This window comes from Salvia miltiorrhiza, chromosome 1 (genome assembly GCF_028751815.1).
Source record: "Salvia miltiorrhiza cultivar Shanhuang (shh) chromosome 1, IMPLAD_Smil_shh, whole genome shotgun sequence".
Lineage (NCBI taxonomy): Eukaryota > Viridiplantae > Streptophyta > Magnoliopsida > Lamiales > Lamiaceae > Salvia > Salvia miltiorrhiza.
In genome coordinates this window covers 37,697,165-37,769,253 of record NC_080387.1, presented here as the reverse complement: position 1 = coordinate 37,769,253, position 72,089 = coordinate 37,697,165, and the positions used below count along the sequence as shown (strand labels likewise).

At 38.0% G+C, this 72,089-nt stretch overlaps 4 protein-coding genes across 4 annotated transcripts; 2 read left to right on the top strand and 2 right to left on the bottom strand.

Annotated features, from left to right (window-relative positions):
- Positions 1–4,150: 4,150 nt before the first annotated feature.
- LOC131024012 (uncharacterized) lies at positions 4,151–5,667 on the top strand. Its single transcript, XM_057953646.1, has 3 exons — positions 4,151–4,600; positions 5,167–5,288; positions 5,401–5,667. The coding sequence occupies exons 1-3, from the start codon at positions 4,238–4,240 to the stop codon at positions 5,549–5,551; spliced, it is 636 nt and encodes a 211-aa protein (XP_057809629.1). The 5' UTR covers positions 4,151–4,237; the 3' UTR covers positions 5,552–5,667.
- A 120-nt stretch (positions 5,668–5,787) lies between these two features.
- LOC131023969 (UDP-galactose transporter 1) lies at positions 5,788–8,903 on the bottom strand. Its single transcript, XM_057953639.1, has 5 exons — positions 8,304–8,903; positions 7,199–7,448; positions 6,843–7,050; positions 6,325–6,556; positions 5,788–6,116 (listed from the first exon to the last, which is right to left on the bottom strand). The coding sequence occupies exons 1-5, from the start codon at positions 8,412–8,414 to the stop codon at positions 5,895–5,897; spliced, it is 1,023 nt and encodes a 340-aa protein (XP_057809622.1). The 5' UTR covers positions 8,415–8,903; the 3' UTR covers positions 5,788–5,894.
- Positions 8,904–34,835: 25,932 nt separating this feature from the next.
- LOC131007720 (protein ALTERED PHOSPHATE STARVATION RESPONSE 1-like) lies at positions 34,836–39,099 on the top strand. Its single transcript, XM_057934647.1, has 4 exons — positions 34,836–36,177; positions 36,516–36,730; positions 37,020–37,243; positions 37,411–39,099. The coding sequence occupies exons 1-4, from the start codon at positions 34,992–34,994 to the stop codon at positions 38,141–38,143; spliced, it is 2,358 nt and encodes a 785-aa protein (XP_057790630.1). The 5' UTR covers positions 34,836–34,991; the 3' UTR covers positions 38,144–39,099.
- LOC131023980 (protein DELAY OF GERMINATION 1-like) lies at positions 38,184–39,083 on the bottom strand. Its single transcript, XM_057953644.1, has one exon. The coding sequence runs from the start codon at positions 39,081–39,083 to the stop codon at positions 38,316–38,318; it is 768 nt and encodes a 255-aa protein (XP_057809627.1). The 3' UTR covers positions 38,184–38,315.
- Positions 39,100–72,089: the final 32,990 nt, after the last annotated feature.

Genomic DNA, 72,089 nt, shown 5'->3' with positions numbered 1-72,089 from the left:
TTAGTTCTATTTTATTTTGCTATCATACGTTTATTACATAGTCGTTTGAAGTTTTGAAAAATAAGCATTCTGAAACTCTAAATTATAGAGTACGTAGTGATTTGTTGAAGAATTATTTTCTGGATACGATTTACCTATATTTTAACCAATCGCTTATGCATTAATAATTGTGATCTTGATCAAATACAAGCATATATGTATGAAATTAATTTATTTATCTATGCATGTAGTCATGATATTTGAAGGAAAAAAGTTAATAATTGAAATTGAACTCCTTATTATTTAAAGTAATATAATCAGTACATTAATTTTGATGGATAATTGTGTTAGTTCAAAAAATATAATCCATATATACGAAATAACACAAATAAGATTTTGCTTAGAAATTATTAAATACTCCCTCCGTCCACGAAATGAGTACCCATTTGTGGACGGCACGGGTTTTAAGAAATGTATTGAGTGTAGTGTGAATAGAATAAGGGCCCCACATTTTTTAGTGTATTAATTAAAAAGTTTTGTGGGGTACACTTGCCAAAAAGAGAAATGGGTATTCATTTCGTGGACGGACGAAAAAGGAAATATGAGTACTCATTTCGTGGACGGAGGGAGTATAATTAATAGGAATTAATCTATTTATTTAGGTACCCATAGAATAATGAGGCGTAACTACATTTTTTTATGTACACGTGGTAGAGATTACAAAAGTAGGGAAATATATAGAGTAATGCTAAATAGCCACATTGTGGCCACCCATAATTTACCTAAATAAAAAATAATTTAATTTATTTAACTTATTTTTTAAAATAAAAATAAGATTTAGTTATTTTATCATATTCTCTACATTGTAATTACTTTTTTGCAATTTTTTGGTAGCTTTTTTATTTTTATTAAAAAATAAATTAAAAATAAAAAATGTAAAAAAAATTAAAAAAAAATAAGTACAATGTGGATAATATAGTAAAATAACTTATTCCTATTTTTATTTTAAAAAATAAATTAAATAAATTAAGATTTTTCTTATTATAATAGTGTGTGGGTGGCCACAATGTGGCTGCATAGATTTATTGAAATATATAATACATGCGAGTATATAATTAATCAAGAAAAAGTTGTTCACATTAACTACAGTCTACACTAAACCTAGAAGCCGCAAAACGAGGTAGAAAAAGGGAGGTACCCAGCTGTAGGCTGGTTTATTTGGTCTCAGAACCGGGTTTGGGTTACACTAATTTAAACAGATGCCACGTGTTTACATCTCAGCGGTGGTACTCACTACATGTAACCTAGCATGGACTTAACCCTATATGTTTTTGTCCAATGAGTGTCATAAGATAACAGGTAATGACGGATGTCATTTCAATCAATAGTAGTATTTGGGATTTGATCATTTGAAGAAAAAAAAAAAAAAGAGGAAAAAAATAGCAATTCACGTGAAAGAAACTCATTTCTTACTTTTTATTTGAATATATACGATTAACAACGTTAATTTTTTTCTAAAACAAGAAACGCACTATTTGTTGCTCACATGTCACAACTGGAAAAAAAAAACCATTCAACCTCCAGATATTATACTATATTTTCCAAAAAAAATCAAATATTATTTATATTCTCTATTTAATTTGACAAAATCTGCAAATACATGTATATAGTATGAAGCTCTAACCATATAGTAATTTTCAAATCCATTTTTGTGCAACAAACTAAATTAATATTAATGAAAATCGAATATATAATCACACTATACTGGCGTTAGTATTGTGTCAATACTTATTTGGAATGTCACGCATGTTTTATTCATTATTGCATTTTTTTTGTAGATCCTAATATTTCAATCTCTATTACAACAAATGCTAATGGTTATGAATCGCACAGGCTTCCATTTTCCTTTAATAATGAGCCAATATTTCAGGCATTTCATGAGAAAATTACAAAACGTCCCAAAATAAATGTTCTTTTCCATTATATTTTTTGGCTAAAAGAAAACTGGAAAGGAATTAATTAAGAAATTAAACAGGTGGCGAGGGCAGTAGATATATAGAGAGGTAGGTTGTATTGATGAAAGAAAGAAATGAAAGTGAGAAAAGATTTGTGATAGTGATTGATGGACAGGGAAAAGATGCTACAATAAAAGATCACAACATTTCATCATCAAAGCTGACTATCCATCATTTATTTCTTTACTATTTTTATTGCAGTGATTCCCGTGACACTCCACCTACGCACTACGATGGAGTATGATTTTATTAAATTACATACCAATCTCACCGTTGGATTTTTATTTTTTAATCATATTAATACAATTTTATTTCCAAAATTATAGTATCTAAATTTTAAAACATTAATATTAATATTTCGTTGGTATTTACATAATAAATTCGTATCTATCTATTTATTAACTTTGAGCGAGTTTGGAGTTGAGATTTAGACATTAATTTTACATTGAAACTCAATTAATTTAATGTAAACATTTTGAAACGCTTCGTGTGGATTATCCGTCCTATTGTCAAATGAACATTTTGGATGAGTTTTAATAAAAGTTCAATCAATGTTTCAACACACGTAGATTGAAATTTACTGCATCGGAGTATCCACAAAATTCGATAAAAAAAATTGATTTTTTTGAGACTGTTTTTTAGTTATGATTATTTTGAGACTTGATACACCTACATCGGTCATACTCCCTCCGTCCCGCAAAGCATGACACAGTTTCCTTTTTGGTCTGTCCCACAAAGCATGACACGTTTCTAAAAATGGCAAAAAATTTGGAGTATCATTTATTTACATTTTCACTTTTCCACCTACCACACTTAACAAATAAAATACCAATTTCTTAATTTCTGTGCCGAAAAGAAGTGTGTCATGCTTCATGGGACGGAGAGAGTACTTTCTTTCGGGTATTGTCTACTTATTTAATTATTTCGCAATTATATTATATAGTGTTGGAGTTAATTTTTAACTCCAGTATTATTTTGTTTTGCCTTTCATCACATTTTTGCAGGCCTTAAAACAAAGTCAAAGTCAGTTCCTACAAGATAGGAAACATGGAGAAATGAAGAGAAGGGGTTGAGAGAGTTAGTTCCTAAAATCATGGATAAAACCCTAAACTACCTCATCCTCCACTACTCCACTTCTTGCAACCATGTTTTCAGCCTTGAAGAGCAAGATTGGAGTTGTCTATAATTGTTGAGGAAGTTCCCTCAGTATGACTAGAGCTTACAGAGAGAAATCAAGCCATGTAGGGCAATTGTGCACGAGTGTGATTCCGTATGTTGAGATAACATCAGAGTCAATACTCGTTGTTTTATTTTGTAAGGTTTCAGAGTATTACTCTTGAACCGAGTTTTGTTTTTTTAGTTAGAGTGTCATATGTTAGAGTCTTGTAAAGGTATTGAACATGAGTTGTTTATTCTCGATTTAGTCTTTTGCCATGAGGTGTCTTCAAGTTATAATTTATAACTTGAAGAATTTTTCCATCTCCTTGTGCCTCCCATTTTTATTTCCGCTATAATTTTTCTCAATGTGATTGTGCGTGTTGTTTCAACATTCAGCATAACATTTTGATCCAGAAGAAGCAACACTAACATATAATAATTATATTACACTACTAGTATGTGCGTCGATACTTAAAAGACACAACATGTGAATCAATACCTTGTATAGCTGTATGCATGGCTTTATATACAAACTTTTAGAATTGTATTTAGGGGCAATTGTGTCAGAATACACAAATTTAAAACATAAATTTTAATTTTATATATAAATTAAAAATTATATTTCTAAATACACAAGATTTCAATTGTATAAAAAATCATAACAATTATCAATTTTTGACAAATAAATATATTCATAATAAGGTGAAGTCACAAATTAATATCATCAAAGATACCAATCAATTATGTCGTTTACATTTATGCCATAAAAATATTTTGGACATTTCACTTCGACACTAATCTAGGAACAATTGATAATTGTGCGAAAAAAAAACTGAAATATTTAAAATTCAGATACTTATAAGCGGAATTTTTAGTTCATACTCAAAACCAAATTTAAAAATAGAATAATATACAAGAATTAAAAAAAAACATTAATTTTGATATCCAGGAGGGCCCCACCCCACGGACAGAGCTCAAATTATAAATTACATGCACTGCTCCATTGTTTTTTGGTGGTGGGAGAGTGAGAGAAAGAAACCAAAGCATTATTAAACCAAATCAAGAAAAAAAAAGGGAAAAAGAAAATGCCGAATTCAGATTCATTTCTGCGGCAGCTAAGCAGCAAGGAAGGGTGGGAGTCAGCATCGAAGCGGTGGGGCGTCGGCCGCGAGAGCTGCGACGGCGCTAATTGGAAGCAGGTGGAGGGGCTCTGCGGGGATAATGGGATGTTCGCGATGAAGAAGAGGGTGATGGTGGTGGTGGATCAGTCCTCACACACAAAACACGCAATGATGTGGGCCCTCACCCACGTCACTAACAAGGGCGACATTCTCACTCTCCTCCACGTAGTTTCTCACTCTAGCCGGAGCTCCGACACCTACTCCTCTTCTTCCTCTCACTACCTTGCCACGTCACTCGGCTCTCTCTGCAAGGCCTGTAAGCCCGAGGTCAGTTTTCTCGCCTTCGCTTCCAAACACGGCCTTAGCTTCTAAAAGATTGGATTTTTCTTGGAGTTTGTGAATGCTGCTTCATGATTCTTGCCCCCGTTTTGCAGTTTCCTCAGCTTTGTTTGCTCATTGCTTCCAAACACGGCCTTAGCTTCAAAAAGATTGGATTTTTATTGTTTTTTCTAGGAGTTGTATGAAACCTGCTCGATGATTCTTCTTTCCCCATTTTGCAGTTTTTCTGACCTTTGTTTACTGCTGTTTCCGAACAATGCCTTGGCTTGAAAAAAAGATTGGATTTTTTTAATTATTTGTTTTTTATTGGAGTTGTGAAACTGCTTGATGATTCTTGGTGTTTTTGTTTCTGTCTGTTAAAAATGTTGGGATTTGATGTTTTTGTTGGAATATCCAGTCAAAAGAAGGGAGTTGAGTTATCATTGCAAATTTCATTATTTTTGGTTTTCTTTTTCTTTATCAGGAAAATTCAGAATAAAGAGAGATTTCGCAGAGCCTTTTTGAATTTCTTTTATTTTTTGTGGGAATTTGACGGTTTGTTGTCTGAAACTTAGGTTGAAGTGGAAGCATTGGTAATCCAAGGACCAAAAATGGCTACTGTAATAAGCCAGGTTAAAAAGCTTGAGGTTTCTGTTCTAGTCCTAGGCCAGAAGCAGCCTTCTCCATTTCTTAACTGGTGAGCATCATTACTCCAAATCTTCATATAATTCGATGATGAATTGCATTCGGTTTAGCTGTGGATTCGAGATGATGTTTTTTTATTCTTAATTATTTCAAAATTTGGGCAGCCTGTGTTTGAAGAGCAGCTCAGAGGATTTTGTGGAGCAATGCATCAACAATTTGGAGTGCTTGACAATAGGAGTGAGAAAGCAGAGCAAAACAGTAGGTGGATACCTCATCAGCACAAGATGGCACAAGAATTTCTGGCTTCTTGCTTAGCCAAAAATTGTCTAAAAATCCTATGTAATCAAGAAAATAATCTCTCTGTCTTCCATTAACATCAGTCTGTAATTTTACCTTCAGGCAGGAACTAATATGACAGCTACTTCTCTCTCTCTCTCTCTACATGTCTTTTTCTATCAGTTTGTGAGTTCTGAAAATACGATGTCTACTTGAAAAATCAAAACCTAAAATAGTGGATTTGATTGTAGTAGAACTTCTCGCACAAGAGTATGTATGTGATAATCTTACTCCATTCTCGATTTGATAACAAAAGAAGAAGAAATCTTCAAATTCTCTACAAGTAAAACATCTAATCACCGTTTCTGCGCAAAGAAAAGGTTCAAACTTTGTCGTCTAATTTGTCACTTACTAATGGGAGCAACTCCATCTTGCTCCGCGGAGTCCGGGGCGTACGAGGGGTTCCCGGCGCTTGGGATGAGAGCATGTGTCTCACGTACCCGTAGAAGGTGCACCCGACGAGAGTTATGGAGCATCCGACAGCGTTCATCATCGAGATCGGGTTGCGGAAGATCAGCCACGAACATGTCACAGCAACAGCAACCTAGAAAAGAAAACAAAACCCCAACTTCCGAGTTGAGAGATAAAAACAGTGTAGGCTAATTCACCACATAGATAGATTCAAGTAATTTTGAGCGTATTTGATTATCTAATTCTTCAAATACTCAATATGTATTATAAAACTCAGCAAGATCAATATCAAAGAGACACGAACCAATTATTTATCAAGTACAAGAAAGAGAAACAAGCACCTTGAGGTTTCCGGCAACGTTGAAGGTCACGGCGGTGGTGGAGTGGATGACGTAGAATATGGAGAAGTTAAGGCAAAAGGCCAACACTCCGGACCCGAATATGATGACAAGAGACGAGGGAAGAGAAGGGCATGTATAGAGCCATTCCACAACACCCGGTCCCTCGAGTAACAAGGCGGGCACGGCCAAGATCATCGTTGCAAATGGTGCCATGTAGTACACCGTGTTGATACTGCAACCGGAACCAAAAAACACAAATTGACTTGAAAATAGGGAAAACAAAGGATATACTAAGATATTTGATAACAAATAATGAACACTCGTAGCACGTTTGCAGTCGGGCGAATTAAGCAACAAACAGTTAGCTTAATAAAGCTCTAACGTGGCCACCTCATAAAGGGAAGATATAATCCAACTAAATGTGTACGAAAAATCAAATGAATTTTGATCATCTACAGCTGAGAACGAAGATCTACTGTGGTGAAACGGGAAGAACGAGAGGAAGGAGATAAATTTACCTATCAAATTTGTAACCATGCAACAGAGACTCTGCAAGAATGGTTTTTGTGGAAGTAGCAATGCAGCCGAACAAAGCAGCACAAAAGCCAAACATATTGAAACTGAGCTCCGTGATAGACGTGAGCAGAATCCCTCCCACAATAGGAATCAACGATGCCCAAATTTGCCAGTCAAAATACTTCTTCCATATAAGCCACTGCAAGAACACTGTTTCAAGAGCACGAGGAACACAGTGTTTTCACCATTGTGTCATGAACATGGAAACAGAAGAATAATTTACTCATCGAAGCCAATAACAACAACACCCGAGAAAATCATTATGGCACCCTAAAATGATAAAATACACGGTTCTCACCTGTCGTTGCAGGGGTGAAAGATTTGATGGTTTGCATAAAGGAAACAGGTATGTATCTCAGGCTCACGTTTCCCAACACTATGTTGATACAAAATATAAACGACATAGGGAAAATCCGCCTCCATCGATCTTCAGGATCAACTGAAATGAGCGGCTTAAGTTTTAGCACTTTAATTACCAAGTACGCACCAATTGCCGAGGATATGAAGTGAACACACGACACAGTCAATGGAAACTTAAAGTCCAGTTTCTGTCAAGAATCAAAGGAAACTAATGGTTATGATGATAACAAATACCAGCAAAAATGAGAGAGAGTACCCTCTTTTAAATTCGAATATAGCACAATTTAACCAAAGATGACGATGTATCATTCATATCACTTGATAACAATACGAGGTAAAATTCATTAATAAACAAGACTATATGGCAAAATGGTCAATATAGTGGAGATACGTTTAACATACATAGCCCCAAACATGTTCCCCTCATCCTCTTAATTGTTCGGGACACTAAGATATCGATCTAATACAATCTACGAGTTGCATTAATTGATCTTAGAACTCAAATTAAAAAGAAAAAAAATTCTTCAATCTACCAATTTGATCACATTCCAAAAGCACTAGAATAGTCATCAAGAATACACACCAAATTGTAAGAAGCTTCATCATGATTGTTAATGGATATAATTCACACACACACACACACACACAAATACGTGTATATATGTGGGTGTATCAAGAATTTCTTCAATATTTTTTACAATTGATAACACAAAAAGCTCTACATTACTCTAAATGACTTCTGAGAATTTCTTCCTTGACTTAAAAAAAAAAATTGAGAATACATTCTAATAACTATTCTAATTTCTAATGGTTTCTTTTTTACAAGAATTATTCCTCAGTTTATAAAGCCGAACAGAATGACAAGAACCACAATTCCAGCTAAGCATCAGCAGAATTTGAAGAAACAACAAAGATCCAACAATTCAAACCCAAAGAGGAATGCAAATCCAGAAAATATACTCAACATTACAACGCCGAAAATCTAAATTCACAAACGGAACTCCCTTCAAATTCTCTAAAAATCACAAAATCAAGAACCAAACCTGAAAGATCCATTTATTGATGATGATGACAGTGACATTGAAACCCCACCATTGTAGAATAGCCAACACCGATCGAATTACACTCCACTGGCACAACCTACTCTCCTCCATAATTTTTCCAAACCACCCCAGATCAAAAATTCCCAATAAAAACTCAAACTTTATTCAAGAAAACAGATCAAACGGGCCGGAGAGGGAAACCCCAAATGAGAATTGAGATTTCGGTGAGAAAAAATTGTGAATTTCAATAATTTGGCGACGACGGCGGAGGGGATAGGCTGGGTGTAGCCTGTCCGAGTGATGCCATGAGGTGTTTTTATTTTCAAGAAAAATAAATGAGAAAATGGGTTAATTCTTGTTACTGTGTTCTGATTTTGGAGGAATTCGAAACGTGTGGGGAAAAATGGGATTCTCGCTGCTCTTCTCACTACCTTCACGCCTTAATCACCTCTTTATTGGTGAGCTTCCAAAACCACACACACACTACACACAGCACACGCAGTTTGTGTGAAAATTTTGTGTGTTTATAATGTATATTTGTGTTGTGCATGTAATGTTTCTATTTTTTGGCCTTAAAAAAAATCTTTTAACCAATTGTAATTGATATGTTGCTCTTGCTCATTATAACTAAGCATTGTCGATATTGAGTTCATGTCAGTATTTTCTAATACGCGTAATTGGTGTGAAATTGTCAGGGCCGGCCCTGACATTCTGGGGGCCCTAGGCGAAAGGAAAAAAAAAGGCCCCCTAAAAAATGAAGCTTCATAATTTTATAGCAAACTTGAGATAGTTGCATATATGACTAACATTATTATAAAGTGCAATAAATCATAAATTAACGATCAAATAATTATAGAAATAAAGTAGATTTTTAATATTTTGGGAACAAAATTATCAATAACCTCTTCAAGAATACCCCATGTTTAAAGTATAAAATTGTAACGACCCAACTTCACAAACAAAAGAAATAAGAAAATAATGTGAAATGAGCAGATCAATTATGAAGATTTACCTAAAATATTAGGTATCTGTGTTTCGAAGAGATTAATAAAATAAAGATAAAATAAAATAAATGAATGGGCATTGAGCGACAATACCGAATAACAACATTCAACTTTCCAGGAGCGCATAAGTTTAGTTTCGTGACTCTGATCATAATCAACGATGGCTTCATTAATTGAAGTACAAATTAAGGGACTAAGCTCAACGAGATACTATTTTACCATATAATAGAAGTTCTTAGTTTAGGAGATTGAAAGACAAGATAGCAAGCTAGTCGTTTAGCGGAAGCAAAAGACAACGTCGAACCCTCGCCTCAGCCCCGTCTGCACCAACCGATCAACCTGAAAAATATTTGAAAATAATTTGGGCTGAGTACTAGTGTACTCAGTGAACAGGAGTTTACAAGATATTTTATGAAATAATTAAATAGAGCAGTTTATCCAATATCATAATCATAACTTAGAAGGTTTTAAAAATAGAAATCCACTTCTAAGCATGACAAAACATTTTTCTTATTAAGTGGCGCGCCATGTGACGTTCGATTGGTACTCGCTGCTTATGATCCCGGGACTTAACCACCGTCGGATCGCTTACCGCCGCTTAAGTGAACCCGGGACGCTACCCAGACGGAACACATCTTCATCTGTGCTTGGAACGTGTCCAGGAGCACCCTTATAACGCCTGCTTAGTTTCGTTAGTGCCCAAATGGCGATCAACCCATTGAGCAACTAACCTTGTGTACACAATCCTCATCTAACGTGTTAGGTCAAATGAGAATCTCGATCGATGCTTATGCGAGCATTAAACAATTACAGAACGCACATAAAAACATTTATATTGGATAAACAGTTAACTTTCATGAAATATCAGAGCTTATATAACTCAAGATACATTTTACCGAAATATAGCCCACCTGGATAGACAAAGCCTGAAGATCATACACATATAAACTTGTCTTGGGAAAGCAGCGCTAACGCACTTGGTCATAAAGCCTACAAGAAATTATATTCTTAATAGGTATCGAGGTATCATTCTAATTTCTAAGTAAATGGAATCGCTAACTATTGATACACTTTGCCCGATTTAATAATATCTTTGAATGAATCCATAATCTTTTAATATATAAAATAAGTTTAAAACTTATAAAATAATTGATAATTTAAAATAAATTATAAAACATTAATCTTGGGAGAAAAATAATAATTCTTATTAAAACATTTTCAGCAAAATAATAGTTCAAGCCCAAGAAGATAATTTAAAAACTTGTTATAAAATAAAGCAGCCCAAAGTAATTAAAGTGAAGCCTAAATGCTTAAATGTACCTGAGCCCATTGACAATTTAAATCAAACTAGGCCCAAATCCATTCTTTCAAATTCCCTTAATGAAAACCTACACCTACACACATCACACACACACACAACTCCAAAACACCACTTCACGCAGCCTCCTCACTCCCTCTCTCTCAGTCGCTCTCCCCTCACCCCTCTCCCTTCTCGGCCTCCTGCCGCCGCCACCAGACGACACGCCGCCGCCGGAGGCCGGCGACTCTGCCTTCTCACTCTCCTTCCCTATCTTCCTATCTCCCTTCATCCTCCCCTGCCCCTGTCCTCGCCGTCCCAGCCACCTCCTCCTTCGACCGGAACAGCACAGCAGAGCCGAGACCGCGCCACCGCCCCTGTCTCCTCCCTTCGGCCGCTGTGGCGCACAGCGCCGACGGCGCTGTTCTTCAGCCATCCCTCTCTCTCTCTGCTTCCCCTCAGCCGAACAGCGGCGTCCACCCTTCTCCGGCGACCCTCGCCGCCAGCCACCACCCGCTCCTACCCGGCGTCACCTTCACCCTCCTCTCTCCCTCGTTTGGTCAACAGCAGCAGTCCTTCAGCAGCCCAGCTGCGGTCAAGGCCACCGCGCCGCCGCCGAACGGCGGCTTCCGCCTCCCTTCTCTTCCCCTTCTTCTTATCTCCCTTTCACCCCTCACTTCTCGCCGTCCTCCCTCACCTCTCTCTCGCGCTTTCGGCAGCGGACGGCCAAGGAGGGCCGTCGCTGCTGCTGCTGCTCCGTTCACTCTGCGTCAGCGGCGCCTGGCCTTCGGCCGTGCCGCCGTGCCCCGACTCCGTCTGCCTTGGCCGCGAGCGGCCGGCGGGCTGCTGCAGCGCCGGCAGTCGCAGCCTTGACAGCCCGGCGTCGAGCTCGAATAGCCCCACTCCTCCCTCTCATCGATTCCTCGACTCTCACTCACTCACTCACCGGAGGAACAAAGAAATTGAATGAAAAGGAAATTGAATGGGGCTTAGCCCACTGGCCACCGGGTCCTCACTTAAGTGAAGTGACCCGGGTTCGATCCCTCTTGGGAGCGAATTTGGAGATTGGAGATATAAGGTGGATTTTGGTGAATGGAGAGATAAGGTGGTTCTTGGAGTGGATGGGGAACTAATTACTAACATCTAACATGACTTTGCCCGATCAAAAAAAAAAAAAAAAAATGGGAGAGAGGAAATTTCCTTCATAAATCGGAGTGTGTGGATGGGAAATGTTTGTGGGTGTGGCTGAAGGTGATGTGGATGAAGGAAAGCCAAAACTTTTGAGAAAAATAAAATAAAATCGACACTGTAGAATTCTTGGGGAAAAAGGAAAAAAAAATGTATCAATTCTCGTTGCCCGGCTCAACTTCTCACACTTTCCCATACTGACATTCTAATTTTGGGCCACTACTGATCTTACAATTCTTGAGCTGAAAGCCCATAAAATTATTCCGTTAAATAGAGATTGTTGGGCTTGAGGTCCATCAAAACAGATAAATAAATAAACAAATATAATGAAAAATACTAGTAAGAATCTTTCTCATGTATTTTAGTATTGGGCTAAAGACCTTTGATTGATAAAAATTAATAGCAATGAACTTTAATTATAGAAAAACCTCGTTGAAATAATATGACTTATTAAAAATTGGGCGTGTATCAATAGTATACTTAATTAAAGATTTTCTATATTCCTTATGGAAATGTTGGGGTATCACATACCTCCCCCCTTAAAAAAATTTCGTCCTCGAAATTTACATACTTTGGTAGTCTAATTCAGGGTATTGAGGTTTATTCTTATCTTCCAGTTTCCACGTTGCTTCTTCTACCCCATGGTGGTGTCAAAGCACTTTAACCAAGGGAATTTGCTTGTTTCTTAAAACTTTAGTATATCACTCAAGTATCTGTACGGGTTTCTCTTTATAGATCAGGTCTTGGGCTAGAACTTCTTCATCATTCTTTATTACGTGTTTTGGACCAAACACGTACTTTCGTAATTGCGAAACGTGAAACACATTGTGCACGTTCCCAATGCTAGGTGGTATTGCCAACCTATAGGCTGTATTCTGACTCTATCTAGGATCTCAAAATGCCCTATATAATGGCGTCGTAATTTACCTCTACTTTCAAAACGGACAACTCCTTTGTTGGGGAAATCTTGAGAAAGATACGATTTCTAACATTGAATTCCAACTCAGTGCGTCATGTATCTGCATATGATTTTTGTCTGTTTTGTGCTTCTTTGATCTTCTGTTTAATCTGGTTAACTTTTTCGATCATCTGTTAAACTAGTTCTGATCCTAACAGCCTTCGTTCGCCTACTTCATTCCAGTAAAGTGGCGATCTGTATTTTCGCCCATATAGTGCCTCGTAAGGGCCATTCTAATTGTTGTCTGGTAGCTGTTGTTGTAGGCAAATTCTACGAGAGGTAGTAAGTCCTCCCAATTTCCACTTTTGTCTGCAACAATTGTTCGAAGCATGTCTTCTAATATTTGAATTGTTCGCTCCGATTGGTCGTCTGTTTGGGGGTGGTATGCTGTGCTGAAGTTTAACTTGGTGCCCATTGCCTCCTGCAAACTTTTCCAGAATTTTGATGTGAATCTGGAGTCACGATCAGATGTGATTGATACTGGTACACCGTGAAGGCGCACAATTTCCTTGACATATAACTTTGCAAGCTTTTCCATCCCAAAGGTCATTTGTATGGGAAGGAAGTGCGTTGACTTCGACAGGCGATCTACAATCACCCAAATGGTATTGTTTCCACGCGCTAATCGTGGTAAGCTTATCACAAAATCCATGTTGATATGTTCCCACTTCCATTCGGGAATTGGTAGTGGTTGCAATGTCCCATATGGTTTCTGGTCTAGTGTTTTGACTTGTTGGCATGCAAGGCACCGTTCTACGAATAGTGCTATATCTTTCTTCATTTCTTTCCACCATAACATTTTCTTCAAGTCTTGATACATCTTCGTGCTCCCCGGGTGGGCTGTGTATGGCGTGTCGTGTGCTTCACTCATAATCCCATTCTTCAGCCCTTCGTTGTGTGGCATACATAGTCTGTTTTCAAACTTCAAGGCATTATCTTAATCTTTTGTGAATCTTTTGGGTTCGCTTGATCTCGCTGCGAGTCGCATCTTTTTCAAATACCAATCTTTTCTTTAGGCCTCAATGATTCTGGCTCGCAGATCTGGGATAATTTCCAGGGCAACTATACAGCTTAATATGGTGTTTGGGGGTGTACTAATTCCAAATTAAGTGCAACCAAATCACGTACTAACTTCTCCTATTGAGTAATAAGACATTCAAGTTTTTCTTTGGTCTTTCGACTCAGGGCGTCTGCCCCCACGTTTGCTTTCTCAGGATGGTAATTGATGGTGCAGTCGTAATCCTTTACTATTTCCAGCGATCTTCGTTGTCTCACGTTCAAATCCTTTTGCTTGAAGAAGTACTCCAAACTCTTATGATATGTAAAGATCTCACACTTAACTCCATAGAGGTAGTGTCTCCAAATTTTCAGCGCGTGCACGACGGTAGCAATCTCTAAATCATGAGTTGGGTAGTTCAGCTCATGGGGCTTCAGTTGACGAGACGCGTATGCTATCACTTTCTGATTTTGCATCAACACGTAACCCAATCCTAGTTTCGAGGCATCAGTGTACACCACGAATCCTTCATTTTCTTCTGGTATTGCTAACACTGGTTCAGTAGTTAGCCTCGTCTTGAGTTCCTTAAAACTTTGTTCGCAAGCTTCAGACCAAACATACTTAGTCCCTTTTCTCAAAAGTTGAGTAATTGGCCTAGCCAATTTCGAGAATCCTTCAATAAATCTTCTGTAGTAACTTGTTAGATTGAGGAAACTCCTGATCTCATTGACGTTTAATGGTGTCTTCCATTCCTTGATTGCTTCGACCTTGGCAGGGTCCTCTTTGATTTCTTCAGTCGACACGATGTGACCGAGAACATCATTTCTCTCAACCAAAACTCACACTTTCTGAATTTGGCGAATAGTCTCTCGTTCCGCAAAGTCTTGAGTGCGATGGGCAAGTGTTCTTCGTGTTGTTCTTTAGTCTTAGAGTATATGGGGATATCCTCAATTATCACTAAGACGAAACTATCGAGACACTGATAGAACCCTCTATTCATCATATCCATGAAAACAGCTAGGGCATTCACTAATCCAAAAGTCATCATCGTGAGTTTATAATGTCCGTAACGCGTTTGAAATGTTGTCTTTGGAATGTCTTCCATTTTCATCTTGAACTGATGGTGACCAGACCATCAGTCAATCTCGGAAAAGACACTAGCTTCCTTCTGCTGATTAAACAGGTCGTCTATCCTCGGAAGAGGATATCCATTCTTTATCGTGAGCATGTTCAGTTCCTAATAATCAATACACATTCTTAGGGAACCATATTTCTTCTTGACGAATTGGACCGGTGCTCCCCACAGTGATACGCCAGATTGTATGAAACATAGGTCTAACAATCCTTGTAGATGCACCATCAACTCTTATAGCGCTGGTGGGCCATTCTATATGGTGCCTTCGACACTAGAGCTGCTCGAGGTTCTAGGTCAATTGTAAATTCTAGTTATCGATCTGGTGGCAAACTGAGTAATTCTTCGAGAAAAATATCTTTGAAATCTCGAACAACTGGAACTTCTTCAGTCGTTTTCCTCTGATTTTAGTTTTCCTGTCAAATTGACTAAGAAAGTCTGACATTCTTCTTTCCTCACTAGCTTGGTAGCAATGGCTCAATTGTGAGAGCTCTGCTCAGTGTTTGTGCATAAGTGAGACCTCCCTGAGTTGCTAAGGAAATCGATATCTCATGACGCAATCTGTTCCTGAACTTTTTCGCGCATTCCTCGTCAGTATCCATTAGGAGTGGAGCATATCGTAGCAGTTGGTTGAAAGTCCTGTCATACTCAGTCGTCGTTCCAGCCCTCTGCCCCAGGTTCCAGAACTCATCTGTTTCTCTATCGGTAACATCCTAATATGTATTTCTCATATAACTCTGCCTTAAAGTCATCCTCGGTGAAATTCTCCCATTGCTTTGATTTATTTCTCGGCATCCATAGGATCGTCTAAACCGTCTGGTGCTACTTGTGGTGCAGGCTCATCAGGGACAATTACTCGTCGTCGTCCACGCCTTCTTATTGTCGTATCCATGATGTGGTTTAAAGGTTCAATTGGTTAATAGGGCTTAAAAATCATATGTGAATCAATCATGAGACTATGCGTGTTACGCGAAAGAAAAATTGAACAACACGCATAAAGTATGAATAAATTACTGATATATATGCCTCAAGAGAGGACTTTCATAATATTCAAAATAATAGTGCCTCTCAAAGAGGTTCTTTTGGTTAATACGATTGAACAACTTCAGATGTAAACTAACCATAATAACTAAGCGTGTTACGAGAAGAAAAGTTTGAATAACACGCGTTAAAGCATGATCAAAACACTTATGTATCATATGCCTCAAAAGAGGGCTTTCAGCATAATGAATATAATAGAGTACTCCAAGTGTTTTGGTAGTACGAGAATTTATTAAATGAATTGGGGTGTCTAGGCGAGGTATAGGTAGGATGTGGACGAGTTCGACCTTACAGTCAAAAAGTGAGGTGTTCTTATCAAAAGTAAGGTTATTCTAAACAATTGTCGCCACTGCTATACTAATAATGTATGCAGGTAATTGCTCTCTCATGAATCTCTTGTGATAGCTTCCTCAATATTGTTCTTAGGACCTTCTCCCGATGTCAATGGCCTTGGCTTGGTGCTCTTGGTCAGCTGCGAGAAATCGTCGATCACTAATCTTGCGCATGTGTTGGTTGTCCTTGTTTTCCATTCATTAGAGAAAGGTGTTGTACGAGTCTTATTGATGATTTTATGTCTAATACTCTTCCCTTGCATGCAGTTATCCCGTGTGTCGTGATTCTACAACTAAATCTCTCAGAAAATTCTATAGCTTCCCGATTTAGCTATGGAGCTTCTCTTCATACTGTTCTTGCAAGTACATTGGGGTCCAATGCTTGCGGAATTTCTCGCCTGTTTTGTCCATCTATAAAGAAGGACCAATATCATTCAAACCGAAATAGCGCAAGGCTAAATCTAACTAAGTTTCTTTGTTCTATAGGCATCATAGGTATTCTGAGAGCATTCTATGTTCTTCAAGGTTCTATACCTCATCATTCTAAAGTTCTCTAGACAAAAGTCTAGTTCATATGGATCGAAATCCTCTCATAGCATTAGCTAGTACACCTCTAACTATGAGGTAAAACATACTCGTATAAGCTCATAGCTTTAGTTGACTGAGTCAACCTACTCATAACTGTCAAGTCAAAAAGGTCATAAATAACCTAAGTTGACAAATAGTGTCATTTATGCCATCTGAAATATTTCTTAACATGCACGAAGTAAAAAAAATCATAACATATCTTTAATCATAAATGATTCATAGAATCAATCATAAACAACAAATCTTTTCTCTTTCAACATGCTTATGTGAGCTCAAAGAGACTCATCATAATATATTTCTTCTGAAAATAGATCATGTAGGCTCGAAGAGTCCCATCATGATTACAAACTTTGCTTCTTTTAAGGACTCGCTGGCCCAAATATCATACTCTTCTTTCTTGCATAAACATTAACTCTTTGCATATGTGAATCCTTGCGCGCACTTTCTTGGAATAAAATTAAAACGTACCTTTGTTGATCAGACAGTGAGACGGTGAGCTGAGGGTTACATAAATGCTTAGAAGTCTAGAGGTACTATTCTAGACTCAAAATAATACAACTAGCGGTAGTCAGAGGCACGAAAGAAAACTTGTGCTCTGATACCACTTGTAACGACCCAACTTCACAAACAAAAGAAATAAGAAAATAATGTGAAATGAGCAGATCAATTATGAAGATTTACCTAAAATATTAGGTATCTGTGTTTCGAAGAGATTAATAAAATAAAGATAAAATAAAATAAATGAATGGGCATTGAGCGACAATACCGAATAACAACATTCAACTTTCCAGGAGCGCATAAGTTTAGTTTCGTGACTCTGATCATAATCAACGATGGCTTCATTAATTGAAGTACAAATTAAGGGACTAAGCTCAACGAGATACTATTTTACCATATAATAGAAGTTCTTAGTTTAGGAGATTGAAAGACAAGATAGCAAGCTAGTCGTTTAGCGGAAGCAAAAGACAACGTCGAACCCTCGCCTCAGCCCCGTCTGCACCAACCGATCAACCTGAAAAATATTTGAAAATAATTTGGGTTGAGTACTAGTGTACTCAGTGAACAGGAGTTTACAAGATATTTTATGAAATAATTAAATAGAGCAGTTTATCCAATATCATAATCATAACTTAGAAGGTTTTAAAAATAGAAATCCACTTCTAAGCATGACAAAACATTTTTCTTATTAAGTGGCGCGCCATGTGACGTTCGATTGGTACTCGCTGCTTATGATCCCGGGACTTAACCACCGTCGGATCGCTTACCGCCGCTTAAGTGAACCCGGGACGCTACCCAGACGGAACACATCTTCATCTGTGCTTGGAACGTGTCCAGGAGCACCCTTATAACGCCTGCTTAGTTTCGTTAGTGCCCAAATGGCGATCAACCCATTGAGCAACTAACCTTGTGTACACAATCCTCATCTAACGTGTTAGGTCAAATGAGAATCTCGATCGATGCTTATGCGAGCATTAAACAATTACAGAACGCACATAAAAACATTTATATTGGATAAACAGTTAACTTTCATGAAATATCAGAGCTTATATAACTCAAGATACATTTTACCGAAATATAGCCCACCTGGATAGACAAAGCCTGAAGATCATACACATATAAACTTGTCTTGGGAAAGCAGCGCTAACGCACTTGGTCATAAAGCCTACAAGAAATTATATTCTTAATAGGTATCGAGGTATCATTCTAATTTCTAAGTAAATGGAATCGCTAACTATTGATACACTTTGCCCGATTTAATAATATCTTTGAATGAATCCATAATCTTTTAATATATAAAATAAGTTTAAAACTTATAAAATAATTGATAATTTAAAATAAATTATAAAACATTAATCTTGGGAGAAAAATAATAATTCTTATTAAAACATTTTCAGCAAAATAATAGTTCAAGCCCAAGAAGATAATTTAAAAACTTGTTATAAAATAAAGCAGCCCAAAGTAATTAAAGTGAAGCCTAAATGCTTAAATGTACCTGAGCCCATTGACAATTTAAATCAAACTAGGCCCAAATCCATTCTTTCAAATTCCCTTAATGAAAACCTACACCTACACACATCACACACACACACAACTCCAAAACACCACTTCACGCAGCCTCCTCACTCCCTCTCTCTCAGTCGCTCTCCCCTCACCCCTCTCCCTTCTCGGCCTCCTGCCGCCGCCACCAGACGACACGCCGCCGCCGGAGGCCGGCGACTCTGCCTTCTCACTCTCCTTCCCTATCTTCCTATCTCCCTTCATCCTCCCCTGCCCCTGTCCTCGCCGTCCCAGCCACCTCCTCCTTCGACCGGAACAGCACAGCAGAGCCGAGACCGCGCCACCGCCCCTGTCTCCTCCCTTCGGCCGCTGTGGCGCACAGCGCCGACGGCGCTGTTCTTCAGCCATCCCTCTCTCTCTCTGCTTCCCCTCAGCCGAACAGCGGCGTCCACCCTTCTCCGGCGACCCTCGCCGCCAGCCACCACCCGCTCCTACCCGGCGTCACCTTCACCCTCCTCTCTCCCTCGTTTGGTCAACAGCAGCAGTCCTTCAGCAGCCCAGCTGCGGTCAAGGCCACCGCGCCGCCGCCGAACGGCGGCTTCCGCCTCCCTTCTCTTCCCCTTCTTCTTATCTCCCTTTCACCCCTCACTTCTCGCCGTCCTCCCTCACCTCTCTCTCGCGCTTTCGGCAGCGGACGGCCAAGGAGGGCCGTCGCTGCTGCTGCTGCTCCGTTCACTCTGCGTCAGCGGCGCCTGGCCTTCGGCCGTGCCGCCGTGCCCCGACTCCGTCTGCCTTGGCCGCGAGCGGCCGGCGGGCTGCTGCAGCGCCGGCAGTCGCAGCCTTGACAGCCCGGCGTCGAGCTCGAATAGCCCCACTCCTCCCTCTCATCGATTCCTCGACTCTCACTCACTCACTCACCGGAGGAACAAAGAAATTGAATGAAAAGGAAATTGAATGGGGCTTAGCCCACTGGCCACCGGGTCCTCACTTAAGTGAAGTGACCCGGGTTCGATCCCTCTTGGGAGCGAATTTGGAGATTGGAGATATAAGGTGGATTTTGGTGAATGGAGAGATAAGGTGGTTCTTGGAGTGGATGGGGAACTAATTACTAACATCTAACATGACTTTGCCCGATCAAAAAAAAAAAAAAAAAGAATGGGAGAGAGGAAATTTCCTTCATAAATCGGAGTGTGTGGATGGGAAATGTTTGTGGGTGTGGCTGAAGGTGATGTGGATGAAGGAAAGCCAAAACTTTTGAGAAAAATAAAATAAAATCGACACTGTAGAATTCTTGGGGAAAAAGGAAAAAAAAAATGTATCAATTCTCGTTGCCCGGCTCAACTTCTCACACTTTCCCATACTGACATTCTAATTTTGGGCCACTACTGATCTTACAATTCTTGAGCTGAAAGCCCATAAAATTATTCCGTTAAATAGAGATTGTTGGGCTTGAGGTCCATCAAAACAGATAAATAAATAAACAAATATAATGAAAAATACTAGTAAGAATCTTTCTCATGTATTTTAGTATTGGGCTAAAGACCTTTGATTGATAAAAATTAATAGCAATGAACTTTAATTATAGAAAAACCTCGTTGAAATAATATGACTTATTAAAAATTGGGCGTGTATCAATAGTATACTTAATTAAAGATTTTCTATATTCCTTATGGAAATGTTGGGGTATCACAAAAATTGCTAATACATTTAACCTTTTTTGAGATATAGTAGAATGCAAATACATTGATTTTAATTTTAAAAAACTTCTTTCTACTAAAGTTACAATAACCAGTATAGTGTTTTTTTTAGGGGACAATAACCACATTATAATCAACAATATTCTATATGCAATAAAAATATTAGAAAAATAATCTAAATTTTTAAATAAGATTAATATTAGTGGACTTGTATTTATTTTGGGGCCCCCTAAATTTAGGGGGCCCTAGGCCCTTGCCCCTTTGGCCCTATGCAAGGGCCGGCCCTGGAAATTGTGTGTGGATCATGTATATTTATGTATGCAATGTTTCTATTTTTTTTTTGGCATTTTTTAATTTTGTTTTAACCAATTGGGATTGATATGTTGCTCTTGCTCATTATACATGAGCATTGCCACCAGTTAATTCATGTCAGTATTTTTTTTACTATAATAAGCCAAAATTGTTATTAGGATTGTCTAATTTAGAAATATAAAATTCAAAATTCGATCTATCATTTTATTGATCTTATTTGAAGTCAAAGTAAAAGAGATTTATGATATGATTTTATCTGATTTTATGTAATTTGAAAATTTATTTATTCAAATTGCTATAATTTATCAAGTAGTAGTATATATGTTAATAGTGCTAAAAATGGTTGGGGTCTTGGGGACATATTTCTTTCATCAAAATACATAATTTATCTATTTATGATGTCATTAATTATTTGAAAATTCACTGGGGATGTGCGATATTTGAAAATTCGAAATATGTTTTAAATAAGTATGAGAGAAAATATAGTGAACAATTAAATGAGAATCTAGGGAAAGATATTTTATATTTTATGTTGCTTTATAGTTATGGCAACCTTTATATTTAATTGGATTAGATATCGACTATTTTTAATGACTTTTAATAACTTTCCCTGGAGCATTTGTTTTTCGAAAAAAATGAATTTTTGGTATGTTTGGGAGGTTAAGGGAAATTGATTGGACTTTAAATAACATCAATACAATGTCCAGGGAATGAAATTATTAGATGGTGAAAGTTAGAGGGTCTTTGGCTATATTTCACTTTAAGAGATTATAAGTTTTAACAATTTAAAATGTATAAAAAAATTATAAAATATAATTTTTAAGAGATTATAAATTCTTAAAATATTTGAATAATTGAACTTAGAGCATCCACTGTGGGAGGCACTATAAAAATGCGCTATAAGGTGATCCCCATCATAGCGCCTCCCCTCTCCAGTGCATTGATTCTATAAGAGGCGTTATAATCTCCATTTTCATTTTATCCTATTTTTACTATTCTATTTTAAATTTAACATTTCATTAAAATTAAAATTAAATATTACATTAATTAAAATAAAAAATATAATAATTTAAATAACCAAAATTTGAAATTACATTAATTAAAAGAATAACGATAATTTCTAGACTAGATGAATCATCTACGCTTGAGCACTTCTGCGACCATGTTCTTGTGCCATGTCAATTGAGCCTTTGACATATTCGAAGTGTCTGTGTTGAGGATTTTGTTATTGAGCTCCTCCTTTCTCACCTCAGCTTATTTTATTTTTGCTTCGGCAGATTTGGAGTTTGCATCGACGGTTTTGGGTTTTGCTTCGGCGATGGAATTGGTTGAGGTGCTAAATTCCTCAATTCCTTTGGTGATGCACGCGTTCCATTGCGTCTCAGTGTTGAGCCTTTTTCGACGAGGACTCGATTTTCTTCCCCTTGCCTCTATCACGCTTTTTCACTTTATGGCCTTGGGGCCTCGTCGTGATACTTGGCTCGAAAGATGTTGTTGTGGTCTGCCCTTCCGAGCCCTTCGACTTCTTAGAGGAGTGCACATCCAAAGTTTGAAATGCGTGAATTCAACTCCATTGTTGGCCATGTAGATTTTTTGCGCTTGCTCAGTGATTTGTTCATCACTCATTCCGCTACCCCAACTGACTTTACATTTTTCGTAGATCGCTTCCCATACCTTGACGTCATTTTGGATGCGTTGAAAGTGGGATTTGATATGCTTGTTTTCATGAATAGGAGCTCCTTCAGGTTTAGTGTCGTTGAATCTCTGAGTGATATCTCCCCAATATTGGGTAGCCTTTTGGCTCGTCCATCCACTCACAACATGCAAATGAGCTCTGTCTCCGTCGAGGTATACCCGGTGCAGGGCTTCGACGTCTTCGGCTTTGGCACTTCGACGATGTCGTCTTGAACGGCATAAGTTGGGTTCACCGAGGTGGAATATATTTGAGCCTTGAGATAAAGGCATGAACCCCATCATCGGGGAAGAACTAGGAACACCTGAGCGTTGAGCGTAATTCTTAATGTAGTCGTTGAATTGGAGATCCATGTTTTGAACTAATAAATTTGAGAGAATAAGATGGAAAAGTGAGGAAAGAAGAGAGAATTATGTTGCATGTGAAAAATGAAGTGGTATTTATAGAGAATAAAAGGAATGAAAAAAAAGAAGGTGAAAGAGCCGTTTGAAACGGTTATTTATAAAAAAAAAGTTGAATTAACGGTCATAATTGTATTTCAATTATTTTTTAATAGCGTGTGACAACACACGTCTGCCATCTCAAGCTAAAGTGCCTGGAACCATAAAGAGCACCCAGCACGAGCCGGGGGCACGCTAGCTCGTGGCGATACCGCGTGCCGAGTCGAGGCGGCACGCTCTCCCCGCACTATGGATGCTCTTATAAGTTAAAGAAAGATTTATTTTATTAGAAAGAGAAAATCAAAGAGATATGAACTTGAAATGGTATATGATGAAAACAATAAATTATAATTTAATAATATTTGTAAAATGATTGTTACATTAAGATTAGGAAAAAAAAAAGTTAAAATATTTGAACTTATTTTTTGGAAAGCTCATAAGCTCTTAGAGCTTATTTTTAGATTTTATAAGTTATTTATGAGCTTATTTTCTCAAACACTTTGAAGTAGCTTATAAGAGCATCTCCAGTTGGAGGCTCTATAAAGGGGATCCATAAGGTGGTCCTCATCATAAAGTCCCCCTCTCGAGTGCATTAACTCTATAAAGAGGTTTTATAATCTTTATTTCCATTTTATCCCATTTTTAATCTTTTATTTTAAATTTAACATTTCATTAAAATTTAAATTAAATATTACATTAATTAAAATAAAAATTACAATGACTTAAATAACTAAAATTTCAAATTGCATTAATTAAAAAAATTACGATAATTTAAATCTAGACTATATGAATCCTCTACGCTTGAACACTTCTTCGACCATGTTCTTGTGCCATGCCAATTGAGCCACCGATATATTCGACTTCTTTGACTTCGACACTTCGACGACGTCGTGTTCAACTCCATGAGTTGGGTTCACCGTGGTTGGAAGATTGCTCAAGGATAAGATATTCGAGGCTTGCGAGAAAGGCGCAAACCCATAGTCGGGGAAGAACTAGGAACACCTGAGCCTTGAGCGTAATTCTTCATGTAGTCGTTGAATTGACGATCCATGTTTTGAACTAAATTTGAGAGAATAAGATTGAAAAGTGAAGGAACAAGATAGAATTGTTGTGTTGATTGTTTTTACGAAGTGGAGAAGAAGTGGTATTTATAGAGGATGAAAGGAAATAAATAAATAAAAAAAGAGAGGAGAAAAGCCATTTTTAGAACGATCAGATTAAAAACAAAAAGTCAGAAAAAAAGATCAAATTTTGATTTACTCTATTTTATTTCTGTGCGTGCAAGCACGTGCTCGCCTTTTCTCTTCCATGGCACCGACACCACACAATGACCCCAGCACGAGTCGGTGTGTGTCAGCGCACGACCGAGCGCAGCGTGCCACATCGATTCGACGCGGCGCACCCCCATTGGGATGCTCTAAGGTCCTATACAACTTATAAGTTCGGTCAAACACCCTCTAGTTTGACCTATTCTAAATGCATGGAGTATTTGGTATGCCTTATAAGCCTAGATAATTAAACAATGTAGGATTATATATGCGTTTGATATTCCAAATTATTAATCTTGTATATGTTTCATTATTGCATTTTCCTTTGGCTATCATTACTCTAGATTTTTGCTTATGGTTGTTTTCTTTTATTTTTTTAGATGAAGTTACAGGTCCTATCATCAGTCCGACGTCTTAAGAAACAAGCCTCCCAATCGCGAAAGTTAAAGGAAGCTCAGTCAGAGTTGAAGAAGAAGGAAAAAGAAATTGTCGGCGTGCTGGGGAAATGTAGTTATACCAAAGTGAAAATTCAGGAGTTGAAAAATAACATTGAACAGGTTCAAACGAAGAGGATTTTGCTCCAATCAGAGTTGACCCGTATGAAGAAGTAATAGGATGAGGAACTTGCTCGCTTAAAGGCAGAGCTCATAAACAGCTACAACTCTCGATTCTAAGAAGTTAAGGATTTATGGGCTAAAGATAAGGCTGAGGCTTAATGTAACGCTTATGCGTTAGGGTCAAGAGATCACCGTCTCTCATTTTTCTTATCTCCTATAGGTCACCATTGGCTTGGTGGATTAAGGCATGACAAGCGTGCACATTGATAACAATATAGATAAGACTAGTCAGTTTTGAGGAACAACTTTGGTCAAAGCTGGCAATATTAGTAAAGTCCACAAACTCAATCAGTCATAAAAATATATACGAAGAACATGTGGTCTCCAGGATGACAACCCTGATCAGCTCTGGTAAAGCACAAAACCAACACCTAAACTAAACATAGATACATGAGGTAGAAATCGACCTGTTTACTCAAGAACTCGTCAAACACAAACTTGAACTTCTGAACAACTTCCTCAACACTTAGAGAATATCGGCTATTTCTATTAAAAATTATCAGAGGGCCTCCGAAGAGGATTACATAGAGTATTTATAGGGATCACAAGGGCAAAGGGTTCGAAGGTCTTTTTACATTTCACACGTACTCTGCATGTACTGATATGGACGGCGGTCACTATCTAAGACGTTGTTCTATTCTAACTAACTTGCAGCTTTACGATCGCAGTGTTGCAGGTTAATGTTGCGCTGGTCAAAGTCTCGCATGTCTGCGCAGGTATTTCTTGCTCTTTGTTCCATCCAACCATCTCTGATAACCTCGAAGGATGACTTGCCTCTTTAGTTATCTTTCAATCATGGCTGTGCTGCCGAACCTGGCTGTGTAGACCTCATTTACTTCTCCAGTGGTCTTTCAAATTTTGCGCTGTCGAACTATCTGCGCAGGCTTATTTTACTTCTCCAGTGGTCCCTCAATGTAGCAGCGCTGCCAAACCGTCTGCGTAGGCTTCGCTCCTTCAAGCTTTGGTCTGGGAGGTTAGCTTACGTACCTGCGCAGTTAACACAATCTAAAATTTGTAGATATAGGCACAAATAAATGCTTCCCTATGACTGCGCTGGTGAGGTTCTCATCCCTCATCAGATAACAATATAGATAAGACTAGTCAGTTTTGAGGAACAACTTTGGTCAAAGCTAACAATATTAGTAAAGTCCACAAACTCAATCAGTCATGAAAATATATACGAAGAACATGTGGTCTCTAGGATGACAACCCTGATCAGCTCTGGGAAAAAAAGACAAGATAGTTAGTTACAACATCTCGGCCGCCGCTCGAGCCGTGTGCCACTGCCGCACCTAGGGGGCTCTATGGGGGCTCGGTGATGCGAGTAGGGCTTGAGTGTTTTATATGAGGCGCGTGTTGTGCCACGCTTATTATAAAAAAAAATTGTTTTTTTAATTTTAACTAAATGTAGCTTCACTTTTTATAGTGTACTATACATTATAGAGTACTCTCTTCGATGTGAGATTCAATACAAAATCAGCTTAATGTAGATCTTTTTTTATAATGCGCTATACATGTGTTATTCAATACAAATTAAATCAACTTAATGTAGTTCTCTTTTTATAGTACACAGTACGCTACACATTGTAGAAAAACATACATTTTTTGATGTGATATTCAATACAAAATCAACTTAATGTACCTTCTAAATAGTTTAATTCTAATTTTAAATTATTATTATTATTATTATTATTATTATTATTATTATTATTATTATTATTATTATTATTATTATTATTATTATTATTATTATTTTCGAATTTACATTTGATGAGAGAATCCACAATCTCCAAGAAGATTTAATCGAGCACATTTGAGCACGATTTGGTCATATCCGGTCGTAGTTTAAATTCTATTTTTCATATTATTGTAATTTTTTATTATCGTAATCTTGAAATTTAAATTTAATGAAAATTTTGATCTTAAAACTCAATATTATTTTAATTATGAAATGCATTTATTTTGGAGAAAATGAAAATGAATTTTATAGAACCCAGTTTAAGAGCCCCCAATGTGGAGGAGGGGCTTAAGGAGACCACTTCTTCTATAGATGCCCCAAATGGGCTCTTCTATGGAGATGCTCTTAGTAGCCAGATTTTTACTAGATTCTTGGATTTATTGTAACTGACTCACGCCTTGTACATGAATAATAGGAAAAATACTATTTTACCTTTCATATATGGTGTAGTATAAATAAAAGGTGATAGTTCCATTGTAAGACACACTTTTTGAGTTATTTGTATTTAAACATTTAAGCAATATAAGTTCTTTCACTTATCCTCAGTATTCTTTGCTTAATCCTTCGACAATTTTTTTTTAAATTTTAATCTTGAAATAAATATAACTTTGACATTTTAAATTAAATATTAATATAAAATATATCTAATTAAATATTTTATAATTAGTTGAATTTCACAATTTTAGAAAGAAATAAAACACAAAAAGAAGATAAAGAAAAAGAAATAAAAAGAAAAAAGTATAGTTTATAAATAGTGTTAATATATAAGAGTACCCACTTTCATATAGTGAAAATAAATTTTACCCACTCAAATAAAAACATAAAAAAATACCCACGTTTTGTGTTAAAGGACTAAATTACCCTTCTATATAAATGGGCAAACCCTAATTTCCTTTCATTCTCTCATTTCTCTCTCTCTCTCTACCCGCTCTCTCCTCTCTCTCTCTATACACGCCCTCTCGCTTCTCTCTCTTTCTCTCGATCTTTCTCTTCCAAGCGGCGCTGCCGCATGCTCTTCACCACGCCGCCGCCTCAGCACGGCCACCGCCAACTCCGTCCTTCACCATGCCGCCGCCTCAGCACCGATCTCTCTCTCTCTCTCAAATCCTCCAACAAGGAGCGAAATTCCTCCTCCAGAAACACCATGGCGTGCTGCAGCGCCGCGCTCGTCTGATTCATCGACGGGTTTGAATCCGCCGGGAACTCGCTCAACGCGTTCGTCAATTTGGAGATGCGCCGGACGGAGTGGATGAACAACAAATCGTCCTTCGTCATCTTGCCGAATCTGGTGTAGGTGTCAGCTGGATTTTTTGTATTTCTTCACTGTTGATTCGATGATTTTCGAGAAGGTCTCGATGAAATCGGGGATTTCCGGTGAGTCGGACGATTTGTCGTCGATTGCGGCGATCGTATTGATGAATTGATCAACATTCTGAGCTAATTTAGTTTCCTGATTTGGTTTTTGATTTAGTTTCCTGATTTGGGGAAATCGTGCCCTAATTTGAGATGAACTTGGGGCTTTTTTAAATTTTTCTTATTTTGGGAATTTTTTATGTTTACAAGCGATGTATTTTGTTTCAAGAAAGGAAATGTAATAAATTTTCTGCATAAGCTTTACTTTGATTGAATACTAAGTATATTGGATCACAGATTGAAGAAATTGATAAAAATCGCGCAATTTTGTACAAATGTTCTTGAATTCACAACCAAGTTTATGAATTCACAATTGAATTATCGGCGTTGGTTGTGAATTCACAATTGAAATAGTGTTGATTGTGAATTCAAGTTTTATTGATTGTGAATTCACAACTTAAAAAGATGTTGGTTGTGAATTCAAGTTTTATCGGTTGTGAATTCACAACTTGAATAGTGTGGGTTGTGAATTCACGCTAATTCACAACTAACATTATTTATAGTTGTGAATTCAAACTTTAAAACTTGAATTCACAACCAATACTTGTTATTCAGTTGTGAATTCACTGGTTGTGAATTCGTGGGTATTTGTAAAAAAATTATATGCAAGGGTAAAATGGTAAATGTGGGTATTTTTTTTAAGTTTTTATATTAGTGGGTAAAATTTATTTTTACTATATAAAAGTGGCTATTTTCAAAATCCACTCTTATTATTAAAATGCAGTTATTATAAAAAAGAAAAGGAAAAAGAACCTAAGAAACCCTTGAAAGCACAAGAAAAGCAGACTAAGGGCCGAGCCTCATTAAAACCCTTTTACGGAAAACCCAGTGGGAAAAATCGTAAAAAGGAAAAAGAGTACCCGTCTAACAGACAAAAACGAAACAGAAGGAGAAGAGCGGGAGAGAGAGTTTCGGGAACTCCGGACTAACCATCGTCCCCAAACAATCTCGGCTCTAACCCCACCAAACAACAAAGCAAAACCGAAGGCCGGTGAGACGCCGTCGCCAACGGCAAAACCAAGAAGAGAAAGACTCAAATAGAAAATGAAAAAGAAATAAGAAAAGCAACACGGCCGGTTAGACGCCGTCGCCGCGAGCAGACAAAGAGAGACAACACGGCCGGTAAGACGCCGTCGCCGTGAGTCAACTAAGACACCCCGCACATCAATCCCAGAGATAACTAACGGCCGGTTATACGCCGTCGCCGTTAGCACCCCAAGCAGAAGGAAACCCCAGAGCACCCAAACACTAGTAGTTTTGGCCGGTGAGACGCCGTCGCCAAAACTAACCAAGATCAGAAACAACTCTAAGAGAAAATAAAAGCAACACGGCCGGTGAGATGCCGTCGCCGCGAGCAGAAAAAGAGAGACAACACGTCCGGTAAGACTCCGTCGCCGAGAATCGAAAAAACCATCCCGCACATAGCTAACTAACCGCACATAACAGTTCACGCACATGACACCACCGATGCAGAATCACGCCACTGCGAAGGGAAAAGCAGGCAGCCACAACCAGCCGTCGAAACCAAGCAATCAAAACCCCAAGGAGCAATAACCGAAAGAAGAGAAACCCGCCGCAGACATTCTTCCAACCATGCAACCAACGACAGCAAGTCCAAGAATCCAGCACCTCCCAACCATCCAGGGAACAAGCCCAAAACTCGCAGAACACAATAACCCCCCTACACCCAACTAAGCAGCCCGTCAAACCCAGAAAACGAACCGCCCACCACGTGTTCGAAAAAACATCAAACCCAAACAACATCACAACTTTATCCGGACTCGACTATGCGTCGACATATCTAAAGCAACGGCTTTCTTGATGGAATCAATAGCATATGGCCACCATCCCTCATCTCTATCATGATTGGCCATAGAGTCCGCCGCGCTATTCCCTTCTCTATAGATATGAGATATCTGCAAACGAAAGTCAAGGAGAAGACGAAGCGTGCATTTTCAAGTAGCCTTGAAGCGCCACGGAACGTCCTGAGAGCGGGAATTAAGAAGATTAACAACGTAAATAGAATCCGCCTCAATCCAAAGCCAACGCCACCCTCTGAAATGAGCAATATTCACCGCATGAATCACAGCAAGCAGCTCAGCCTCGAAAGCAAAACCCGTACCCCATTTGAAATGAAAACACCCACGCACCCATCCCCAGTTGTCCCGGAAGACACCACCAGCAGCAATGCTTCTCGGGGCTCCCAAAGCAGCAAAATCCACTCTTATAAATAAACCTTAAAATTTTATTATAACTACAAAATGACCACTCAATTATTAAATCAGTTTAAAATTAATTTTAAATTAAAATTTTAATTTTTTAATATAGTATCGACAAAATTGTGCGTGGGCCTTTAACGTAGAATTCCAAGGTTTGAGGGTTAAATATGGTCTAATTTTCTGTTATCTGTCTATATAAATCAATTTTGTAGTTATAATAAAATCGAAGTTTATTTGTAAATTAGAGTATTTTTTTTCTTTATCTTCTTTTTTATATATATAAAATTGTGAAATTCGACTAATTATAAAATATTTATATGCATATCATATTAAAGACCACGATAATAACTTTAATTTAATATATTTTATATAAATATTTGATTTAAAATATAAAAATTATATTTATTTAAAGATTAAAATTAAAAAAATCTCTTTCCCCTCTTATCTTTTTTTAAATAAATCTATTTTTTATTTTTATTGTTATTTTTTTACCTTTCCACAATATCAATTTTTATTAGGGTAAATATCATGAAAACTCCTGAAGTATACCCGTTTTATCAAAAAAACTCTAAAACTTTCAAAATGTTCTCTAAACCCTCACACTATCAGGTTTTTATCAGATATATCTCGCATCTATTTTTCGGTCACCAAAAACGTGATGTGGCTCGCCGTATGCCACAATGTAATTTATATTCTATTTTTTTAAAAAATACAATGGCAAAAACGACGTCGTTTCGTACCATATTCTATCGTGTTTATCCATAATTTTAGGTTATTAGCGTCAATTTCAAACACGATGGTAAATATCATGAAAACTCCTGAAGTATACCCGTTTTATCAAAAATACCCTGAAACTTTCAAAATGTTCTCTAAACCCTCACACTATCATGTTTTTATCAAATATATCTCGCATCTATTTTTCGGTCACCAAAAACGTGATGTGGCTCGCCGTATGCCACAATGTAATTTATATTCTATTTTTTTAAAAAATACAATGGCAAAAACGACGTCGTTTCGTACCATATTCTATCGTGTTTATCCATAATTTTAGGTTATTAGCGTCAATTTCAAACACGATGGTAAATATCATGAAAACTCCTGAAGTATACCCGTTTTATCAAAAATACCCTGAAACTTTCAAAATGTTCTCTAAACCCTCACACTATCATGTTTTTATCAAATATATCTCGCATCTATTTTTCGGTCACCAAAAACGTGATGTGGCTCGCCGTATGCCACAATGTAATTTATATTCTATTTTTTTTAAAAAATACAATGGCAAAAACGACGTCGTTTCGTACCATATCATTTAAAAAAATTCACTCCTATCGTGTTTGAAATTGACGCTAATAACCTAAAATTATGGATAAACACGATAGAATATGGTACGAAACGAAGTCGTTTTTTTTCATGTCATTTAAAAAAAATAGAATATAAATTACATTGTGGCATTCGACGAGCCACATCACGTTTCTGATAACCTAAAAATAGATACTCCCTCCGTCCGCCAAGATTATGGCAATTTGTTTGGGCACGAGATTTAATAAAATTGGTGATGATTTTGATGTAGTGGAGAAATGGTCCCACCACTTTATGAGATAAGTGGTTGAGATTGAATTTTGAGTGATTTTTTTGTAAATAAAGAGTGTTAGTAAGGATAAAATATTAAAGAGGATGGTGAGACCATTGCCATAAAAGGAAAGTGACATAATGTTGGCGGATGCCCGATATAGTAATTGTGACATAATCTTGGCGGACGGAGGGAGTATGAGATATATTTGACAAAAACCTGATAGTTTAAGGGTTTAGAGAACATTTCAAAAGTTTCAGGGTATTTTTGATAAAGTGAGTATAGTTAAGGGGTTTTCATGATATTTACCTTTTTTATTATTATGAATTATTCGTTATTTTTTTTTTAATTTTTTCAAGGGTTAAGTACAAAATTTCCCCCTATCGATGGCGTCTCTATCGCGTACAGGACCCTATAGTCAGGGTCAGAGCTGTTTACCACCTCAACGTGGCAAAATCGCACCAAATACCCCCACGTTTTAACGAGGGTTAACACAGTTAGATTTTTTTTTTCGTGCTCTCTCCTTTTACTTCCACAACTTTGACCTCCCCCTTCCACCCGCGAGGTCAAAATCCGACCGGCAACACCTCCGTCTCCCTCTGTTCTCCGGCGAATAGCACTGCCGCCGCCTCCCACGTCTCCGACGATCGCAACAAGGCCGCGACTGTCTTCCCTCTTTACCCTTCCATCTCTTCTTCCCCGCCTGAACCCTAGGTCCCCATTCTAGACGCCACTTCCTAACCCCCCCTCAATCTCCAGCGAACGCACGGTCGGAGAACCGCCTCCACCGAGCCCTAGGTCCCCAATCTCCCTATTTCCTTCGCTCAGTCGAATGGCAACCCAAGCCACCGCCGTTTGTGAAGGATTCTTTCCTCGCTTTTGGATGGGTTCAAAGTATTCTTTGATTTTGGTAGAAATCTTTCTCTTGAAAGAAATGATTCGCGATTAGGATTTTGGGATACCCAATTTTAGTTTGGAATTTTGGAAATTACAGTGTCACGAAGTTGTGCAGTTGACATCAGCCACAACTACTGTTTTGAATCAGGGGGCGATGGTGTTAGTAGAGCAACACAGTAACGCCTCATGGAGCAGGGGTTGCTGGCGTGGCGGGCGAATTCAAGATGTTAGTGGTGGCGGCGTCCTCCAACTGGTAACGACAAAGACAGCCTTGGTCTCGCCGGACAGGAGCTATTAGCAATGATGTCGCCGAATTCACGTCGGCAGCGGCGAATAAAACAAAACAAAAAATAATTTGTCTAACGGTGTTAAACACCGTTAAAACGCGCGGGGTCGGGGGAAGGGGGTATTTGGTGCGATTTTGCCACGTTGAGGTAGTAAATAGCCCTGACCCTGATTATAGGGTCCTGTACGCGATAGGGACGCCATCGATAAGGGTAATTTGGTACTTAACCATTTTTCAATATTCAGTTCATGTATATTTAGTTAATTTTTTTTATAATTATAAATATAATAATTAAATCAATATTATTTTTATATAAATATAGAAATATAAAAATATTTTCCGTACATCGTACTAGCACAAATACTTTTTTTAATTAAATAACGATTGTAATGAGATTTACCTAAATTTTCTTTCGTCACACGACTCACACAACATACGTACCAAAAACAGTGAAAACATCCCTTCTGCGGCCGAAAGCCTTCTCCTTTTTTTTTTCAATAATAATTGTCAGATTTATCTAAAGTGTCATTTGCAACAAATAAATCGAAAAAGCTCATCTACATACATCCGTAAGGATGGATACTCCGGCGCTCAAAAATTCGATCCGTCACCGGCAATCCTATTGAAAAAAAAAATAAAATCATTTCATTTTATAAAACAATCATTTACTTTTCTAAAATTGGATAAATATATTTTTGAATGATAGTATAAAATAAATCCACAGATTTAATTTGTCACTGTATTATTCTCTGCCCTATTTTTTTTTGAGAGATTATTGATTCGTTCCTTATATAGCTTAAGAAAGATTTCATTCACTTGTATATATTGTAGAGTGTGTGGTCGAATTATACAATGTAAATACAATATTTACATTCATACTGAATATAATTTTATTATACTATTATCAAATGTAAAGTGGAATATATATATTTTTTTGACTTGGGGGAGTTGGGGAGGGGGAGCAGTGAGGTTTGAACCTGAGACCTCACTGTTAACACACAGAAGATCGCACCGCTTGGTGTCCACAAAGTGGAATATGTAAAAAACAAGAACGATTCAATCACTGATCTAACTTATGTTTCACAAACAGCGTGGAGCAAGACTTTCGATACAAATATTTAATTTTTTTTTCAATAAAATTGCTAATTAAATTTAAAATAATTATAATATTATTTAAATTACATAACAAGTAAAAATAAAATAAACAATGTTTTATAAATGAACAAGGAATATGCTTCATAAACGGAGGAAAATAGAAAGATGTTCCAATGGAGAAAGTTTTTGTTATATTAGAAAATTATAAAATTACTCCTACAAAATTTACTGGGCCTTTCAGTGACCCACGGCCCTTGACTCCGCCCTTAAGCGCAAGTTCAGAGTTTATATTTTTTTTTGACCAACATAATAAATAAAAAATGACATAATCTTTAATAATAATAATAATAATAATGATGATGATAATAATAATGACGCAAGACAATTTTTTTTTTTTTTTTTTTTTAACTTATAGAACCTTCTCCTTATCAAATCCATGGTTCAATTCATCGTCCTAGTCTCCTGCCTCATATTTCTGATCTAACATTTATTTTCTTATACTATATTAGCAATTTTTTCGAAATGATTTTAAAACTGACTAAAGTTGGATAGAGAACGAAAATCTTATTTTCTAAGTGAAATAAGAGATAGTTATTTATGGGTTATAGACTTATAGTAATATTTAGTGTAAATTATGAGTTGAGTGAGATTATTTATATATTAATTTTTTATTTTAAAAAGTTGCCCATTAAATTAGGATAATCAAATAAGAAAATATGATCTATTAAATTGGAGATGAGGGAGTGTATTTTTCTAAATTAGAGCATCAAATATTAAATTCCGAAAAAAAAAAAAAAAGAATTCTAGTTTCCGCCATAGCTGATTTGCATGCGATTGTGCAGAGAGCTAAACCAAAATCACATCTTCAAATGCATATCTAAAGCATTTTTCCATGGCGATTTTCTGACATGGGGTGTAGTGGCTCGAAGACGGACGATCTGCCGCTGGTGGTCCGCTGCCGCGAGCGGCGGGAGCTCATACGCGCCGCCGCCAACCACCGCTACGTCCTCGCCGCCGCCCACGTTTCCTATTTCCGCTCGCTCAAAGACGTCGGCGATGCTCTGCGGAGATTCATCGACGAGGAATTGGTAGCTCCGTCAACTTCGCCTTCGCCGCCTCCGATTTCGCCTCCGTCTTCAAAGCTCGATGTTGAATCTCTGCATTTGCATGATGACGACGAGGAAGAGTCGGATTGGTGTATTTCGGATTCTTCTACCGATGATGATGGCGATCCAGAAGATATGCATCATCACGATGTGGAGAAATCACCATCTTATTATTCAGGCCGTGTTTACTACATGAAGAAGTCAGCTCCGCCGCCTCCGCATACGAAAACGGCGGTTCCGCCACAGCCGCACCGTGGCCGGTCAGATTCATATTGGAATTCCGCATCTGGTAAGTATGGTGGCGATGAGGGGGTTTTCACGGTAACTCCGGCGAGAAAGACTCCGCCTCCGCCGTCACCAAATCCGTCGGCGTTAGGGTTTCTGAGCCGGTTTGATGTATTTGATGTGTTTGATGGTGAATGTGTAGGGTTAATATCGAGTGGAGATCATGAACATGCTATGAATTCAGTTAGCCCTAATTCGAGTAAGGTGATGGAGAAAGAGCGCTTTTGTAAATTGGGGGAAGAAACAGAGCATTTGGTGTGTAGAGAGGCTCTCAAGGGAAAGAGCAGCATTAAGTCCAGTTCAAAATCTGCGCAATTGCAAAAGAGTGAAAGTAGTGCTAGATCAGTGCTTTCATGTGGTAGTGAGAAGAGTAAGAGTGTAGAGTTTGTAAATCCATACGGTGAACAATCCCCAAAAGGGGACATGGATGAGACTCCAAGAAGTGTAGTGTCGAAGAGGGTAAGTGAGGGTTCGATGAAGAAGAAGAAAGGGGCGCATTCTGAGCTGGAGAGGAGGTCTAGTGGAAATGCTGGTTCTTCAAGGTTGAGTGGTGTGACTGTGTTGTCTCCTCATGAAGCAAGAGACCTGAGGGACGTGGTGACTGAAATTAGAGATGATTTTGAGATTGCGTCTGGCTATGGAAAAGAAGTAGCCATGATCCTAGAGGCAGGAAAGGTGCCGTATCAGCCTAGCTTCCTCAAAGGTGTGGTTCTTGCTGTTTTCATGTCTAACTTAATACTATAATTGATTTTTAGGATATCTGCAACTGTGAGATGATATAACGGCCTTCGATCATTTTACTTGATTGATTGCACAAAAGAAGCAGTACATTTTGTTACATGGTTATGAATTCATAGATGATATAGCTTTTGTTTCTGCTTGTAGTTCATTCAGTTGTTTCCATAGTTGTCATTACATGTTTTGTGAGGATTGGTTTAAGCTGGTTTGAGTTAAGAGTCATGCCCACTTTTTTTCTTTCTAGATGTTCATTTTGTAAAGAAATTGTATGTTGGAATGTAAAGCTGACTTGTCTTTCGACAGCAATTCTGTCACGGATATTGTACCTTACAGCACCATGGCTGACGTTTATGGATTCTCCGTCGATACCATCTGTAACATTTGCTTCTAGATCTGTGAAGCTGGCGAAGTCATACTTTGAAGATGTTGGAAAGGAATTTGGTGCCAAGTTTGGTAGTCTTTCTTCGACACTGGACAAGATATATGCTTGGGAGAAAAAGCTGTACAAGGCAGTAAAGGCAAGTTGATACAGCTCTTGATATTTTGTTTCTTCTGTTTCATTGCAATTAGTTCAGACCTGCACCTGAAATTGATCGATTGGTATATCAAATACTTGATAAACATCAAAAAGAGAAAAATCAAGAAATATGGTCATGAATGTATTAGCTGATATTTGAGGGATATTGCATTTGTTTTGGGCTCAAACTGTACATGTTATAGATACAAACTGGTAATTTGCATCGAGATTCATAATGTGTATGAGTGCAATTCAATCCTGCTCACTTTTCTAGGTGGTCCTCTGATTAGGATGAAGAAAAGCTTCGAATCATGTATGAGAAGCAACGAATGAGGCTGAAAATCTTAGACGGGGTTGGAGCTGAGCCCGCCAAGGTTTGTGCTGCTGAAGTTTCCTTGGTAAGATTACTAACAAAGCTCGATGTTCGTGTTAGAGAAATTGATATCATCTCGAGTAGGATACACAAGTTGATGGATGAAGAATTGGAACCAAAGATCATTGCATTGATTCAAGGGTATGGATACATCTTTCCTCATACTTGATAAAATGTTGTTTCATCACCCTGAATTCTTATTTTCTGTAACAAATTTAGGATGATTGTATCAACATTCTTAGTTAAAGAATTTTCATAATCATGCCACCATTTTACATTCTCAATGTTTGTATCAACATTCCATATAGGATGATTGGAATGTGGAACGCGATGCTCAGATGTCATCAGAAGCAGTTTGAAGCCATCTCGAAGAGTAAAATGCAGAATCTGAGAGCAAAAACCGGCTCCCAGAAGAGCACCATCACCAATCTTGAGAAGGAGCTCCGTGCATGGCGTCGCCATTTCAATGATTGGATCGGCTTACAAAAGTCGTATGTGGAATCCCTGAACGGATGGCTTCAGCAGTTTCATGAGGGCGAACCAGGAGCAGCTCCTTACGTCCCTGCTCCTTATTCCCCGGGCCAGCTCAGAGCTCCTCCTATTTTCGTGATCTGCAACGACTGGCACAAGGCAATGGAGTCCATCTCTGATCGAAGGCTGTCAAATGCTATGAACGGCTTCTCAGCCGGCCTGCAGAAGCTACGGGGGAAACAGGACGAGGAGGCGCAGCAACGGCTTAGAGCAGAACATGTTTCGAACAAGTATCAGAAGCTGATGAGAAGTCATCGCGTGGAGAGGCAGAGAATGAAGCGTGGTGCGCCGTCGAAGCTGAATGATGTGGAGTTGAATTTGGATTGTTTGAAGCAGAGATTGGGCGAGGAGAAAAGGAAGCACGACGACACAGTGAAAGTCGCGCAGAATGCAGCTTGTGGCAGCTTACAAGGAGGCCTCATTCCTATTTTTAAAGAATTGGACAACTTCACAGTGAAAGCTCTCAAATCACATCAACATATTAGGCTGCGGCATCCAGTTTTGCAGTAGAGATGAGAATAAGACACCAAGAGATGAGGAATCTAAGTTAAAATAAATAATACATTTATTGCTTGAATTTTACATTCAAACATTAGTTACAGACTACAAATAAGAGAGTAAAAACGCTGAAACAGACGCCACTAAAGTAAACGAAAAGCAGGAAGGGAAAATGGGGATCCTCTCAAGTAGATTGTTGCATGGTGTCTCTCTCGTCTTTGTCTCTCCCCCACTCATGCAGGCTGAGATGCAGCTCCCCCGCGGCGATCAAGAAATGGACGGCCTGGATGGGCGAGAGGATGCCGACGACGGCCTTGAGTGTTCCGAGGCGGAGATCATCCGCACTCTGTAGAACCTTCTGGAAGCCTTCCTCCTTGACTCTAATAGCTGATTTAATCCTCCTTCCGATAATGCCCTCGCCGTCGTCCTCCGCTCGGCTGGTCTGACTCAGCTCCACCATCTCCGCATCCGCCACACTCTCCTGCTGCTTCGCCACCTTCTCCGATATCCTCCGCTCCTCCGCCACCGTGCTCCGCTGCAGCTTGTCGATGAGCCCCAGCTGCTCCGCCGTCAGATCGCTCAGATCAAGGGGGCCGACGCCGAAAGCGCCGACGCCGGAGAACTTGGCCTCGAGCTGGAGGCCGGACTTGGAGTAGAGGAGGTGGAAGGCGGCGGTGGGGCGCCAGCCGCCGACCCAGATGAAGGCGTCCTCGAGCTGGCTGATCCAGGGCGGCGAGAGGAGGAGGAGGGCGTCGGTCTTGGCGCATTTGGATTTGGTTTTGTAGTATTTTTCGTAGTGCGCGACACAGCGGGAGACTAAGAGCGGAAGCGGCGAGTCGGTTTGGGAATGGGAGGATTTGGAAGCCAGGAGGAGGCGCCCCAGCTCTTGCCGCTGCTCTCCTATCCACTTTGTGTAGAATTCTTGGAAGTTTTCTTGCTCCTCTTTTCCCATTTTTCTTTGCTTTCACAAATCACAATTCATCGCCTCGCCTCGCTTTTATAAGTGACTCTATCTTATCATTCTCCAATATTTTTTTACTAGGATGTAAAATGAATTAAATCACTTTTTGTTTCGTTTGACTTAAATTTTTGTTTGAATATAAAATTTTCTGATTATTTTTTAAATTCAATTAAATTCAATTATTTTTTAAATTGTCTTGTTTTCTTTTTTGGGTTATCCACTTTAAACGTTTTGTTTTCTTTTATGGAAAAAAGTAAGTCACAAAAAGTGAAAATATTTGAGGCCCACGTCACCTTTTTAAATCTACATTACACCACTTATAATTTAATTAATTTTTTTCTAAATAATCGTGTTGAAAAGAAACAAGACACGTGAAGTGAGACGAATGAAGTATAATTTTAAAATCATAATATTTGATTGATATTCAAAATATTCGATTATATAAATATATATTTGATAATAAAGAAAAAATGAATATATTTACTTAAATAAAAAAGGATTATGGTGAAAAAAATAAAAGCTTAAAATAAAATTAAATAAATATTTGATTTTATTCTAATATTCGCAAATCTACGAATGGAATTAAATATAAATCGCAAATAAGAGCACACTCCTAACAAGATATATACAGAATATCTATGGATGTTTATTACTCCCTCCATCCCATTAAAGTTGGCCACATTTGTTTCGGCACGGAGATTAAGAAATTGAGTGTTATATGTTGTAATAGAGTGTGGCCTACAATTGTTGACCAAATTAGTGAGTAATTGTTGACTTAATTAAAGTAATTTTGGCATTTTTAGAAAATGGCCTACAATTGTTGACCAAATTAGTGAGTGATTGTTGACTTAATTAAAGTAAATTTTTGCCATTTTTAGAAAGTGGCCAACTTTAGTGGGACACCCAAAATAGAAATGTGGCCAACTTTAATGGGACGGAGGGAGTATTTTTTTTTTATGTATATACTGAATATTGCTACCATTTTCATGAATATCAAAACAAATTGGTAGACTTTTAGATTTTTGTGATCACACTACAATAAAAACATATAAAAGACCACACTAAAAGACATGTGTTTACATTCCAAAAAAAAAGAAGGAAAAGAAAAGAAAAGACACGTGTTTTCACAATATAGTTTATGGCACGAACTTTAGAGCCATTAATAAACTGGTTATTATTTTAAAAAATATAAAAAAATAGTTTGAATTTTAAAATCATTTGTATATAGCCTAAATTTTAAAAAATACCACGAACTTAAAATAATACGAAAAATAGCATGAACTTTCATAGAAATTAAAAAAATGCATACAACAAATCTTAGTCTTGCACAAACAATTTTTCTCTCACAAAATATTATAGACAACATCCACGAGCATGACAATACAAAATTTTCAAACTTCGTGCTAATAGATCCTAACCTCGCACATACATGAATGAAAAATTTGTATTGAATACATTCCTTATCAAAGAAGATCAACCAGTATTAGTTATTCATTAGATTCTCACAAGAATGACAATACAAATTTTTTGTGAGAGAAAATATAATTGTCTAGAGGTTAGAGTTCATAGGAAAATAATTTTTTTATGTTTTGATGGTTTTGCACTTAATGAATTTACAATTTTTACTTAATTTTCGACCCTTTCATATTATCATAATTCAAGTTATTTTTTGTATTTACAAAAAGTTGGGCTATTTACAGGGCCGTCTTTGAGGGCGGGCGAGCATGGGCGACCGCCCAGGGCCCATGATTTTCGGGGGCCCAAAATTTTTTATATCCTATTATATATACTATATTATTATAGGCCCTTTTTTTGTTATCTGCCAAAAAAAAAATTTAAGGCCCTAAAAATTTACATTCCATATAAATTTTGTAGCCCAAAAAATTATATTCCCAAGTACTATCTTTTAATGTGATATGAGAAAATAAAATGAGAAAATAAATTACCTAGTGGCCCAAGTATCTTTTAATTAAAGCAAAATTAGCGTAATTGCGTCTTTAATTCTGCAGCTGCAACACTTCGTCTCTCCCGCAGTCATAGCGATTATTCATCTTCTTCTCCAGAATCCAGCCGTTCTCTCAAAAATCTTTTCCCAATAATTTTTGAACCGTTAGAATCATGAAGATAAATATGAGAAATTATAGATTGTATTATCCTACAGTTTTATCTTGTTCTTCACATTTCAATCTTCAATTCCTTGCCCAAAGTAATCGCTTTCGCTTTGCAATCTCAGACTCAACTACCTAAATTCTGAAATTCGTTGGTCCAAAATTGTAAGATTCTTTTGAAGAATCGAAGAACTCAGAAGTCAGGAAATACAAGAAAATCTTAGAGGCTTCTGAGAATCTGAATTCTGATATGCTGAAATTCGTTGGTCCAAAATTCCAACTTTCGGTTAGTCTCTTTTTAACCTTTGTTTTGTTTTTATTGTTTATTGTTTTGTAAATGCATGTATTTGTTTTATTATTTATCCAACTATCGGTTAATGCTTGTAACTTGTTTATCCAATTCCAATTTCCAACTATCTGTTAGCATATATAATCTAACATTATATTAATTATTTTTCAGATTTTGATCTCAAATAGTTTGGGAATTGGGATAATTCAAAGTGCAATAATCGTCAATCTGATATTTGATATCTCAACCATTTACCATTAATTTATCCAGGTGTGCCATTGTTCTTTTATTATTGTCTTATCATTGATTTTGTTTGATGATTTGAGCTATAGCCTATATCAAAGTTTTATTTTATATAATTGTTGTGGTTTGACCGATTGAGTATTAAGCATGATTCCTAAGAAACACATTAAACACATTTCTGGAAGTGAGAAAAGGAAAAAAAGAAAAAGATTAGAAGAACTCACTAAATCGCAAAAAGGTGATATTGATAATTTTTTTGCTAAAATAGTGATAAAGCTGAAAATTCGCATGTGAATAATGCTGAAAAAAATGTGAATTCAAGTGTGTTGGTTGAAGTTGATGATATTTGTGAGAATAGAGATAACTTGAGCGAGCATGAAAATATTCTTAGAAATTTTAAATGGTTTAGCTAGCAATTTTATGTATTGAGAAAGATATCTTAGAAAGTCTTGAAACAAATGATATTATAGATGACTTTGCAAGTCAAAAGGCGAGAAGAAGTCATTTTTTGTAATTACAAATACCTTTTTTCTATTGAAATGTTATTATTTGACTTAAAAAAAATGTTATCTTTGTATTTTTTGTAGTGTTACCTAAATAGGGCCCATTTTTATCGTTTCGCCCTGGGCCCATTTTTGATCAGAAACGGCCCTGGCTATTTATTTAAAGTTTGAGATATTTTACAAATAATTTTAAAGTTCATATCATTTTTATGAAGACGCCAAAATTTAAGCTATTTTTCATCTTTGTTTAAACTCAAATTATCTTTTATAGTAATTTTTAAAATTCGAATTATTTTTACAGATAAGTTTAAAGGTTGAAATCATAAACTCCAATTAACCATATTAAAAAATATCCAACTTGCATACCTAGATATAAGTTCTTGCATTTAAGTTGTGACAGTTGGACTATCTCGTTAGCTAGCTGATTTAGAAAATAAAGAAAATTTCTAGCCACAAACATAAAAATATTAAGCACAAAAAATTTGGAAGATTATTATTTAATTATACTGACATGTAGTGAATATCTAGAGGTGAAAGGATAGACGTTTCACAATGTATAAAAAAACATCCAACTTGCATATGAGTTTGTGACACTTGGAAAAGCTAGCTAGCCAGATAATTTAGAACACACAGAAAAAGGATATAGCCACAAACATAATACTACTAGTATTAAGCGAAACTTGTGTGCGCGACATTGCACAAATTTCAAAGACCATTTATTTCCATCAATATATATGAAGATTTAGTTATGGTGAGAATCCCTTTAATCTAATAACTGAAAATATATTTAAATTTTAGATAAAAATCTGATAATTTTAATTAAATTATAAAATTTGCTAAATCCATTAAGAGTTGTTTATTTTGAAAGATTCATCAGCTTGATAGATAAAAATAATAAAATTAATCTTATTAAAGATGGTGACGGCAAAGACTGAGGGGCTATTATGCAATTAGCCTAAACTTGAAGGTCTCGGGTGTTATTAACTTTTTAGTTAACTTTGAGGAGCGGCGTCGTTTTAGTAGCTGATAGTATTAGTTATAGTTTCATTCTGTTTTTGCAGTTTTATCTTCTTCCTCACGAAATTAGCTGTAGGTTTTCAGATTTAAATTGAGTGTTGATTCTAGTACACTTGTGGTGAGGAAAGAGTGTTGATATCGAGTTGAGCTTCTCGATTGTAATTCTTTGTAATACTTTGCCGATCATCTTCTCCGGCGACAACAATAAAGCTTTTGGTTGACCCTCCGTGGATGTAGGCTTTCATAGCCGAACCGCGTAACTCCGGTGTCATTTTCTTAGTGTTCTTGTTGTGTCGTTTATCTCAATTTCAACAGTTGGCGCTGTCTGTGGGAATCGACGACCCACGATGTCTGTGACAAGATTCGAAGTTGAGAAATTTAACGGGAAAAATGACTTCAATCTATGGAAAATTAAGATGCGTGCCCTCTTGATTCAACTGGGATTAGGTGATGCCTTGTTGGAGACGAAGTCAGATTTGAAGGAGAAAGATGATGTGAAGGAAGGAGCAATGATAAGTCGTGCGGAGATGGATCAAAGGGCTCACAGTGCTATCATTCTATGGTTGAGTGATAGGGTACTTCGACAAGTATGCAAGGAGGATACAACGCTAAAGGTTTGGAATAAACTTCATTCACTATACATGTCGAAGATAATGGCGAATAGGTTGCATGTGAAACAACACTTGCATCAGTACAAGATTACTAAAGAAAGGGAATTGAGTGAAAAACTCGATGATTTCCATAAATCACTAGATGAACTGGAAAATGTAGATGGCCAAATCAATGATGAAGACAAGGCTATTCTTCTTTTGAATGCTTTGCCAAAGTCATATGAGCATTTAAAGGATGCACTATTGTTTGGCAGAGAAAATGAGATTACATAGGAGGAGGCAATCACAGTCTTGGGAAATCAAGCAAATTCAAGAAATGATCAAAGAAAGGAGGCCAGCCTAAACAGAAGGAAGGTGAAGGAGATGATTCCAGAAAATGTTGTCACTGCAATAAACCGGGGCATATCAAGAAAAACTGTTATTCATGGAAGAAAAAACAACATAAACAAACAGCTCCTACACAAAACACTGCAAATCTTGCTGAAGATAATATTGATTATAAAGTATTGAATGTCATGAGGTCTTCTGCAGGGGATTCTTGGATCATGGATTCAGGATGTTCATTTTATATCAGCCCTCACAGAGATTGGTTTATCAATTTCAAGAAAGGAAGTATGGGGTCTATGATGTTAGGTAATGACTACTCCTGCAGTGTCATGGGAATAGGAAGCATCAGATTAAAGATGTGTGATGGTTCCACTAGAACTTTGAGTGAAGTCAGGTACATTCCAGAGATTAAGAGAAATCTAATATCTCTAGGAATGCTTGAAAGAAAAGGCTATGATTTCTCATCTAAAGAATGATCAGTTTATGTCATGAAGGGTAAAAATATTTTGTTGAAAGGAACAAGGAGCAACGACCTCTACCATCTTGATGGTGTGACTGTCATTGGATAATCAACAAATATTAGCCAAGACAGAAGTATGTTATGGCATGAAAGAATGAGGCACCTTAGTGAATCAAGTATGAATGATCTGGAGAAGAAAGGGATCCTTGATGGAGGTGGAGTTTTCAAGTTGCAAGAATGTGAACATTGCATACTAGGAAAGAGTAAAAAGTTGGGATATCCATTGGGAAAACATATATCAAAGCAGCCTTTGGACTATACTTTTGCAGATCTCTGGGGGCTAAGCAGAACCTGCACCATGGGAGGTGGCAAATATTTTTTGTCAATTATGGATGACTACACAAGAAAATTATGGGTCTACATCTTGAAGTCCAAAGATGAGACATTCATAAGATTCAAAGAATGGTGTGAATCAGTCCAAACTGAGAAGGATTTAAAGCTCAAATGTCTAAGAACAGACAATGGTCTGAAATTTCTATCTGGTGAATTCAAGATGTATTGTGCAGAGAAGGGTATCAAAAGACACACCACTGTTCTAAGTTACCCATAGCAAAATGGGGTTATAGAGAGGATGAATAGAACTATCCTTGAAAGAATGAGATGTATTCTCTCAGCATTTGGAGGTTCAAAGGTGTTTTGGGGAGAAGCTGTGAGTACAGCTGCCTATTTGATTAACAGGAGCCCATCATCTGCAATCAACTATGAAATACTAGAAGAAAGGTGGCAAGGCAAAGAGATAAACTATAAGTATTTGAAAATCTTTGGTAGTCTAGCCTATGCCCACATCAAGCAAGATAAATTGGAGCCAAAGACAAAGAAATGTATCATGTTAGGGTGTCCTGAGGGAACTAATGGCTATAGGCTCTGGTGTATTGAGCCGAATGAAAGGAAAATTCTCATTAGCAGGGATGTCACTTTTAATGAAAGTAAAATGCCTTTCTTAAAATGAGCTCAAGATATCATTTTTGGTACATATTCAAAAGGAAAAGAAAAATCATCAAGGACTCAAATCAAGGTGGAGTCTAATGAGATCAACACTGAATCACTACCAAATAATCATGATCATGATGATAGTGGAGACTCAGATGCAGATGCTGAAGATACAACACAGAACAATCCTGTTAATGGAAATGGCTTGACAGGATATTAGCTAGCCAGAGATAGACAAATGAGAGTAATACAAAAACCACTCAGATATAAAGATGATGACTTGATTGCTTATGCACTGTTGGTTGCCATAGATACCATATACTCAGAGCCTAAGAATTATGCAGAAGTTCTTAAGAGTGATGAGAAAAACAAATGGCTAAAGGCTATGTAGGAAGAGTTTGAATCTTTGATAAAGAATAAGACTTGGTTGCTAGTAGACAGACCAACAATGCAGAAAGCAATTGGATGTAAATGGGTGTTCAAAAGGAAAATTGAGATTATTGTTGTAGAGATACTCAGATATAAAGCAGGCTAGTGGCAAAGGGGTATAACCAGAAAGAAGGAATTGACTACAATGAGGTTTTCTCCCTTGTAGTCAAACACACCTCCATCAGAATATTGCTTGCTCTAGTAGCTCAATTTGACCTAGAACTAGAGCAACTTGATGTAAAGACTACCTTCCTTCATGGGAATTTGGAGGAAACAATATACATGGAGCAGCCTGAGGGATTTGTCATATCAGGAAATGAAGACGAGGTATGTTTGTTGAAAAAATCCCTCTATGGTTTAAAACAAAGCAGTAGGCAGTGGTATCTTAAATTTGATCAACATATGAGTGAGATAGGATATACTAGATCTTTGCATGACAACTGTGTTTATATAAAGAATGCTGGAAAGATATAGTTTCTTTCTTGCTATTATATGTTGATGATATGATGGTAGCTAGCAAGAGTAAAAGAGAGATAGAATTGCTTAAGAAGAATTTGGAATCAAAATTTGAAATGAAGCAGTTGGGTAATGCTAGAAGAATCTTGGGCATGGATATATGCAGAGATATGAAACATGGGAAACTGTGGTTAGTACAGGAGAATTATATACAAAAGGTGATTAGAAGATTCAATATGCATGAGGCCAGGATAGTATTTGTATCACTTGGATTACATTTGAAGTTATAAGAGGAACTAAAGCCTAAGTCACAGGATGAGGTTGATGAAATGATGAAAGTCCTATGCAAATACAGTGGGTAGTATTATGTACATGATGGTTTGTACAAGACCAGATCTAGGGCAAGCCATAAGTGTTTTGAGTAGATACATGATAAATCCAGGCAGCTATCATTGGGAGGCAATGAAGTGGATTCTTAGATATTTGAGAGGTTCTTCAAAACATGGGATATTATTTGAGTACAACAAAGTTTAAGATGAAGAAGTTTTAGTTGGGTATGTTGATTCAGACTGTGCTTCAAATTTGGCCAATACGAGGTCCAAAACAGGATATGTTTTTACATTGTTTGGAGCTGCAATCTCTTAGAAATCATCATTGCAGATTGTTGTTGCTCTATCAATAACAGAGGCTGAATATATGGCTCTAACTGAAGTTGTGAAAGAGAGTATGTAGCTGAGAGATATGTTAAAGGAGTTTGGCATAAATCAGAAATCAGTTAACATAAACTGTGATAGTCAGAGCGCATTGCATTTGGTGAAGCATAATGTGTTTCATGAATGGTCTAAACACATTGATGTTAATCATCATTTCATCAAGGATATAGTTGGAAAAGGTTTGGTGAAGGTAGTCAAGATTGGAACTGAAAACAATCCTGCAGACATGCTAACTAAGGCATTGCCTACTTCAAAATTCAAGCACTGTCTTAGGTTGATAGGCATGGTTTCTCAATGTAGTTCTTGATGGATGGGATGCCCTGTGATGGGGCGTGATGAGGGGAAGCTGATATATTTTGGCGTATTGCTGCTGCTGGGAGTCTTTTGGTCAAGGTGAAATTATTAAAGGTGGTGATTGCAAAGACTGATGGGCTATTATGCAATTAGCCTAAACTTGAAGGTCGTGGATGTTATTAACTTTTTAGTTATAACGGTAACTTTGAGGAGCGACGTCGTTTTAGTAGTTGATAGTATTAGTTATAGTTTCATTATGTTTTTGCAGTTTTATCTTCTTCCTCATGAAATTAGTTGTAGGTTTTCAGCTATAAATTGAGTCTTGATTCGAGTACACCTGTGATGAGGAAAGAGTGCTGATATCGAGTTGAGCTTCTCGATTTTAATTCTTTGTAATACTTTGCCGATCATCTTCTCCGGTGACAGCAATAAAGCTTTTGGTTGACCCTCCGTGGATGTAGGCTTTCATAGCCGAACCATGTAACTCCGGTGTCGTTTTCTTGGTGTTCTTGTTGTGTTGTTTATCTCAATTTCAACAAATCCTTTATCTATTTTAATGGAATGGAATTTTAGAATATCCTAATGTCCTTGATTATTTCAATCATTTGAACTAATTTTGCTTAACTTTTATCCCATTGAAAGGATGAATTGGAGAATTCTTAATTTTAAAGATAAAAATACATAATGATGCATCTTACAAATCTTGCAAATAAACGTCTCCTCATAGGGAAAAGTTAATCAATCCACTTATAAAGAAAAAGTTAGTTAACCCACTAATAAGGTAAACCATCCTACTATCTAATTACCCATCAATTTACCTTCTCTCTTTTACCTGAATCCCTAATTTTACGCCTCTCTTATTTTTCACTCAGATTATTATTCATATATTTGTGGATTTTATTCGAGATTTTTGTTTGAAGAAAAAAAAAAGTTCTAGTACTAAATTATAAATACTCGAAATGAACAATAAGTGCGATCCATGAACAAGGATACGAATTATATGAACAATCAAGATCGATCCTGACAAAAATAGGGTTGGGGCAAAACAATAAAAATGGACCCTCTATTTACAATTATAAAAATATCTTATGACAATTTTATAAAAATAAAATATATTAAATCTTATAAAATGACTTTTTTCTATTTTTTTTACTTGCAAATTCATTTATAATATCATTTGTTTCAGAATTTTTTATCACATCGTTTTCAATACATAAAATTGTCAAACCATTAGCATTTGAATTTTTAAATTTTTTCACTAGAACTTGTATCTTTAATAAAAATATTATTTATATGTCATTTTTGTGATTGAATAAGTTCTTTTAACTGTTTTTTTTTCCTCACCTCTATAAAGATATTTTTTATGTATCACACCACAACAAGAAAAATTAATTTGAAAATGAAGTAAGGAATAACAGAACCTGGATTATTGGGAATAAAAGTTCTTGCTTTTTTTCCGAAGACCCTTCAATTCACAACTCCCCAAAAGGCCATATATTAACAACAAATTGAAATTGCTATCTAAATTCAATATCAAATAGTTGTCTTGTTGTCAACAATATATTCAAGTTTCTAGCAATAGAAATAAATTTATAAACATGTGCATATCTTGACATCAATATAAATTTAAGGGTTAAGTATCAAATACGCCCCTATACTCGACCTGGGTCGAACTAAACCCCCAAAGTCTTAAATTTGATGCAATTAAACCCTCCGCCCTAACGTCGACTAAATGTCGTCTGTTTTATTTTTATTTTTTGAAATTTTTTAACGGTGGGCCCCACTTTTAACTACCTCAAATACCCCTTTTAATTTGGGGATATTTCGAAAATCGTAAGAACCCTAAATCGCGACTAGGGATGCCAAAATTGAGAGTTTCTTTCGTAGTTTCTTCAAATTAGCATAGGGTTTTCCCGTGTTCTTAAATTTCGAGTAGAGCCATGAGTTTCAATTCCGTTTTTGGGTCTGGGTCGAGCTCGTGGCGCGGTCGACGACAGTTTGAGGGATCCGACAATCCAAAGTTTTGTATTTGCAAATTTGAAGGTAAAAGGTTGAGGGCTTCGATAATGACATCATGGACGGATGAAAATCCGGGTAGGAGGTTTTATGGATGTAGAAATTGGAAGGTATATTTCTAAGTTTCATTAGTTTTGTTTGTGGTGAATTTGTTGGCTTGAAATCCCTTTTTTTCTTGTTGGACTAAACGAAGAATTGTGATTCTTTTGATTGGATTGACTAACCAATCACTGAAAGAGCTAAGGAAGTTATCAATGACTTGAAGAAGGAGAATTTGAAGCTCATAAAGATAAATGAAAGCTAAAAAACGGCTGCCATGGATGTGGAGTCTGAAATTGCTAAGCTTTGGGATGTTATGCAAGAAATGAAGGAAGATTTAAACAAAATGAAGAAGAAAAATAGATTAGTTACATTTATTTTGCTTGCTTCTTGGTTGATGTTAGCTTATTTTGCACTAGCATAATTCCCATTTGTAATTTGGCTAAGTACTTTGTTTTGGAAATGAAATGGATTATCATTTTGGAGTATATACAATGGTTTGGTTATTGTAAATGAATAAGTATGAAAAATAAAGAGATAAAACATTCATCATTTCTCTCAAAAAATTGACATGATCTGTTTACATGTTAAAAGCTCCCATGCCATCAAAAAACTGACCAAACCCAATGCCATAAAAAACATAAGTAACTGAAACGTGTTCGAATCTGTCAAATGCTGCCATCATAAACTAGTAGAACATGTTTTGACAAAAACTAACACAATTTGTAAAACAAAAGTATCATGCACCAATAAGAACAGTCTTCAACTTGTTGTAGAACCAACTGTGGAATCAACTTTCTTGCCGCGAGGGGATCTCCGTAGGATAGCTTGTTCCTCAGGCTGTTTTCCTTTGCATCGTGGAGCCTTGTATGGCTTTGAGGCCATCATCCTAACCTTTGATGTCGCTTCCTCTCCTTTGGTTGGTATTTATTTTCTTTTCTCCTTCCTCAACTCCCTTTCATTTGGAATGGAAAACCGAGTGTTTGGATCAGTGTCCCTGGGTGTGCCCTCATCTATCACAACCGATTGTGACATCCCTTGTTGCATAATGGTTTTAAAAAGCTTAGAATCCTAACTGAGGCAATCACTGAATCAAAGAACTTAGAATAATAACTGAGGCAAAGTTCTTACATTGAGAACAGTCCTTCCACTCTCAAGATTGATGTAAAGTCCAATTCCTTTAGATCATCTTCTTGTCTTCAACTTTGTGGGATGAGAAGATGTTGAAGCTTGTGTGTCCTGTGTCACCTAAGAAGTATGGAAGTAAAAGAAGAAGTTAGAATAATATATTAAGTCCTAGCAGTTTAATAGATAGCTAAAACAATACCTGAGTTGGTCTTTGAGGATAGGCATATTTTTTTATGGCTTTTACTCTTACAAATGCTACAATGCTACTTCTGGTCCTTTCTTGATAATTTGTGGCTTCTTTTCGGTTCATTAGGAGCTCTCACTCTCATTTTTTTGGGTCTGCCTATCTTTTTCTCCACTGCATCAGATTCCTTGACTTTCCAAAACTTTCTTCCTGGAACAGGTTGGATTGAGTGCTCGTAGCATTTCATGAAGCATGTCTTGTGGTACCACTGTAACATAACACTCAGAGGATCCATCTTTGAGTAATAGAATGCAGCAAGTGCATGGCAACAAGGCACACCTGTTAGCTCCCAACTCCTGCAGGTGCATCTATTCCTATCTAAGGACACAGTGTGCTTATCATCATATTCACCAATTTCATAACCATCTTCACCATTTCATATGACATTGCATGACATAGAATCACATTTTGCAGCCTCAAACAACTTCATTGCATTAGGAGCCCATTCAGTCTTCCAACCATGAACACTACCTCTCATATCCCTAATCCTGGACATGGCTAATATCCCGATGTCCTCTAGCATGCTTGTTTGGAAATGAAAGAATATCCAACCCTATGTTTTGATGATACCAAAACCACTGAAAGGCACATTCTAGCTGATAGTGGTTTGAGCTTCTTAGATGGCTAGACAGGACAGTGAATACAAGATGACTGAAGGTGTCAGCTCAACTGAAGACTTGCTTGACTGAAGGACGCGCACAAGTCCAGAACACACCAAGAGATGCAGTCTCAACTGAAAGATCCCAACTGAAGGAAACTGCATTAGAAGTAACTGAGGAATCCACGAGTCATGGCATTCACCTCAACTGAAGTCAGGAATGCCACGTGGACAGACTCCAAGATATGTTGCAGCAATTGAAGAAGTCAGAGGCATTGACCTTAAAGGACAAAGTTTCCTCATTTATGTAAAAGCCTGCAGCATCCGTACCAAAGGACAAGAAGGCCATCTCTCCATCCGAAAAAGAGAAATGAAGATAGAATACCTGAGCAGATTCAAGACGTTATCTCACAACGGCAGGATTCGAAGAAAAGATATTTACCAACGGATCTATTCTTTAGAGATGCTTATAAAAACTCAGAAGAACACCCCAAACAGGTGGGGAGGTGGAGAGAGAGAAAGTCCGATTCAATCATCAATGTAAATGCTTCATCCAAAGATCAAACTCGAGCTAAACCTTCGTAAGTATTGAATCGAAGAAGAGAGTATACACAGATCAAAAAATCAGAGTTCTTGATTACAAAAACTCTCTTAGAAACTAGGCAAACAATAGATATATCATTAGCCTAATTATTGATTACTTGAGAGCATGTTCTCAGTAAGCCAAGTGGTTGTTGTTTTGTACCGGGAAACTAAACTAGGTAGGTTACCTTGATACCGTTAAACCAAGAGGGAGTCCAGCTTAAAGGTTCTGGCTCCAATTACCTTAGCATTAGCTGATTGGACACGACAGTGTCAGGGCGTGATAAGTGTTAAAACCAATTCAGTTGGATTGGTAGGTTTGCTGTGCACCTCTAAGCATTAGCCCAGAGAAGTTTGTCAGACAAATTATCTGACTGTGGATGTGGGGGAGATGTCTCCGAACCACGTTAAAATCTTTGTGTTCTTTACATGCTTTCAGTTATTTTCTTATATGTGCTTAACTGTTTTCAACTGAACTGGATTAACTGAAAAGTGAAACCAAGAATTTTACAAAAGATAAACTTCTTTCTAAAGGCTATTCGCACTAAGTTTATTTTCCACTGCTGAGTTATTAATCCTACTGACTATTGTTAGTCAGAAAGATTAATAACTCTGCTCTGTTTACAAACTAAAATTGAAGCCTTATCTGGACATCAGTCAATCCCAGCGCTCAACTGATGTCAATCCATTGAAGAATCTTCAGTTTCAGTCTACAACCTATTTCTAACTGATATTTGGTTTAGTTTGTTTATGCTTTGCGAAAAATAGCCCACTGATGTATTCTCCCCCCCCATACACCAGTCAGTCAACCCTCTGGGACCCCAACAATGCTAATTATGGGCTTTTGCCTAACATCTATAATACTAGAGTTAAAGGATTCTGAGATGTTATTATCAACCATGTTAGTAGAGCACCTTTCACTTTTGTATGCTCTGCACTAGTTTTAGGGTGGATATTGTAGCAGGTCCACAATTGCCTGCTTCTTGATTGAGCTAATCTTGCCTACATTCAGTTTGAACTCCTCCTCGAATGAACTCCAAGCTGCAATCCAGAACTTCTTTTTCAGCTCCTCACCTCTCCACTTCTTACTCCAGTTAGCATAGATGTGTCTTGCACACCATCTATGCTCAGCCTCTGGAACTTGCTATTTGACTGCCTCCATCAAGCCCTGTTAAATAAACACTCAAACAATAAGAACATTCAATGACATATCAAGTAATACACCATAAACAATATGTAATATCATTACCTTTTGCATGTTTGATAAAAGGGTAACCTTGGATCCATCACCAAGCTGTAGTTCATGTTTTAGCTAATTTAAGAACCAATTCCAGTTGTGCTTATTCTCTTTGTTCACTACTGCCCATGCAATAGGAACCACACCATCATTTCCATCTTTGCCAACTGCTGTGAGAAGGAAACCGAAAGTAACCCCTTTCAAATGACAACCATCTAAAGAAATCAAAGGCCTACACCCACCTAGCCAGTTCTTCTTACATGCATCAAGCATGACAAAGATCCTCTTGAAAACCCTCCGGCCATTAGCCAACTCATCCTTAGACAGTTGTAATTCCAACTTGCTCTTTGGATTTGTCTCTTTCACCTTCTCAATGTAGCCCAAAAGCATGTTGAACTCATCTTTGTAACTGCCCTGCAATGTGGTGATGATAGTCTTATTTGCCTTTTGCATTTGCCAAGACTGACATGAAGTTTCAGTTGCTCTTTCATGTGTCCTTGCATATCTTTGGCTGTATACCTTGGATTTCCTTGAGAGGCACTAGGCACCTCTCTTTGCCTACAACAGGTGTGTTCTGCCACCAATGTCTTGATAATCAAGTTCTCTGTATCTCCATCATTTGAGGCAAGAACTACAAATGGACAACTATCTTCACTAATGCAAACCACCATAATTCTCCTAGGTTAATTCTTCAAAAACTTAAGCTTGTAGCCAAATTTTACAGCATATGAGTTAATGGTCTCCCTAGTCTTCGTTGCCCCTACAAAGGTCATTCCTAAAGCAAAGTATCCTTGATTTCCCTCATCTACAGACCTAACCACAGGGCCTTGCACCACCACTTCCTCATCAGATTCTGACATGAGATCACTAAAGTGACTAGAGTCATTGTCTGAATCTGTCCCCACACCTAGAGGATCATTGAAGGTGTTCTCTACACCATCACCTTCATCCTCACTTCCTAATTGTTCAACACTGATTGCATTGTCCTCATCCTCCCTCTCTTCTACATGAATCTCCTCATCACAACCCTCATTCCCTTCTACCCCAGTGTCTACTGTTTCTATCCCCTCACCATCAACTCCTATCTCCAACCCATGGACATTCTCTAATTCTGGACTTTCCTTTTCTTCATCAAACAAAGGCAAATGTGTAATAAGGGGCATGAGATCTTTTTCATGGTCAGCAAACAAATTAATCTCTTCATGTCTAAGTAACTCCAAATAATCAAACACTTTTTTACAATGCTCAGAGTCCCTAAGTAGCACTAAGTCATTTTCAATGGTATAATCTTCATCTAACGCATAGACACTCTTAGGTTTCGTAGACAAACACTTACAAAATTCCTCAAAGATACGATCATAAGTCATGTTATCTAAGATTTCTGTAATTTCCTCAGAATTATGCCCGTCATATATCAATGTTCCAGATTTAGGGTCCTTCTTCCATATACCCCACAAATTAAAAACGAAACACACACGCGGCATGTCGCAACACAGAGAAGAAGCCAAGACACAAACGAGTTCACAATCAAGAATAAAAGGAGAAGAAGAAAACACAAAAATATTCCAAAATATGTTAGACATCCGAAAATTCTCAAATCCTAAAGAAACTTTGCATGCTTGCAAAAAAAAAAGTTTTTTCCCACCAAAAAACAAAATATTTACTACTTACATTAATCGCGATTTGATCGATTATAGGAGGGGCTTCGTCTTTATCTTGTTCTTCGCCTCTGAAATGTACTTCTTCGTCTTCTCCGATGAAGGTGCAAAGACTACCTTCCTTCATGGGAATTTGGAGGAAACAATATACATGGAGCAGCCTGAGGGATTTGTCATATCAGGAAATGAAGATAAGGTATGTTTGTTGAAAAAATCCCTCTATGGTTTAAAACAAAGCAGTAGGCAGTGGTATCTTAAATTTGATCAACATATGAGTGAGATAGGATATACTAGATCTTTGCATGACAACTGTGTTTATATAAAGAATGATGGAAAGATATAGTTTCTTTCTTGCTATTATATGTTGATGATATGATGGTAGCTAGCAAGAGTAAAAGAGAGATAGAATTGCTTAAGAATAATTTGGAATCAAAATTTGAAATGAAGCAGTTGGGTAATGCTAGAAGGATCTTGGGCATGGATATATGCAGAGATATGAAACATGGGAAACTGTGGTTAGTACAGGAGAATTATATACAAAAGGTGATTAGAAGATTCAATATGCATGAGGCCAGGATAGTATTTGTATCACTTGGATTACATTTGAAGTTATAAGAGGAACTAAAGCCTAAGTCACAGGATGAGGTTGATGAAATGATGAAAGTCCTATGCAAATGCAGTGGGTAGTATTATGTACATGATGGTTTGTACAAGACCAGATCTAGGGCAAGCCATAAGTGTTTTGAGTAGATACATGACAAATCCAGGCAGCTATCATTGGGAGGCAATGAAGTGGATTCTTAGATATTTGAGAGGTTCTTCAAAACATGGGATATTATTTGAGTACAACAAAGTTTAAGATGAAGAAGTTTTAGTTGGGTATGTTGATTCAGACTATGCTTCAAATTTGGCCAATACGAGGTCCAAAACAGGATATGTTTTTACATTGTTTGGAGCTGCAATCTCTTAGAAATCATCATTGCAGATTGTTGTTGCTCTATCAATAACAGAGGCTGAATATATGGCTCTAACTGAAGTTGTGAAAGAGAGTATGTAGCTGAGAGATATGTTAAAGGAGTTTGGCATAAATCAGAAATCAGTTAACATAAACTGTGATAGTCAGAGCGCATTGCATTTGGTGAAGCATAATGTGTTTCATGAATGGTCTAAACACATTGATGTTAATCATCATTTCATCAAGGATATAGTTGGAAAAGGTTTGGTGAAGGTAGTCAAGATTGGAACTGAAAACAATCCTGCAGACATGCTAACTAAGGCATTGCCTACTTCAAAATTCAAGCACTGTCTTAGGTTGATAGGCATGGTTTCTCAATGTAGTTCTTGATGGATGGGATGCCCTGTGATGGGGCGTGATGAGGGGAAGCTGATATATTTTGGCGTATTGCTGCTGCTGGGAGTCTTTTGGTCAAGGTGAAATTATTAAAGGTGGTGATTGCAAAGACTGATGGGCTATTATGCAATTAGCCTAAACTTGAAGGTCGTGGATGTTATTAACTTTTTAGTTATAACGGTAACTTTGAGGAGCGACGTCGTTTTAGTAGCTGATAGTATTAGTTATAGTTTCATTATGTTTTTGCAGTTTTATCTTCTTCCTCATGAAATTAGTTGTAGGTTTTCATTTATAAATTGAGTCTTGATTCGAGTACACCTGTGATGAGGAAAGAGTGCTGATATCGAGTTGAGCTTCTCGATTTTAATTCTTTGTAATACTTTGCCGATCATCTTCTCCGGTGACAACAATAAAGCTTTTGGTTGACCCTCCGTGGATGTAGGCTTTCATAGCCGAACCATGTAACTCCGGTGTCGTTTTCTTGGTGTTCTTGTTGTGTTGTTTATCTCAATTTCAACAAATCCTTTATCTATTTTAATGGAATGGAATTTTAGAATATCCTAATGTCCTTGATTATTTCAATCATTTGAACTAATTTTGCTTAACTTTTATCCCATTGAAAGGATGAATTGGAGAATTCTTAATTTTAAAGATAAAAATACATAATGATGCATCTTACAAATCTTGCAAATAAACGTCTCCTCATAGGGAAAAGTTAATCAATCCACTTATAAAGAAAAAGTTAGTTAACCCACTAATAAGGTAAACCATCCTACTATTTAATTACCCATCAATTTACCTTCTCTCTTTTACCTGAATCCCTAATTTTTCGCCTCTCTTATTTTTCACTCAGATTATTATTCATATATTTGTGGATTTTATTCGAGATTTTTGTTTGAAGAAAAAAAAAAGTTCTAGTATTAAATTATAAATACTCGAAATGAACAATAAGTGCGATCCATGAACAAGGATACGGATTATATGAACAATCAAGATCGATCCTGACAAAAATAGGGTTGGGGTAAAACAATAAAAATGGACCCTCTATTTACAATTATAAAAATAAATACTTGTGATTAAATAAATTATTTCTTCATTTTAATTTGGTCATGAAATAAGATATTTTGCATAATTTTTTTTTATTACGCATCAATGTTTTATGAAAATTTACCAATTGAAATACTAAATAAATTGATATGATATAAATTGAATATCACATCAATTTTCTCAAGCCTTAGACGAGATGATTCTCAAAACTTAGTTATAGCCTTTCAAACTTCAAACAAGATGATTCTCACGAATCAATTTTATTCTTTCAAACTCCAAACGAAATGATGCTTGAAACTCATTTATGATATTTTAAGCTCTAAATAAGATGATGCACAAATGGTGATTTTTTAAACTCTATACAAGATGGTGTTTAGAAGTTAGTTATAATCTCACAAGCTTCAGATTATATAATCTCACAAGTCAGCCCTGGTCTTTCAAGCTCATATTTAAAGCATTAGATAGTGATGTTCAACCGATTGACGCATTAAGTTAGGCATAGTATTTTAGGATCTAGACGAGATAATGCTCAAAAGTCAGATATCGTCTTTCGAGTTCTTGATGATCATGAGATGAGATGATGCTTAGATGAAAAATGAGATTTTAAATAATTTCTTATCCATCAATATATTAAAAATGTACAAAATTTATATAAACAGATATTTTTACTATTCTAACAAAAAGTTACTCCCTCCGTCCACGAAAAAGAGTCCTGTTTCCCCTCTTTTTTTTGTCCACAAAAAAGAGTCCTATTTCACTTTTTATACAATTACACCCTTTATAACTTTATGTATTTACTTCATTTGCCATTGAGGACCCACCTCAAAAATTAAATACTCTCTCCACTTAAATTAAATTAAATACAATTAGCAGTAAAAATCTCTCACTCTTTCTCTCGCACGTCTCTTATCTCTCACTCTTCTTACATCCATCTTCTCTCACCTTTCTCACACACGTCTCGTCTCTCACTCTCACCTCTTCTCTCTCACCAAACCCGCCGCCGTGGTTCCTTCTCCGGCGAGGCTAGGACCCGACCTACGCCCATCTTCCCCTTCACCTATCCGGCAGCAGCTAGCTCGTCGTCGTCGCCTCACTGATTTTGCCGCGTCGCTCCCCCTGAGCTCGAAACCCTAAGGCGCCGCCTCCCAAAATTCATCGCCTTCGTCTGAGCTCGAAATCGCCAAGACGCTCTCAATCGACGCGCTCTCCTCCTTCATCTCCTCAATCTCCACCACCGACAAGTTCCCGTCCACTGCCAGTGCTCCGGCCGGTCTAGATTCCGGGAACTCGCTCTCGCCCTACCTCTCGCCGTTTTCCGCAACTCTGGCTCTTCCTATGCCCTGCCTGCGTGAGTAGCTTGAAGGAGAAGCTAGCGCTTCTTGATTTGGTTAGGATTTGCTTAAATTTGTTGCTGGAATCGACTTTTTGAATTTGTTCGAATTTGTTGCTGGAATTTCCTGAATTTATTGGTGGAATCGATTTGTTGAATTTGTTTGAATTTGTTGCTATAATTTCCTAAATTTGTTGGTGGAATTGATTTGTTGAATTTGTTTGAATTTATTGTTGATATTCATTTCTTGTTGGAATCGAATTTGTTTAGATTTGTTGTTGAATTTGTTCGATTTTCTGTTGGTGGTGGTGAATTTCTGTTTGGTGGTGGCTGGCTGCTGAATTTCTATTAAATTTGCCTCTAATCTTTGGGAACGAAATCTGAAATTTGAATGGGAAATTAAAATTGCTCTTGATTAGCTTTTTGTTTTTCTTAAATTTGAATGAATTCGGTGCATTGATCTATAATTTCAGGAACATAAAGCAATTAAGTTTAGATATTAATAAAGGATTAGGTATTTAAAATTGTTATTAACACTACCCCTATAAATTTACTTCTCTCTCCACTTACACCTACTTTAACAACTTTCTTAAAACCCGTGCCGAGTCCCAAATGGGACTCTTTTTCATGGACGGAGGGAGTAACATTTAATTGACGAATATAATTAAGATTAGTATAATGTAAATTCTACTAAATGAAACTAAATTAATTAAAAATTAATTATATTATACAAAAATAATATAAATAATTTAAATTATAATTTCAAATCCCGTCGAATTTCGACGGGTTATACACTAGTTTTCATTGTTAAACCAAACACTCAATAAAAGTAATAATTATTGTTACTATTTCACTCGTTTATTTGATTTCATTCCATTTTCATTTCTCTACTTGAACCAAACGATCAAGCACTCAATTTTCTTATTACGAAAGATATGTTTGAACGATCTGTTAACATAAACATGCAATAAACCACTTCAATTAAGGGCTTCATGCTAATGCATGGTAGATGAAATTATGTATATATATAGCTTTAACACTAAATAATATTTTTTTATTTGGGGGAGTTGGGGAGAGGGAACAGTGGGATTTGAACCCGGGACCTCACTGTTCACACACAGGAGGTCGCACCGCTTGGTATCGGGGACAAAAAAAAATAAAAATTAAATAAATATCAATCATATAATTTAAATATTTAAGGTTTCTCATTTCACATTTCACACACATTGACGTGTTCTCACTTGATAATTTCTCTCTATATATAACATGTCTAAAAATATATTTTAAAATTTGCCCATATAAAAAGATTCACCATATAAAAGTGGAACCACTCAAATTTTGTTTTAATATGTTATATAATACGACTAAAAATATATTTTAAAATTTGCCAATAGAAAAAGATTCACCATATAAAAGTGGCTTAACAAAACCGCTCTAATTTTGTTTTTATATGAGTGGATTAGTAGCACATACGTTATAGAAGTAAAGACCACAACTAAACAAATTATCTATTTCCTCTCCAATAAAAAAATTATCTATTTCACCTTGTTGTGAGTCGAGTTATAAGTGACTCATTTACTTGCTAGAGAAGTATGCGAAGAGAAGGAAAACGACAAAAAGAGTTAGAGAATAAAATGTAAATTTCTATTTTTAGACAAAATAAAATTTAAAAGTAGTTGTAGATTTGCATTTGGATATGATATGCAGAGGCCTATATACGATCGAACACGTAATTAGGTGCATGTATGTGGAAGATAGAGTTAGATTTGTAGTTTCAATGGTAGAATCATTTACGAGGAATTTACGAGGAATTTATATGCACCAATTATATATCTCTCACAATAAATATGTACAGAAATATACGTTCTTTGTCTGGAGAGATACTCATACTATGAATCAAGTTGATAATTTTCCTTAAAAAAAATGAATCAAGTTGATTTTCTGCTATGATATTTCAGATTGTCATTTCCCTAGAAATCGCCTTAATTCATTTATTTTCTAAATTCAGTTTTTTTTCTTAACTAAAGGGTATTATATATATAAAAAATAATAATAACTAAAGGGTATTATATATATATATACTCCCCCGCCCCATAAGAGTATACATTTTTTTTTTTGGGATGTTCCATAAGAATATGCACATTCTTTTTTTTGGACTTCTTCTTTCACTAATAATACACTTACCTATATTTATTAGAATTCGTGTCACCAATAATCATGTTCACTATTATGGAACGAATGAGCTAAGCTTTTCCAATTCGCCCTACCTACTGGATATATACTTGCTTCAAATTAGCCATTTTTCAATTTGATGATATGGAAGAAAAATGTAAATCTCTAAGTATATACATTAAAATCTAGAAAAATTGTATACTTGAAGGCATAATTAAATTAGGCAATTTATAATTATAATATTATCTCGGTTAAATGTCATATTTTGCAATCATCTAAGGCAACTTTTTAATTCGTGTCCTCAGGGTCCAAATTTATGGTGATGATATCCAGATGACCGAACATAAAAATATGGCCACTTCTGAGATGCGTATATATAAAATTCTTGCAAAGTTTCTCTCTAAAAGATTTGCAAGAGTTGTTGAGAAAGTGATTTCGGATAACCAAAGCGCTTTTGTTGGCGGGAACCAAATTTTGGACAATATCTTAATTTTGAATGAGGTTGTGGATCTTATGAAAAGAGAAAGAAATGAAAGTTTGTTTCTTAAAGTGGATTTTGAAAAAGCATCTTGTTGTGCTCTAAAAAATCAGTAGTAATAGAAAATACGAAAAAGTAGTAAAGAACACAAGGTTTACGTGGTTCGATCGGAAAGATCTACGTCCACGGAGTTGCTAAGTATTCTTCACTATGATCGTAAATGTATATGATAATGATACAGAGATATTTGCACTTATTTATAGGTAAATCTAATCAAAGGCCTAATAGGGATAGGGTTCTCTTCTAGTCATACTCGAATTAAGAGTTCTTACACTTATCATCCGCTCTTTATGTTGATCTTTAACCTTAGAGATATAGCTGCCTTGAAAATAAAATATATCCGATGAAGGATAAGGTCTATGATAGGGCGCAGGACTGATTAAGGCTAAACAGGGTTGTTTGGGCCGAATCAGTCCTGATCGGGCCGGCTTAGGCTAGTTTGGGCTGAATCAAGCCTGTTTGATTGTGATCTCTTTCCTTTTCTCTTATTTTGATCCACAATCCAAGAAATGCATATTTTAATCCTCATCAGCTCGTCCCCCCCTCCCTAGTCTAGTCAAAACATGGCAATTTTGTGTTTTGGCTGGACTAGAGAGTTGGGGTTATCGGGAAGAAATAATTAATGTGGATAGTACCTTCTTTTCTATGCAGACCCTAATAATTTGAGCCAACGGGACTATCCTCACTTCTGCAGGGTCGACTTCTTGGCCACAGGGTTGATTTCGCAATCACAGGGTTGTCCGATAAGTGTGATGTCGCGCTTTAAGAGGATGACACGTAATCGAATGTGGCGCTACGTGACTACCCACGTTCCTGCGTGTGTGAAACCGTTCGTCTCTCCACACGCTTATATTTACTATCCACAAATGCTTACTCACCCCTGCCGCATTGTCAGCCTAGCATTTTACCGCTTTTCGATAAAAAAAACCTTTTCACCTCCATTTCAAATTTTTACTTTCACTTTTTCATCTTCGTCTTCCCCGCGCCGTTGATTTGCTTCCGCTTTCCTTTTTCCAACCATCCTTTCCCGGCGAGCGTTATAACCTTTCAGGTACCCCTTTCATCTTTCTCCTTATTTATTAATCATGCCTCGCCGTGCCTCCGATAATAGCATGGACTGTAGAAATTTAGGGCCTTCTAAAATTTATGAGGCAGAACTAGTTCATTTGAGGGAAATACTTCGTTTCCCCATCCAGAATTCATTCTTCATGCTCAGAGTGCGGCTCTTAGACGGCCGGATGATGAGGATCTTCCTCTGACCATTATCCCTTTATGGGAAACTTAGATTTTATCGGGTCTCCGGCTGTCGCCACCTCGGTTTTTAATCGAGGTGTGCAATTTCTACAATATCCCCTTCTTTCAACTCTCACCTTCCGCCATTAGACGGGCTTTAGCCTTCCACATTGTATTAAACTATTTTGGGGTGCTCGGTACCGCTAGGGTATTCTTTGAGACTCAGGCCTTGAAGAAATCCGATATCTTTTATTATTTTTTCTATATTTGCTCCTTTAACATGCACTTTTTAGATTGTTTCGATTACTATGATCGAAACTGGAAAAACCATTTTTTCTTTGTGGAAGTAACCCGGGGTGATTGGGCTAGGAATTACAATCTTTATCAATCTAGGTGGCAGTCGGAAAAGGAAAGTTACTCTCCCACTAACACCTCCCCTATTTCCTGGGTACTCCAGTTTTTACCGGCGATATCCAGGTTAGACATTAAGTATATCCACCGAGATAACTCGGCTCTGACTGCTTCAGGGCTATTCGAGTTGTTTCCTTCAGACCAGATTGGTAACTTCTGTTAATGAATTTACTTCTCTTAGATAAACGAGTTGATTTTACGTTTACCAGGGTTTAATTTGCATACTTTCTCGTTTTGCAGACATGAACTGGCAGGAACGAGTTCAACTACGCCAATTAGATCAGCTGCGCAGGATGGGTCAGGTAGGAGGACCTGTCAGCAACAGCTCCGCCGAGGGTGTTGCTATTTCTACTTCTTCCTCTACTCCTAGTAGGGAACAATTTGGGCCTGCTGAGAGTTTCGGCTTTAAGGGCGATTCTGGGGGCGCGTCCACTGGCTCCTCACCAGTTCCAGCACTCTCTCTTTCTCAAATGCCTTTGTCTCCTTCAACATCTGACAGGGGTATTGTTACTCGTTCATCTCCCCGTGGGGTTCCCACAAGGAGATTGTTTTAAGGTTTAGAGAGCCTTGTTATTCCTGTCGAAACTAGGGATGAGACCGGGCAGATAGTGGAATTAAAGGCTTCAGCAGTTCTGGGTAAGCGAAAAGCTGTCGCGACGACGCAGAGTTCTGGTCCCCCTAAGCGGGCCAGGAAACTTCAGGGGAAGGGTTCATCTAGACCAACCGGAAAAGATGTTGAACATGAGGGAGATGATGATTTTGGTCCTATCTTTAAGATGGACGGGCCTGCTTTACTTCATCTCTTCATGAACCGCGGCCATGCTGCTGAGGTGGCTAATGTTCATGTTGAGGATACTGACACCATGGTAACGGAGGCAGTCAGGGATTATCTCTGAGTAATTACTAGTCTTGTATCATTTTTTAATTCATGTTTCACTTGTATATTAACTCCTGATTTTGTATTGTTTCTTTTGTAGGTCGAGACGAGGTTCCGTGGTATAGTACTACGCTGTCAAGAATTTGATCAAGCGAAGGCTGAGCTGGCTCAAGTCAAAACTCAACTGCAGGAAAAAGATCAGAGTATGACTCATGCCGCTGAACAATTAAGTGGCCTGGAGATGGAGATAGAAACATAGAAGGCCAGCCTTTCTGATATGTCCGCAAAGGTCAGCTCCTTGGAGGCGGAGAATGAACAGTCATGAAAGAGAGTTTGGCCAAGAAGGGGAACGATCATCGGCAACAGCTGCGTGGCCTAATGGAAAAGCACTTTTTGATAGTAAAGAGAGAACGACAACAGGGCTACCTTGCAGGAGCCCGTGATTAGCGCTGGGAAGTCTTTCTTTCCCCGTATGGACAACAATTCCTCCAGTAATTAGTCAATGAGCTGTTGGCAGGCTATCGGATGTCTCCATCTTTTTGCGAGGATTTTGAGGATGGGACCCTATATTTGGTGAAGAGTGTGGCCGATAAAGCCATGGACTTAGTTGGAGCCACAGAGGAGTAACGCGCTCTGCTGGATTCTGTTAAGCTGTTGGGCTCCTTGAGTGAGAGAGGGGTTATATCAGGCTGTGGGTACAGACACTTCCATCCCTGCGGGCTCTCGGGAATGGATTCTTCCCATTGTGGATAGGGCTGTTAAGACCTTCGTCGAGGTGGATGCTTCAGTTCCCTTCCCTGCTCAACCTGTCTTCAAGACCCCCTTCTTGGATTCGATCCATGAATCCCTGGTCCGGCCTCCGAATGCTCCCCAAAGCTTTTATGGTAGTTCCCTTGCAGTCGTCTGCAATTCCCTTGGTATTTCCCTTCTTTTCCTTCATCTTCTATCTCTTTTCTTATTTTATTCTCTTTTGACTTCGCCATATTAAGTCTCCCTGTTGCTCCTGCTGTCATCGAGCCTGCGTCTGATATTGGGCCATCCTTGCTTGCTGCTGGTACTGAGGCCTCCAGGCCTGTCTCTGCTCAGGAGCCCCCCCTTTCGGATCCTCCGATTTCCACCGAGAATGATGCTTCTACCGGGGTGGTAGACATCTTGGATTTAAGTGAAGACATAGTTGGAACGAATGCCTCCACTTCTAAGACTTCTTTGGCTGGATCTATAGAGCCATTTGTCCCGGAGAAGACCAGTGAAGGGCGAGCATCGGAGGTAGGCGAGGCCGCGACTTAGGAATCTTCTCGTATTGACCCAATTGTGCAGTTATTTGTTCAGACTTTGCTTTTCCTTTTTTGAACATAAACTTTACTCATTTGTGCCCTTGTAATCAGCCTTGACATTCTGCATATTGTATATGTTGCCTGTTTGCTTCGACCATATCTTTCGCCTTTTATATTTCTGCATCGCTGATTTTATCTTGTGCATTCTGATACCGACTGTTTTATCTTTTCCATACATTTTAACTTCGTTTAGGGATAACCTTCTAATCTTCGTGTAACCGAGGAGTCCTTTTTTGTATATGCAGGGGTGCCTCATTTGAGTTTTCCTTTTCCTTTCTAGATATGATTCATTTTAGTGTGTTTCCGAGTTATACAGGGTTAATTCCCTTTAATACTTTTCCGAGTTATACAGGGTTGATTCCCTTTAATACTTTTCTTTATCTTACAGGGTTAATTCCCCTGTTATGCCTTTCCGAGTTGTATAGGGTTGATTCCCTTTAATACTTTTCTTTGCCTTAATGCTTTTCCAAGTTGTACAGGGTTGATTCCCTTTAATACTTTTCTTTGCCTTACAGGGTTAATTCCCTTTAATGCTTTTCCGAGTTGTACAGGGTTGATTCCCTTTAATACTTTTCTTTGCCTTACAGGGTTAATTCCCTTTAATACTTTTCCAAGTTGTACAGAGAAGATTCCCTTTAATACTTTTTCATACTTTACTCTACTATTTTTCCTCCCACTTTCTTTTAGTGATATGCGCTATTTTCTGGGCATGTTACTTTCGAGACAGGATAACTTTGCTCCTAAACCGTCGTACTTTTATTCATCAAAATACTTCGTCCAGGACCTCATTAAAACCCGGTGGAAAAAAGAGTGTCCGGTCTAATGCCTAATTACCAGAAAATAAATAACACAAAAGGATAAAACTTAACTTCTAACCTGTGTTGTTGTCCTCCTACTCATCAGGCATAAAACCTTTTGAGCATGTTGATGTTCCAGGATCGGGGTAGTTCCCTCCCCGTTTCATCCAAGAGTACATATGCTCCCCCTCTCAATACTTCAGTGACCACATAAGGTCCCTCCCAATTGGGCTCAAACTTTCCGACAGGCTTCAAGGCATCTGCTCTTTTCAAGACTAAGTCTCCTTTTCTCGAACTTCCTCAAGTTCACCCGCTTGTCGTATTCTCGTTTGATAATGCTTTTGTACTTGGCAACCCTGATTTGGGCTAATTCTCGCTCCAAATCCACCATGTCCAGCTCAGTCCTCCTTAACTCTTCACTTTGTACTTCATTGTACGTTTGTACTCGGTGAAACACTAATCTGGCTTCTGCAAGGAAGATGGCATTGGACCCATATACCAGTGTAAATGGCGCCTGCCCTGTTGCTGTCTTCAGACTTGTCCTGTGTGCCCACAGGAGTGTATCGAGCTCTTCCGCCCACTTTCATTTGTATTTTTCCAGTCTTTTCTTGATTCCATCACAAATCGTGCGATTTGTTAACTCGACCTGTCGATTGGCTTGCGGGTGGGCCACTGCCACAAAGCGTTGCTCTATGTCCATGCAATAGCAGAAGTCTTGCATTCTTGCACTGGTGAACTGCGTCCCACTGTCGGATATTAGAACCCTGGGTACTCCGAACCTGCAGCATATATTCTTCCAGATAAATCTTTCCACTGTCACATCGTCAATCTTGCTAACAGCTTCCGCCTCCACCCATTTGGAGAAGTAATCTACTGCTACTATAAGATAGCACTTTCTTCCTGGAGCTACTGGTAGCTTCCCAACAATGTCTATTCCCCATTTGTCAAAGGGACAGGCAGCTTGCATTGCTTCCATTTTCTCACCCGGTACGTTTTTCCGGAGTGCATGTTTCTGACAACTTACACACTTTCTCACAAAATCCCGCGCTTCCTTTCTCATTTGAGGCCAGTAGAATCCTGCCCGAATAACCTTCCTGGTTAGATCTTTGTATCCTACATGGTTGCCACAACAACCCTGATGTACCTTCGTCAATGCGTATTTCGCTTCCTCCAGCCTTAAGCACTTAAGATAAGGGCTGCTGAATGATCTTTTGAACAACTGATCGTTGATCAAACAATATTTACCGTATGTGTTCCGCAAAGTTGATTCAGGGTTGAGATGCTGTCCAATTTTGAGGTAGTGTACTATAGGAGCTCTCCAGTCAGCCTTTTTATCTATTGTCATCACCACTTCTCCTTTAGTCTTTATTTTCTCCTGCAACAAGGTGACGTTTCCAGTCCAGGATCCTTTCGCTGCTCCTGCCATTCATACCAGCGTGTCGGCCGTGTTATTATTTTTCCTGGGAATCTATTCAATCAGAAATTCTTCCAACTGAGCTGTCTTTTCTTTAAGGTCCTCTACATAGGTTCTCATCCTTTCTTCCTTTATTTCGTACGTTCCCGCGAATTGTTGCGCAACTAACAGAGAGTCAGTTTTGATGTGCAACTTGGTGGCCCCTACTTATGTTGCAATTTTTAAGACTTTTATGACAGCCTCATATTCTGCCTTATTATTAGACAAGGCTCTCCCTTTGCACTTTACTCCAACTTGGATGATGTCTCCTTGTGGTGATGTCATATATATTCCAAGTCCATCTCCTTCCTTCGTTACTGATCCATCGACGTGGGCTATCCAGGGTTGTCCTGATTGTCCTCTGGTTGTTTCCTGTATAAAGTCAGCCAGAGCTTGAGATTTGATGGCGCTTCTTGGCTCGAAGTCTACATCATATTCTCCAAGTTCTACCGCCCACTTGACCATCATTCCTGATAGATCAGGTCTGCCTAAAATTTGTCGAAATGGCAGGGATGTTCTGACCACCACCTTGTGTGATAGGAAATACAGTCTCAACTTCCTTGCAGTGATCATGACTGCCAACACTGACCTTTCCACTACTGTGTAATTTAACTTCGGTCCCTGCATGACCCTACTGATGAAATATATGGGTCTTTGTTGTCCATCTTCTTCCCTAACCAGGACTGAACTCAAGGAGCTCTCTCTCACTGCACAATACAGGTATAATGTTTATCCCTGAACAGGCTTTGTAAGCACGGGCAGTGTCGCTAAGTAATCCTTAAGTTTCTCAAAAGCTTGTTGACATTCTTCATCCCAATTGAACTGTTTCCCTTTTCTTAAAACTTTGAAAAAATGAAGGCTTCGATCTGCTGACCTAGATATGAACCTGCTGATGGCTGTTATCCTTCCGTTGAGCTTCTGTATCTCATTAATCATCTTTGGTGGGGACATATCTAGGATAGCCTTAACCTTGTCTTCGTTTACCTCGATCCCGCGAGGTATTACCTGGTAGCCCAGAAACTTTCCTGTTTTTACTCCAAAAACACACTTGGCGGGGTTGAGCATTAGATAGTTCTGCCTGATGACCGACAAGACTTCCTCCAGATCTTGAGGATGTGATGTTGCTTTCTGACTTTTGACCAGCATATCTACGTATATAGCCATGTTCCTCCTAATTTGATTCCAAAATATTTTGTCCATCATCCGGTGATAGGTGGCTCCTGCATTCTTGAGGCCGAACGACATACTTGCGAATTCAAAAATTCCTTCACATACTGCGAAGGCAGTTTTATTGATATCGTCTGGGTGCATCTTGATCTGATAATAGCCTTGATATGCATCCATCATGGATAACAATTCGTGGCAGAGGGTAATGATCCTTGGGACAAGCAGCATTGAGATCCCTAAAATCAATACACATTCTCCACGTCTTTTCTTTTTTGGCCACCATCACAGCATTTGCAATCCATGATGGGTATTGTACTTCCACTATGTGTCCTGCTTTCAATAAGGCATGCACTTGTTCCTTTATTGCCGCCTCTTTCTCTGCTCCGAATTATCTAAGTTTTTGTTTGACAGGCTTGATTTTTGGATCTACATTGAGTCTGTGCTCCGCTAACCGCTGGTCAATGCCTTTCAAGTCTGCTGTATTGAGTGCAAACACATCTGCATTTCTCCTTAGACATCTTATGACCTTCTTTTGTACCTCCACAAGCATGTTTGTCCCCACCTTGGTTGCAAAATCTATTTTTCCTGGAATGAGCTTAATGTTCATGCAATGTCCTCCTGTCATGATGAGGGGCTGATCTGGGTTGTAACAATGCTCTTGGACTTTTGCCAGTTCTTCTCTCATTCCTAATGTAGGCCATGTTTTACTTTTATTCCTTCTATAGGATGACTCAACATGTACAACTTCGTCTTCTTGCTTGGTCACTGCTCGCACATAACACTCCTTGGCCGCCACTTGATTTCCATAAACCTCTCCTATTCCCCCTTCCATCGGGAATTTCATCTTCAAATAATACATCGATATAACTATCTGGAAAACATCTAATGCCGGTCTTCCCAAGATCATGTTGTAAGCAGGTTTTATTTGATTGACTACCAGGAATTCCACCACTTGTGTCCTTCGTGCTGCAGGGCTTCCCAAAATAAGGGGTAGTTCAATTCTACCAACAGGGATGACGATCTCCCCTGAAAATCCGAATAAAGGCTCCGGTGCTGGCCTCACTTGAGCTATGTTCATAGCTTGTAGGCATTCCTGGTATAGGATATTGACAGAGCTTCTTGTGTCCACAAGGACTCTATGAATTATGCATCTTGCCAGCTCTACTGTACATTCTAGGGCATCATTATGTGGTCTCATCAGTGGTCGTTCAACTTTTGGTCCAAAAGAAATCTCAATATCCTTGTCAATGCGACTAATAGCCATCACTTGTCCTGCTCTTGCTCTAGAAGTCTTGATTTCAACTTTCCGCGCCCTATTAGATATTCCTTCTATTTCTCCTCCTACAATCATCTTCATCTCCCTGTTAGGTAATCTGGGTGGTGGTGGTGGTGGTGGTGTTGGATTCTTTCGCTCCTCGGCCCTATCTCTACGGATGAATCGATCCAACCTGCCTCCTTTGACGGCTGCCTCTATCTTGTCTCGAAGATGGGTATAGCCTTCCGTAGTGTGACCATAGGGATTATGGAATTCGCACAACAAATCATTAGGTCCCGGTTGCGGGGCTCCCTCCCGGTAAGATTTGGGTGGATGAAACTAGTGATTATTTTTTATAGCATGAAAAACTTCATCCAGACTCTGATTCAACGGAGTGAACGTAGTAAAGTTTCAAGATTTATTATGGTCTCGATCATCAGGCCTGTCTCTTACGATTGCACGGGCTTCCTTCCTTCTTTCTTTTGTCCTGGGTTCTAGGTCACGTTCAGTATGGATATTGTAAGTGGTTGGACCTCTGGGTGGAGGTGTTCGGGCACGTGGTCTGTCCGAATATTGATTTTCACTTCTCTCCTCTGTTTTACTTCCCTTCTTGGCTCTGCTCTTCTCTGCCTCTGCTTTCCTAGCCGCCTTTGATTCTTCCAGTTGTATGTATCCCGGGAGGCGGGATAACAAATCATCAAAATCACGCGGCGGGGCAATCTGCAGTGCATCAAAAAGAGGTCCAGGTTTTAAGCCTCGAATGAATGCATATCTTTTGATCATAGCTTCCGCGTCTGGCACCTCCAGTGCAGCCATGTTGAAACGGGCCACATAACCTCTCAAGGATTCCTGTGGCTCCTATTGCATGTCCATCAGAGACATCGCAGTCCTCCCTGTCCTTTTAGAACTGGCAAACTGGTGCATGAACGCCTCATATAGTTCATCAAAGTTGTGTATGGATCCAGGTTCCAAGGTACAAAACCATTGTTGGGCTAACCGTAAAAAGGTTGTAGAAAAAAGTTAACATCGTACACTGTCCCTATACAGATGCAAGGTCATCAGGGTTTCAAAGCGAGCCATATGGGCCTCCGGGTCATCTTTCCCATTATAATCTAGCATGACTGGCTTATAATGAGCCGGCAATGTATCCGCCAAGATCTCTTCTACGAAGGGACTCCTCCCTCCCCGTGATCGCCTTGTAGAATTGGTAGCTATCCTCTTAGCTGGGCATTCCCGTCCTGATTCAAATTCCTTTTGTGCTATCTTGTCTAAGGTCTCCCGTCGTCTTTCTCCGTTTCTTATCTCATCCTACTTTTCATTCTCCTTCAATGCAGCTTGTAACCGATGTACCTGCCGTTTCATCTCCTCTAATTGTGCAACTAAGTCAATTTCAACCTTGTTCGTTTGATGAAAATCTCTGGAACCTTCCTGGGTAGATTCAGCTTCATCCTCCTCTTGAAACTCCTCCCTATCAGTGAGATCTCCTGGTATGATAGGGCGTTCTCCTCCATTATTTCCCCTTGTCAATGTGGGACCTCCTCTCTTGTTCCGATCAGTTGGCGGTTGTTCAGCCGGACATTTTCCCAATGAATTACCCGATTGATCTAAGATTGGGGGTGTAGAGATAGACGCTCCAACCATATTCATAAGTTATTTTGCGATCAAAAGACTGAGAGTTTGTGTAGTTACCTCCGTGGAACTTGGGACAGGACCAATACCAAGTATGTTGTTGGTTATAGCATTGATGGGCATTTGTTCAGCAGCCTCAGTATGCGCTACTCCTTGTGCCAACTCCTCCAGACGAATTCTATTTGTTCCTTCCTAGTTAAAATCCAGATCCAAGTTAAGATTAATGTCTCGGATCGCGATGAGGTTGGCGCTTGCATCAGTACGAGTGTTGTCAGTAGTTTGAGTGTTGGCGTTATCCTTCTCCATGATGATTGATATCACAAAACTTCAGAAAAAGAAATAGCCGGCCAGTAATCGTCAAACGTCTAGCTCGGGTCCGATTGTTCCCACAGACGGCGCCAGATGTTGTGCCCTAAAAAATCAGTAGTAACATAAAATACAAAAAAGTAGTAAAGAACACA

What these genes read in the sequence shown, in the direction of transcription:
- LOC131023969 (XM_057953639.1), bottom strand. Translation starts at nt 8,414, where the DNA reads ATGGAGGAGAGTAGGTTGTGCCAGTGGAGTGTAATTCGATCGGTGTTG. An exon ending in CATGGTTACAAATTTGATAG is followed by an intron (nt 6,557 to 6,842) that starts GTAAATTTATCT and finishes TTCCGGTTGCAG; the next exon opens with TATCAACACGGTGTACTACA. An exon ending in ACGTTGCCGGAAACCTCAAG is followed by an intron (nt 6,117 to 6,324) that starts GTGCTTGTTTCT and finishes TTTCTTTTCTAG; the next exon opens with GTTGCTGTTGCTGTGACATG.
- LOC131007720 (XM_057934647.1), top strand. Translation starts at nt 34,992, where the DNA reads ATGGGGTGTAGTGGCTCGAAGACGGACGATCTGCCGCTGGTGGTCCGC. An exon ending in TCAGCCTAGCTTCCTCAAAG is followed by an intron (nt 36,178 to 36,515) that starts GTGTGGTTCTTG and finishes GTCTTTCGACAG; the next exon opens with CAATTCTGTCACGGATATTG. An exon ending in ATCATTGCATTGATTCAAGG is followed by an intron (nt 37,244 to 37,410) that starts GTATGGATACAT and finishes CATTCCATATAG; the next exon opens with GATGATTGGAATGTGGAACG.
- LOC131024012 (XM_057953646.1), top strand. Translation starts at nt 4,238, where the DNA reads ATGCCGAATTCAGATTCATTTCTGCGGCAGCTAAGCAGCAAGGAAGGG. An exon ending in GCAAGGCCTGTAAGCCCGAG is followed by an intron (nt 4,601 to 5,166) that starts GTCAGTTTTCTC and finishes TCTGAAACTTAG; the next exon opens with GTTGAAGTGGAAGCATTGGT. An exon ending in CCTTCTCCATTTCTTAACTG is followed by an intron (nt 5,289 to 5,400) that starts GTGAGCATCATT and finishes AAATTTGGGCAG; the next exon opens with CCTGTGTTTGAAGAGCAGCT.
- LOC131023980 (XM_057953644.1), bottom strand. Translation starts at nt 39,083, where the DNA reads ATGGGAAAAGAGGAGCAAGAAAACTTCCAAGAATTCTACACAAAGTGG.